Below are 72,089 nucleotides of genomic sequence, written 5' to 3'. Positions count from 1 at the left end.
ATGCTAATTTGTACATTTTAAGCTGTGCGTGTGCTGTGTTTATTCGTTTTGTCTTGTGTGCGCCAATGTCACAGACCAGCGTGCTTTTTTGGGGGGCACATTAAATGAACAAATTATTATTATTATTATTATCATTATTATTAAATATTATTATTATTATAACTACTCCATGGCTGATCGCACCGCTGAAGTATATCGCGTCGAAGGTGCAAAAACGGTCAGCTAAAAATGAGGGATCACGGATCGCAAAGCACGCATGGAAGTCACTACACAGAGTCACAGCTCTATATAATGACTGTACAAGTCACTCGCGTCGCAGACGGAATCTGCGCAAGGAAGACCGATGATTCAGTCCAGCGAGAACGCGCTGGAGAGCAGACGACAAAACACATTACCACCGCAAATAACAAAAAAAAAAAAAAACATAGTGGGTTATTTTTTAGACGATATACTTCGCGCCAAGCAGCACACCATTGTTTGACCAAATAGGCCGGAAACTGGCAAATATTGGCTCCAATGTTGGCCTAATGTTGATTTTCTCGAAACCGTTACCCGATCCAACGTTGGAAAATTAACTAATGCTAATGTAGGACCACGATTCAACCAATATTTAGGCTAATATTGGACCATCATTTATGCCATCGTTGGACCACCTTTTACCCAAAATTTGAGCCCAACGTTGGGCCACAATTCCAGCAGCACCTAAATCATCCATGGACCACTATTCATTGTGGATCCTCCAACCAATATTGGCATGCAAGTTTAATCATTGGCTTATCCAATATTGGCTCCCAGCCTTATGCCCTGGCTATTTAAATTTCGGCATCCAATTTCAAGCGCGGGTTGCACTATTTTCGGCAGCCATTTTAGCGGACATACAGTTTTCTTTTCAGATGTATTTATAGTGGTCAGTTGAACACTATATGCATCTGAAAAGAAAGCTTCGGTAAACAAGCCACATTCACTGTGGAATTTTTTTTATCGCGTCCAGGTAAATATAGAAGCATGCAATTCAAAGTGTACCGTCAATACATTTTATTAAGTATTACGATTAAAGAAAAATTAAAGCAAATGAGTGCCAGGATTCACCCCTGCAAGCTGTGAACCGGGCAAGAACGTGATGGCCGGGATCCCACGCAGAGTTCTGGGCTCACAGTTCTGAAAGAAACATAATCGGGGGCCTCGATTCAGGTGCCAGTTCCCACTAGGCCACCTCATACCACCGTAATTTTAAATATTCATTTACCTTTCATCTTCAGTCACTGTCAGTTCTCTCTTACTTTTGTCAATTATGAATATCCAAATAAAATATGGCTTTATTATTCGTCGCCCTTTAATCAACTGTTCAATTAATCGATTCAGTTGCTCTCTAACATAAAATCTCAGAAAGGCCTACCGACTTTTTTAATGTTTATTTTTCTATAATTAAAACTTTATTTTCCAGCGAATATTTTTCGTTCTTTTGTATACAATAAACTTGAGTATTCTAGGCGATAGCAGTACCGCCTTATATAACAAATAGATGGACAATGGTTGAAAAAAAAGCACTGCAAAAGGTGGGGCGCGCGAGCGTCTTGAGACGAGGTATGAGTCGCGCTCAGCTTCTGCGCTGGCTTTGACAGTGCTTTCCCTAATCTCAGCTGAGACGCTGTTTCCAGCAAGCCGGCATAGGCGGTAACTGTTGTTTTGTTCGCCCGACGTGTCCTAACTCAGAGCTTAACCGATCTATTATTAAATACTGATAGTGATTAAAGAAATTAATAAAATAGTAGAAAGGTTAATCCATAAATTGCTTAGCCCTATTCTTGCAACATCAAGGGGGTTCTTCAACCCTTCATCTAGCCTTAAGACCTGTTAATTACAATCTTACCATTTAAATTAACACCTATATCGCTACGTTGATTTGAAAAAAAAACAAAAAAACTTTACATTTACGGCATTTGCGGCACAGAAATATGTAGTTACAAATGTACTAATATTTCCTCCATAATATTTACCAGTTATAAATCAAATCACTGGCCTTTTTCAGCTCACCAGTGTCAAATGTACTACGAATTTAACAGTTCAATAAATAGCCTGTTATACGAGAGGAACATTACAGTTGAACAGAACATAACGCTTGAATCAATCAAGAATTTCAAATAAATCACGCACGTAAAAAAAGCTTGACGAGTAAATAAAATTACTGGCACTCCACTTCCAGCCAACAAACCGAATTTGGGGAAATAAGGGTTAACCAACGCTTCTGTTGTATTTAGCTATAGATATACTCGGAGGCAAACATCTTGCGACACGGAGACGCCCATATTTTAACAGGAAAAATAAAATATAAATGACTTCGAACATAAAAGAATAACCAATCAGAGCGTCAGTCTATTAGAATAAAAAAAAATACTTCCAATTAGCGCTGTATAAGGCCTGTCGGGCCGATCTCTGTGGGTTACAGGCTGGACTCGTCGAATATTCCTGTCACAGAGTTCGACGCAGTCCAAACTCATCGGATCATGACAAAGCGTATATTGCGTAGCAAGAACACATGTCCCCGATGGTCAAGAGGTCCTTTCTTTGTCACTCACATGGAAGGAAGGGCGGTTCGTTGCGTCTTCGGTCCGTCGAAGCTAGTAGTGACATGTATGCACACAACAAAGGAAGGTCACAGGTGTGTAGGGGCTGCCGAGAATATATTCATGGTTTGGACTAGAGCCACTAAATGAGCTGCGTCTAAAGTATTGGCACTCCGTTCGCTGACAAGGAAGCTCATGTAATACAGCTTTGCTTTGTCGCGAACTGTTTAAATATTTGTGGAGGACGAAAAAGGCGTTTTCTGTGATTTCAGATTAAGCTTCACATAACTGCCAACCATGATTTTAAGCCACAATACGACCAATGGGGTGGTTATCATTTGAGCCCGTTCTCGTTTTAACGTTCTCACTTGGCCCTTCTCAAAACAACCATTCTCAAAAAGATCTTCTCGCTTTGACCCGTCGTATTTGGCCCTTTCCCGTTCTGTCTTTCGCATTCCAACCCTCCTCATTTGGGCCCGTTCTCGTTTCGACCTTCTCACCTAGCCCTTTTCAAAACAGCCATTCTCAAAAATATCTCGCTTTGACCCGTCGCACTTGACTCTTTCTATACCAAAATCGTTTTTTAGGGTAATATTAATACAGTGATATACTTTGTGTGCGTCTGTGTGTGTGTGCCACACTGCAGGCATACTCTCTCTGCTAAGGGTTTTTGCAGTGCGTCGAGGTCGTCGTGAAAAGCTTCTAGTTGAGAATAAAACAGACCAACTATTTATCGCAGCCAGATCATATTCCGAAATGTCACGTTATTCGAGGTCTCTCGACTTGGGACAATGCCACCACTTCTATAATGCAGGGGTTCTCAAAAGGGGGTCTGCGAAGACATCCTAGGGGTCCGCGAAGCCCTGTCTCATCAGTCACGCACGGCAATATTAGTTGTCTTTCTTCACATTGAGAAGAAACGTTCCACATTTCGGGAGAGTACCCTCGTGTGTATGTCAATGAGATGAGTCTACTTTACATTAGCAATTAGTTATATCTATTTATTAAATCATTATCATGATAACTTATACCTTTCTATTCCCCGCTCCCCAAACAGGGTCCTCCATCATCTCCGCCTTTCTAGAAGGCGTCTGCGAAACATCAATGGTTGAGAACCACTGCTATTATGTATGCTATTTCTGTTCAAACAAAGTTTCCAAATTAAATGTTCATCGCTTTTTTGTTTGTTTGCTTAGATGAAGGGAAGCAGGCGTCAATGTACAATTCTCAGTGCGTACCTCTACACATAACATATATCTGATGGTATGTTGGCAGCCCAACTAAGGTAAGGCTCATCAACAAAGCCGCGAAGGCATAACGACATTAGAAGCATGCCGAACTAGTGTCATTCGGTCGTAGCGCGAACGGGCGAAATGAGAATGGGGTCCAGTTGCGAAAAACACGATTCGGATCTTATGAGAAGGTTCAAACGAGAAGGACCAAATGAGAAGGGGTCGAAATGTGCACGGTTCAAATGCGAATGGGACGCTTTAAGATACCGTTACTCTGAAGCGTAGCTTATTTAGTGGCACAAGTTTTGACAATCCGCATGTTCAAGATCGCACTTGGCATTAAGACGGAATGCGCTGCTGGTGATCGGAGCTCTAAAAACACCGTTTTTACCGTTTCCAGTAGAGGTAGCGTGGATGGCGAAGATGCCGAGCCGCTTCGCACGATAAAAACAGTCCGCTAAGCAATAAAATGCGTGAAAACAACTTAAAAACTGGCACCACGATCTCCTGATATGCGCACGTTGATCTTGCAATTATTTTTTTTTCTTTATTTGTTTTGCGGATATTTTCCGCATGGGGGGCAGAGATAAAGGCACAAGTGCCTGACGGAGCCTCTACCCCCCAACAGTTCAGCCGTGGCAAAAAAGATAAGAGTGTAACATATGCTACAACATTGCAACTAAGCAGAAAATACACATGCACTCTGGAAGCCGCAATCACAGGATCGCACAAGCCAGGCAAAGCGCACCGTCAACGACAACTGGACAGAAACAGCTCTTGGAGAAAAGAGCGGTTTCTGCCCGTCTGCAGTTCCCGGTTGCGCAACACTGTTCACGATGGCGAACTTCGTCGATTTTGAAGAAAGTTCCCCGAACCAGTCGAACAGTCCCCATCGTCCTCCAGTCGACCCCTACCTTATCGTCTGGCCTTGGTCAACGTGACATCACTTTCTGTGTGTGTTTCGCGGGCTGGACTCCGTCACCCCTGAGCTGAAAGGGTAGTGGAAGCCAAGGCGTTCGGTGAACCAATCGCACGTCTAACTTTAATCACGTGATCACGCTCCTTCCCGTAACAACGCGCAGAGAGCGGGGCAGGCGATCAGTGATCCGGCGGGCGCGTAGCTCCCCCTGCACTGTCAGCTTAGGAATGAACGGATTCCTTCTCGCTCAAGGACGAGTCCTCTTCGCCCACAAAGGAGATTTGTGTGGGGAAAACGGGAGGGTAACTGTTCTCTCATCACGTCTCTCGCCCTTTGTGAGGGAAAGAGAGGGTGCGCCATGAGTTTAGCCGAGCGACCTTGGTAAGCAATCCGTTCCGAGGCCGTTAGGCTCGCCCCTCCCCTATGCTCTCCCCTTTCTCAAATACTTTCGTCTGTCTCTGCTCAAATTTGCTATCCGGGTGTCCCAAAACGAATGAGGTAAGGTTTGCTTATATATATATAAAAAAGAAAAGAAAATCCTAGAGCAAAAGGACAAAAAGCGACTGAGAGACACGAAGCTCGAAACTCAACTTGAAACCTACTGTCAAAATTAAAAAGAGACAATAAAAATAAAATGGTTACCAACGAAAAAAAAAAAGGTCGATATAAATCTCAAGAAAATTGTCGGCCTTGTTGGCGTTCCTTCAGAGCACCATTGAAGCTAACTAGATTATGCTTCAAAATAAACAAAAAAAAGAGGAGAGCATGCGCAAAAAAAGGAAACAAAAAAAAAACATTCGCACAAACATGTGGGATGCGCTACATCGGTAGTCTAAAATATCAACGACATATGGGCGATCGTACGTATGTAGCATGATAGCCCAACGTGCAGAATCCCTGTGCAAGCTTCAACCAGCATTGTTCCAATGACGGCATGATTACGTTACACACGCTCGCGTGCCCACTTATTGTCGCTTAATTAGAAGCAAAATGCTCCGCCGTCACGGTGAGGACCCGGTCACCTGATCTGGGGATTCGCGTCATTGGCTCCTGATGAAACTGGACATTTTAAGGCGGGGCAAATGGCGGTGTGTCAGTCGTGATAATTTCACACGGAGCTTTTGTCATAGGGTGCTTCCGTGCACCACCCGATTGTACTTAGGTCGTTAACAGTCTGTAAAGCGGTCTCCTTCATGGAACTTCGAAGTCCACTGTAATAAGTGTTCGTGTGATCCTTTGCTGGATGAAACACAAATTCCGGGGAAGTAGGAATCCAAAAAAGCGGAGAAATTTTTGAGGCGTTCAAAATCAGTGTAAATGAGTATGACGGTTGCATGAGTGCGTCGTCACTCGTTTCGTCAAATAAGGAATTCAGGTTCATTTGGGGTGAGGTATAATAAAATGTGTATATGTGTTCGTTTTCTTTTTTTTTAAATAAAATTTAGTTGTTTGTAGCGCTCCGAGTGTGCACGCCTACTTCTTTGTGCTCATTTCTTTTGCGCCTTTAAGTAGAAGATTTTGCACCTAACTCACTTCTGGTTAGACTCGAAATCGAAACCAACATTTCCGTCTGCTATCAGTGCCTTGCCGCCACGTTGGAGGCATTCTGCGTCTTATTGTGGCAGCGTCGTCAGAGAGCCGTCCTTTTATGATCACATTTCAGAATATATTTTTCCCTAGTCAAACGCAAAGAGGTTCCTCATCTGACACGAAATGTTGTCCATAAACCCGTAGTTGGTGTACGAAGCTTGTCTAACATAATAATCTAGAGCGAAAGTCCCATGCATTTGGCCACGACGGAATGGCAAGGCATAGACGCGTGGACATAACGGCAGCCCTAGTTGGCGGTCCCGATGAACCCATTTTGGTTGAGACGCCTTAATATGCACAAAGAAACAGCAAAACATATATAATTTCGGTACCATGCTATTTTCTTTTTTACTTTGCAGAAATGCACCTGAATCGCGCGCTGACAAAATTAAACAAAGTTTACAAGCGCTCGAGCAACTACAACTTCTGGAGGCAAAGCTAACACGCCTAAACCAGCTTATAAGCTAAAGTTATTTCGAGACTAAAGCGTGTTTCACATGCAGCGGTTTTGGCCCTAGAGCGGCGCGACTTCTGCCGTGACGGCGCTCTGGCCAGCACCAGCGGTTGAGCGCCACGAGCAACGCGACGGCACAAATCGCGCCGGTCTAGGGCCAAAATCGCTGCATGTGGAACACGCTTACCACTGACCATTATATGCCACTGCGTTCTTGCAATGTCGATAAGTAGATTCTGCATAACCTTTACGTGCGCGTTTAGCGTGACATAAGAACATTGAAAAAGCGGGTTCAAAACTTCGATCCACGAAGTTCCTTCAGCGTGGCGCAAGGGTGCTCCGGCAAGTTTTATGTTATCAGCTCCACTCAATATCGGTGACCTAAATTTTGGCCCCAAATCGTCGCTTCGCCTGTTATGGCTTATCTGTCGACACCTTTGTATGGTAAGGGGTACCAGTTCTCCTAAAAATGGTGCAATGTCCATTGTGCCCGCACTTTATCCCAGCCTGTCTTTCGCCAAAAAAATTAGGTGAGCTTTTGTCGGTGAGCTTTTGTCCGGCTGCATAGTGAGCTCGTGCACAAATAGAAACTCAGTGCGACGTCAATTGCTTTCTCATAGAAAGGCGGTTAATTAATCTTAATTCTTTTTCTTTACTCGCCTTGCAATTTTTTTACATCTCTTTTAAGCATCTCTGATTGTTCTTCCCCACCACGGCAATCCCGTCCTTTTGCTTTATGACATACCGCCCGCGACTACGTAATCTTTCAGGATTTTCATGATAAAATTGATACCTGAGCGTTAAGCTGAGGTCACACTGCTCATAAATCCTACGAAGGACGGTCTGCAGACAGATTCGAACGCGAGTCACCGCGAGGTCCGTTCTTCGAATGCTGCCGGGCAATGAGTTGAAGAAGAAACATGACACGCGGCATACAAAACAGGGATCTTGCGGTGACTCGATCGTGTCTGTCAGAGTGTCTTTTGTATGAGGTGTAAGCGGTGTGAGCCGGGTTTCAATTTAGAATTCTGTCGGGCCTTTGGATCAAAAAGGAGCAAATCCCATTCCGTAGTTCTCCTCATTTGTATTGTATCCAAACGTTTGCTTAGTAGACTTTTTCTTTGCAAATTATCTAGATCGGTCGCACACATAATTCGGAGTGCACAGAATGTGTAATATGTGCGATAGGCTTAGCTGCCCTCGTAGGAATATTTTTCACTTTTTTTTTGCCACCTCAGACACCACACGTCAAGTGTACTCCGAATTGATCCTTGGGATCTTGGTAAGTTTATTTTCCTTCTGTTGGCAGGGCTGCAGAAAAAAAATGAGGTTCTGCCTCTTGCCTTTCACATTGAGGGCTCATAAAGTCGGAAGTAGTAGTACAGCTGCAACGGAAAAAGAGTAGCACAAGTGACCGACGACCGGAGCGGCAAAATCGCGACACGCGGCGCTATCGTTCCCGAGCGCGCCGATAGCGAGAGTGCCAGTCACGTTCCATGTGTCAACGCGGGGGTGGCCGGCAGAAAGCAGCCCATCCTAAAGCCCGCACTTCGAAAGGTATCTTATACTTTAAATTTCTGCCACCTACCCCACCCACCCACCGGCCCGCCCGCCCGCCCGCCCGCATTGAGAGATGCAACGTGACTGGCACTCTCGCTATCGGCGCGCTCGGGAACGATAGCGCCGCGTGTCGCGACTTTGCCGCTCCGGTCATCGGTGACTTGTGCCACTCGTTTTCCGTTGTAGCTGTACGCGACGGAATGAAGCTCCTGACCTTGCCGCGTGAAGACACTGCGCCAATCAGCCTAGAGGGGAGCCAAGAGGCTTCTATGCAAACAGGGCTTGTGCCCACGCCCTTTTGGGCAAGCACATAGAAGACAAAGATGTTGAGACAATTTAGGAGCCCCGTGTATTGACCATTCCATTTAGCGCTCTCTGGGCGGCACCATTTTGTTCGAGCGCAGCGCCCTCTCCACACATCCGGGAAGTTCAGCGGGTTCGGCGGGGTAAAACGAGAGAGAGGGCACGCCGCCGACTCCGCTAGCAGACGACAAACCGGGAGGTTGCCGTTCTCCATCTTTGGGCTGTATCGGCGGGCTCTACCGAACACCGAGCTCTCGCTCGTGGCTGCCGTTGTGAAGTGGTTCGCGTTCTTAGAATAGTTGTGGCTACTCCAAAATCAGCCTATAACTCTCTGTTGTTCTATTTTGCTAAATGATAAACTAGCATATCTTTTTTCCGTTACTTAAATAGCAGTTGAGTCAGCCGGCAGTACTACCCTCAACTACTGCGTGTATTGCGGCAGCAGAGCACGTTTTTATTTATTATTTCAGACTTCCACTCATGGTCGCTAAAGGCCTACACCAGTACGAAATTTTGTGTAGTAAAAAAGGTACATCAACCGGATTTTCTTTTCGCCAAAGAGACCGGCCATTCTGACACAGTTTTCCATATTTTTGTTTTTTATTTGCACGCAGGTAACAGTGCAATTGGACCCTGTGAGTCTTTTTATCTAGCATAGTATTACACGATAACTGTCATACCAAAATCTGCGCATCTGAGCTTGAAAGTTCCAAAATGACGCGATTTTAAACAGAGTTTGCACGCCAGCCGCACGCTAGCTACAGCCCACTCGGCGGAGCGGACGGCTTGCGGGGGAGACGGGGAGTGCATTTTTTTTTCCCTTTTACCCTCTCTGCTATGACCTTAATGGAACGGTCTATTATAGCGAAAGCTAGAGCACGAGTTCATAGCACTGCAAGAGGATCTGGCTGCACGAGAGCTCATGCAGCGGGATTACGTTGTTTCGCTTTTCCAGACTTCACTCTGCTGTGACAATCGCTCGCTCGCTCGCTCAAAATGTGTGTTAAAAAAAGAAAGGTTTTTAGGCCGCGGTGGAAGAAACACATTTTTCCTCCACCGTGCTCCACGCCAGACTCGTCAAACCAAACAGATCTCCAAACAGAAAGGAGCGAAACCAGGGCGCGCCATCTATCGGTTTTCTTTCCAACGAATTCCCGCGTCGACGAAGGAGCCACGGGTGCACTGATCGCTCTAATCCCCACCCCCGTTATCGGCCCTTACGCTTCCCTAAGCCTTGCCGCCGTGCCCGGCTTTCCCCCCTCTTTCGGCCTCGACACCCCTCCCGGCCCTTTCGCAGTGGTCGGCCTAGCCCCCGCACTCGGCAGTTCCGGCTCGCTCGGCCCTAATCCACGCTCGGCTCTTCCGCGAGACTCGGCCCAGGGGGGATGCTGCCGACCTTCTCGGGGTCACCTCACCGTAGAATCCAGGAAGCAAGGCCAAATCCCGAGCGTCCCTGAGGGAACGGCTGCCACTACAAGCCTTGAGGAATGGCAGCATCCCCCCTGGGCCGACCCTCGCGGAAGGGCCGAGCGTGGATTAGGGCCGAGCGAGCCGGAACTGCCGAGTGCGGGGGCTAGGCCGACCACTGCGAAAGGGCCGGGAGGGGTGTCGAGGCCGAAAGAGGGGGGAAGGCCGGGCACGGAGGCAAGGCTAAAGGAAGCGTAAGGGCCGATAACGGGGGTGGGGATTAGAGCGATCAGTGCACGCGTGGCTCCTTCGTCGACGCGGGAATTTGTTGGAAAGAAAACCGATAGATGGCGCGCCCTGGTTTCGCGCCTTTCTGTTTGGAGATCTGTTTGGTTTGACGAGTCTGGCGTGGAGCACGGTGGAGGAAAAATGTGTTTCTTCCACCGCGGCCTAAAAACCTTTCTTTTTTTAACACACATTTTGAGCGAGCGAGCGAGCGATTGTCACAGCAGAGTGAAGTCTGGAAAAGCGAAACAACGTAATCCCGCTGCATGAGCTCTCGTGCATCCAGATCCTCTTGCAGTGATATGAACCCAGGCAGCACAAAAATATTGGACCAATAACGGACAAATATCGGTCAAAGTTTTAGGAAATAACGGTCCAATAATGATTTGCACCCCGGCTCCAGATCGGTCCAATAACTTGAACCGATCACGGGGAAAGTTTTGAGACCGATATCGCCAACCGTTTTGTGACCGGTGTCGTCAACCGTTTTTCGGCCGTCTTTCGAAACCGTTTTACAGCCGTCTTTCAAAATGTTTTGTGGCCGTTATCGTTAAACCATTTTGGGATTTAAATGTCTTCTTGAAATACGTAAGAATGCGAATGACGTACTACGACATCAAATGTGGAACTCTTTATTTTCAATGAAAACGGATGCTTCATTTTAGTGGGAATCGGAGATGTCTGACCATCTTCGACTTGGACAAGGGGTATGGGAGCACTGCAAAAAAATTTCACTCAATTTTATGGGTAAAAGTTCCGGGTTCCATAATGCCGGCAAGATTTCCCGTAATCTAGAAACTGGAGAGTCTGTAAAAATAAGGCACATAATTTCGTAAAATGACGGAATGTCTGTAGCTCACTACGGAGGGCTATCCGTAGGAATTATGAAAGCTGTCGGCACTAAATAATGAAGCACTATACCTTTCGGCCTTAGATAAGGCCAAAGTTACGAGCCATCCGTACCACCCGCACCTCCGATACATCAGGCGACTCCCCTGGAAGGGCTGTGCCTTTGCCAGGGGTGTCACCTGACGTATCGGAGGTGCAGGATTGGTGCGGATGGCTCGTAGCTATTGGCTTCAAGAAGACAAAAAGGTCTAGTGCTCCGTTATTTAGTGCAAACAGCTTCCATGTTCGAGCAAGCCGAAGTCACATGAAACTTTTGAGGTATGGATTGGTATGGAGAGTTCATAGGCTCTGTCATTCAATATACTAACCTGTATATTTTTTTATCCTTACACAAAACAACAAGAGTTCAACAAGAAAAAGAGCACACAACCTCTACTACTCATTGCCAGGATTTTGTTTGTGTGAGATCAGCTGTTCGTAGAGATGACAGCTGAACAAACGAACCAATTAAGAAGTTTTGCCACAATGCCTTTATTGGAAGAAGGCATGCCTTGCTTTAAGTTGGGAGAAATTTTACATTACAGTTGTCCTTGCGCTTGCCATCTAGATGCCCCTCCATGCTTGTGCTTATAGTTGTCCTTCAATTGGAGACCTCTTCGATATCTTCATGGTGCACATAAGAGCAGCCTGAAATAAAGAGCAGAAGAGGATTCGAAATCAATACACAATCACAACAAACTGTATATGACAGGGGTGGCCAGGCTGACCCGGCTGAAGAGCCGCAAACAAACCCACGAAACTTCTAAGAGCCGCGGGGGGGGGGGGGGGGGGGGGATGGGGTGGGGCAAACTTAAATTTTGTATAGAGCCTGACTGTACGTATGGGGGCACAAGGCTCTCAAACCGCAACTGTGCTTTATTTCGAAATCCTTTCTTTTTTTCCTGGGGCAACGCGGAAAAGAGCGAAAGGGGGGGGGGGGGGGAGGTCCCCTACGAGGAATCCGCGAGCCGCACTTAGACCAGCAAAGAGCCGTATGCGGCTCGCGAGCCGCGGTTTGGCCACCCCTGGTATATGACACACATGGTTAACATCAGCAAGCAACGTGTTTACTACCTAGCCCAGCTCCCCACCTTTCTACTGCACATGATATATAAAACAAAACTCCCATAAATTGAACCAAAGTAAAAATTTGCATTGATTTGAATACCCAACACAACAAGTGCTTGAGAAATAAAACTAGCAAATTAAAATTTGCATAACCATTCAGTGATATTAAGCACAATCAAGTGAGCCATATCTCCTTTAGAGTATACAGTAGGCTCACGATAATTCAAACTCGGAGATTTAATACCTCTGGTTAAGTCAAAAAAATTTCAAAACTTGGGCTGTCCCGCTACGTTTTCAATGTATTCATTAGCCGCTTAATTTGAACGACGTTTTCGTGTAATTCATACTTTTTGTTCTCGCGGCCCCGTTGAGCTCACTTCTTTCCGAGCACCGGTGCACTGCGGAGAAGCAGCACCTGTGAAGCTTGCTTTCACAGGGTTTGTTTTCCTGCGCTGCACTGGTGCTCAGTAAAAAGCACACTCTACAGGGCTAAAGCAGAGCAGAGCCGTACATATAGATCTTGGTATATGAAAGGAGCAAGCAGAGCCAAGGCCTGCATCAGACGCAGATAGAGGGTTCGACAATCTCTCTTGGCCAACCAGAAGCTGAAAATAATCCCCTAGCTATGGTAGCGAGAAACGGTTTTGATAAGTGCATTGGAGTTAAATGTAGTAACTCTCCATGGTTGAACGTATGGTGCATGCACTGTTTCGATTATGGTTATGCAAGTAGATGTAGGAAACTAATGTTCCGCTTGATTTCTGTTTTGCTCAAATGGAGTCTGATCGCTTCGACGCCTGGTGTACGGAATACGTCAGTCGTTCAGCAGGTTGCGCACGTTTTTGATATTTTCTATATCTTCCACCGTGATTTTGCATGGCCACGATCAAAAAATCACTGCACCCCAATCACCGAGAGTTACTCCGACGAGCTCATTAATTTTGTTTCTCACAACCACTGCCAGGATATTATGCGCGGCTGCTGGTTGGCCACATACGAATTTGTGAAAATGCTCTGGAACATGCCCGGCCCACCTTAAGCGAAAGGCGCCTCCTCATTTATACGTCTCTGAAGCAGAGGACACATGAGCGGCAAAAACGGGCGCCGCGCGGCAGTTTCCATATCAATTTGCAAGGATGCTGTGATGTGGCGGCATGGCTTTATATCGCAGTGTTCACGCAAGTTGCTATAGAAACTGCAGCACAATGCCCGTTTCCATTACTCATGGGTCCCTGCTTAACAGTCCCTAATTGACAACTTTTTTCTGGTTGAACAAACTTACTTTTGTTTTAAGGTGTCATGCGCTGTCTAAACAGTCCCTTATAAACAACATTTTTGAGGGTTAAATAAACTTGTGTCATAAATTTTACCAATGTTTCATGAATGGCATACCAGCTTATGATTAATGGGCCTGTGCAGAGGAAATCATGAAATATCTGTTTTGTATATGTAGCCATCCATATAGAAAGTCATAATTTATCTTGCAACATATTTAGATGAACTTCTGATAATTTGAGCTTTTGATAATTCATGCAAAATTCGTGGCTTCCTTGAGTTTGAAATAATGAGAGTCTACTGTATGTCACATTCAAATTGATGGTTTAGCTGCTTGGACTTAATTGTATCTGAACCTTTTCCTTTGGCAGTGCATTAAATGTAAAATAGTACAGCAATGTATAGGCTCTAGTTTGTGCACTGGCACAGGCTTGTGCAAATAAGTCAAACTAGCATTAAAGGGAGCTTGAAGCACTTTGTAAGAAATCTGAGTTAGGAGCAGACTTACATAGCATTTTGGCTCGTTAATTCAGTAATCGCACTAAACTTGCGCAAAAGACATTGTAAACTGCATTTATTTTGAATATGTGCAGCAATTATAGCAGGGCATGCACCGAGCCTTTCTTCCACATGTAACCTGTCCAAAGCTTTGTGACATCATCGTTGGCATCCCCAAGTCAGCCTATTGGCAAGCAAGGGTTGTCGGACCCTGCTAATGACGTCACTTTTGGTAGTCTTTTTCTCCGTTCTTTCGCTCTGCTTTGCTCGGTGTGCCGCAATGAGCGGGGCAACGCCGACATTTTAATTAACGACTACGACGCTGCTACTAGCAAGATTAACAGAAAACTTTGACTTGACTTGGAATCTCTTTGGCTGGGTCTTTGGTGGCTCATGGACTGGGAAGCGCAGTTTGTGGACAAGCGTCCCAGCGTGTCCCTACTTGGCAACATGTGCCGCTTAGCATATCCAGGTCAATTCTAGCAGCCAAACACGGTATCCTGGCAACAGCAGTTAGACCAAGGCGTAATTCAAAGGTAGTCTAGATTGTGTTTACCGTTTATAAATGTCCAAGCATGCCTGTCAATTAGCCCATCCAAAGGCTTTCGGAGATGATCACGAGAGCCAGCAGGTTGTCTTGGGCAGCTCACTGTCAGCCACTCTGTCCCTCTGTGCACAGTGCCACCTTCATGAGCTCCCACTGAAGAAAAGAAACAATCTTAAAATTGTAATGACTGCAATGAGAAACAATCAGAACATCCCAGCAGCAGATGCTACAGCATGGTGTCTGGAATGCACCTCTGCGTTCTAGCATTCTATACCACCCACTCATTAAAGGTGGTGTCTAAGCGACAGCATTAAATTACGCCACAGTAGCCGGCATGTCCTGCTGTCGGATGAGACAACCCTGGCGGTTGGTTGACAGCTTGTGGCAAAAAATATGAGCTAAAGGCAAACGTCATTGCTCTCGCAAAATCCAAAATCCTGGCTGCTAAAGCTTCTGTGGACTGTCAAGCTGAGGGATATTTTCTTCCCCGCAGTAGAAACTACCTCAATAGCCATGATGTTCACAGCCTGTAAAAAAATCCCATGGAAAGTCCATTCAGGAGCAAATGGGTAGTTCTAGAGACAACCTGTCGCACTATGAAACCATTCCACAAATCTGCCATAAGCAGATCTGCCATAAGCAGCACTGCCATAAGCAGCACTGCCATAAGCAGCAGCACTTCATTTAGAGTACAGAAGTTTGTGTTTTTCATACATTTCGAGATTAAATTGTATCTCTGGATTCTCCCAAGACTCTATAGTTTCCAAGCAGAGATTTACATTGGCAAGCTGGCTGAGTTCCTGAGTAGGAAGGTTTATGTGTCACACCACACGTGTCTTTTGCTGACATTCAGACAAAGAAAGGCTGAATATCCCTGATCGATGGTGATTAGGGTGGAAATCTTCAGGCTTTTGCAATTGCCAACTTCCTCAACATTACCCTTTTTTCCAGTTCATAGACACCCTGCACGAGGTTGAGTTGGGTACCAATGGTCATTAACAACTGCATGAGTGACCTGCACACATATCTGGAACTACTGGGTGTATCAAGGAGTGGCCAGGCTCTTTAAATTGACCGGAAAATTCGGTTTCTTAACCTATCGCGCTATGACTTCTGCAGCGCTGCCCACAGATGGTGCACTTTTTTTTAAAATTTGCAAAGAGCAAACTTACCTGAGGAAAAAGTAAAGAAAGAAAAAGGCTTAGCTCCTATGGAAATGCGGAGAAGGCAAAGGTTTTCGAACAATCCGGCACCATTTCGCACCGGAGACAAGAGATGGCGCAAGCGGCCACAATGCCAACTGCGCCAACGTACGAGCATACGGCACCGAAAGCTGGCGTCTTTAGCAGACAATCTTTTCAACTCAAAAGTAGAGTGCATTCCGCAGGCGGCGACAGTCGCAGAAACAAAAACAGGCGCGGTAACAAGGAACTGCAAAGCAGATGACATCGGTACTCCGAAAAAAACAGCCAAAATATCCCAACAAACCACTTTTCTAATCGATTATGTGCCCATTCAATATGTTTTATCAGTAAGGATAATAAAATAATGCATTGGCAACTGATATTAGAAAAGCTTGTGCCACTTTTGAGTCGAAAAGATTGTCTGCTAAAGACACCAGCTTTCGGCGCCGTATGCTCGTACGTTGGCGCAGTTGGCGTCGTGACCCCTTGCGCCATCTTTTGTCTCTCTAGTGAAGTGGCGCCATATTGTTTGAAGATCTTTGGCGTCTTCGCATTTCCATAGGAGATAAGCCTTTTTCTTTCTTTACTTTTTCCTCAGGTAAGTTCGCTCTTTGCAAATTTTACAAAAAAAAATGCACCATCCCTGAGCAACGCTGCACAAAGTCGTAGTGCGATAGGTTAAGAAACCGAATTTTGCAGTCGATTTAAAGAGCCTGGCCCCTCCTTGATACACCCAATATACAACAGCCCAATTCATCCTACTGGTCAAAGTGTTGGCTTACATCCAAAAACATGGAACGTTGGCAGGTACCTATAGTTGGTGACAGGTCAAGAATGAAGTGAAAGCTCCTCCCACCTCTTTCCCCTTTAGCAGAGCAAACGCTGGAAAGGAGGGCGCCTCCTCTCCAGGGTTCAGTCTGCTATAGTGGAAAAAGGTGGGAGCAGCTTCCACTTCCTTATTGACCTGTCACCGACTATAGAATGTGAGCAACCAATGTGGCTTTTAACTTATTCTGGGCTCGCTTTTGTTTTTGAATGTGTTTACCTGTGTGCCCGCATTTCTTTTTTTTTTTTCTACATATGCACGGGCGTATTTCTACCTTCACGACTGACTACATACCTCCCCTCCCGTCACCCCCCCTGCAATAATGCCTTCGGGCAGTGCAGGGTAACCCGAAAGTAGAGATGTGAATGTGCCTGCCATGCTCGGCAATCCCAATTCAACTCCCTCAACTGGAATCCTCGTACAAAAAAGATGCACTCTAGCAAAAACTGCGTGGTTGACATGCCAAAACCCAAACTCAAACCGAGACCAAAAGAAGTTCAGAACTACGTGGTGCGCTAACACAGAGCCATTTGCACCTGCCTGCCTGCCCCCCCCCCCCTCCCCCCGCTTTCCTTTTATTGCCACAGAAAGTGGTGTACAAGAAAAGATGGGTTGCTCTTTTGTTCTAACTCGGAAGAGTAAATTGAAGGCTTTAGTAACAGCCAATGCTAATCGAACACTTTTCAGAATGCTTCTTTGTAAAAAAAGAAAAAAAAAAGGTCACGCTTTGTTTTTTTGTGTTTGCATAATTAACTAACTCCGCAAATGCAGCTATTCGTAATTCCGTGCACAGACCAAGCAAGGGACCATGAACACTTACCAACTATCGTACCTACCAAGTGCTCAACCCCCAGCTCTCTATGATTATCTCCAATTTAGAGTGGGCGTTTGTTCGGTATTTTACAGTTTGTAATGTTGTTTGTTTTGAAAATCAAAATGTGAGATAAATCCAGCAGGGCGCTGTGGAAGCAGTGCAAGGGCCCTGTTTCACCTTTTACAAAGCATCCTGTCTCCAATGGCAGTAGAGGACTGGGGGGAGGGCTGATGCGCCTGCAGGCCCTTGCCGTGTTGATAGCTGCCATCCGGACTGGCAGCTCATCGGCAGCTTTTAGTTATCTGCAGTTTTTTCGTCATCATAGACTTCCTGCAACATCATGAATAAGACTCAGACTGACATTCTGGAACAAAAAAGAAACCAGAACTTGCTTCACGGATCAACAAACGAACAAGTGCAACATGACGCTTCTCTTGTCGCCGACAGTGCAAAGACCATGACGACACCACCATTAAACTCAACCAAATAAGAAAGATTAACTTCTGCATGAAGTAATTGTATTAAGAACAGTGTGCATATGGAGCTTATATACCTACCGGTCCCTTAAAAGATCCAGGGAACTTCAAAACAAATTAAACACCACCTAGAAATAGCACAGCTCGCTTGATAGGCACATGCACAGCAATCAACAAGCCTTTTGACGTGTTCTGTAGTGCTGAGATAGAAATCAAGAATCAACACCGGAGATGTTGTCAAAATACTTTGGGGTAGTACAATGCACGAGTTTATCCTGAAGCTACTGTTGATTACATTAACCTAAGGTGTTAAAGCTGGTTCACACTGTTGCAACCGACTATGACCAAGTTGAACAAAACAGGGTTTTAAGTTGCTTACGAATAACATTGCTGCTGCGCAGCACGATCATAAGCTGTCACAAGAGGCTTGAAGCCTGGTTTTGTCAGACTCAGTCGTAGCGGGTAGCAACAGTGTGGACCAGCCTTTTCGAATAAAATTGTACCCAGCACTGGGTTTTCGACATGGTTCCAAAAATGCTTTAAGAGAATCCCTTCAATTTTAACAGAACCTCAAGTATTCAAAAGTTGAAGTAGGAAGCCTTCACATTCAAAGCTGGATCTCCTTGATTTGAATGTGTCTCCACTGTACAAGCGAGAGCGCCTGGCAGGTGTGTGAGTTGGCTTGTGGCTGTCCCTATTCGCACACCGAGTGTGGATAGTGGTGGATTCTAATCCGCACTCCGAGTGTGAATAATTTTGAATTCTTATCCGCACTCCGAGTGCGGATTGTGTTGGATTCTTATCCGCACTCAACGTGTGTGAGTAGACTCTAGTGGGAGTGCGGATTGCGTGCGGAGGCGCGGACGCTGTACGGGGGTACTAGGAGATTAGGGTACGAAGGCGTTGGCACGAAGCCGTTGAGTGTGTTGGATTTTATTTATCTGCACTTCGCGTGTGGTGCGATTTTGTCGCTCGATCTACCTTCTCGACCGGACAGTTAGATGCCTACCTGAAGCGGAGGTGGACATCGACTCCCCTTATTTCACGGGCACAGTAAGGGCGACCTGCATGGAAAGACCGCTGTATGATGTCGTCTTGGGCAACATCGACGGCGTACGGGATGCTTCTGCTCCTGATGTCAAGTGGAGAGCAGACCAGAAATTTCTTCCCCTGCAAGAAAAGCCCCAAGAAAAAGACGAAACCTTGGGCAACCAACGAATTTGGACAGGGACGACCTCCTCACCGAGCTCCGGAGAGCAGAAAGGCGAGCTTCAGGCTAGTGTCGTAACGATGCGGACCTCGGCGACAACTGCTGAACTACCAGTTGCAGAAATAAATCCACTGGACATCAACCCGGCGGAGCTAAGCGCCAAGCAAAAGCAAGATGCTACACTCAAAAGATGCTTTGAAGCAGTGGGAAGCAAGGTTGCCTCAAGATCAGCCGACATCGACTTCGTGCTGATGAACGGGATTCTTTTTCGACGGTACAGGCTTCCATCGCAAAAGGAAATGGAACAACTCGTTGTCCCAACTGGCCTACGAACATTCGTTCTAAAAATGGCACACGAAGGAATACTATCTGGACATCAAGGAATCAAAAGAACGACAGATCGAGTGCTCGAAGAGTTTTACTGGCCAGGGGTACAAGGGGATGTCACGCGGTTTGTGAAATCATGCGACATCTGCCAAAGAACCGTTCCAAAACACTTGGTAGGCCGCGTGCCTTTGGGAAACATGCCCGTGATCGAGACGCCTTTTCAACGGGTAGCAATTGACATCGTGGGACCACTGTTACCAACCTCAGAGACGGGCAACCGTTACGTACTAACCATGGTGGACTACGCGACCCGCTATCCTGATGCAGTTGCCCTACCAAGCATCGAGACGGAAAGGATTGCGGAAGCTCTCCTCGAGATGTTTTCCCGCGTGGGATTTCCTAGAGAAATCATCAGCGATCGGGGCAAATTATTCACATCCGGACTCATGAAGGAGTTTAGTCGTCTCCTCTCGTTTAAGCAGATGCCAACCACGCCGTATCATCCCATGGCCAACGGCCTCGTGGAACGGTTTAATGGCACACTAAAACAAATGATACGACGAATGTGTCAAGAGAGCCCGAAAAGATGGGACCGATACTTGGCACCACTACTATTCGCGTATCGCGAAGTGCCGCAGGCCAGTGTTGGGTTTGCACCATTTGATCTCCTGTATGGCAGGTACGTCCGAGGACCGATGGCCATATTAAAGGAAATCTGGACAGGAGAGCACCTTGACGAAAACACGAATACCTCGTACGGCTACATGGTCGAGCTCCGCCAGCGCTTAGAAGACACTTGCCGGATAGCACAGGAGCAGCTCAGAAAGGCGAAGATAGTACAGAAGAAGTACTACGACAGGAAGACGAGAGTGCGCCAGCTAGCTGTTGGAGACAAGGTTCTACTTCTTCTCCCCTCCGAGAACAACAAGCTGATCCTGACCTGGAAGGGCCCCTTCAAGGTTTTGGAGAGAAGAAATGACATCGACTACGTCATTGATCTGGGAACAAGACGTAGTCTATTCCATATTAACATGCTGAAAAAGTACGAAGAGAGACCGGTTTCTAACCAACCACCGCAGCATGCCTCAGTCCCGGTCCAGCACGAGGAAGTAGATGAAGAGGACATACCTTCTGTGACACTCCACAAGAAGGAAACTCACCAGGATGTGAAAGTCTCGAACCACCTAACAGCCTCTCAACAAGCGCAGGTGTCTATCCTCTTGGCTGCGCACAAGGAAAGCTTCACAGATGTCCCAGGAAAGACCTGCCTGGTGGAGTGCAAACTGAAGACCACCACCGACATTCCTATTCGAGTACAACGATACCCGATACCGTTCGCTATCCAAGAAGCGGTGCAGGAGGAAGTCCAAGAAATGTTACAGCGGGTCTGTGAAAATGCGGGCGCCGATTATATGAGTCGCATGTCTGTTAAATAAGAATCTCAACTTTATTATTATTCTTTGTAGTGATGCATTGTGTACAATAGTCAAAACAGTTTTTTTTCTTATGAGTGTAACGTGCGTATGACAAGGTTGTTGAATCAATTACTTTACATATGTTTCTGTGTGGGAGAAACCAAAAGTTTGAACGGACCAAGTGTCAAATGTGTAAACTGTAATATAGTTTGCGGACAAGTTTTTTTTTTTTGTCATGTTGTAGACATTGTTTGACCTAAACAATGCTCTTAAGTGAGGGGTAATTGTGGTGATTTCGGATTTCAGTGTAGAAGAAAAAAGAGAACGACGACGAAAAGGAATACTGATGTGGCTGGTTGACTGCGTGTTTGTGTGCACGGAGAAAATGTGGCGCGAGTGGCGGGTGGTGGAAAAAGAAGAAGTTGAAGGAAGCCTGGAAGTGACCGAACAGGACAAGCGAGCAGGATCTGGTGGGCGAAAAAACCGACCCGCAACGATAGGCGTGGTCGGCACGACTTCATTCGTCGTCCACAAACACAGGCCTGGTCAGCGGGCCTCCGAGGCTGCCCTGCCGCTACTTCAGGCCACACTCTTCAGGCCGCCCCGTCGTCCACTACCCAGCCCCAACGCGCCAATCTACCTAGCATCAAGACTTCGGCGTGTCAACCATGATCAGAACTCAGACCCGCTTCACGGACTATGTGAAGTACGCCTCTTTAATTACCCTTTAAGTGTTAGATTTTCCGATAATTAATTTTTTTGAATTTTCTCATTCTCTAGTGCTTAACGCTTTAATATATTTTCGTACTGGCCCAAAGATGTCGTCTCTTTGTCCATGCTCTTCGCGTCGCACACCCACGCAAGCGTGAACGCGGTCCACTACAAGAAACAATTTATATCCGACGCGTTTTATTGTATATTTTCTCTAAATGCTCGAAGTTATATAAAAAACAATGCTCATCATAAATTAAGCCGCACCACTGGATGTACAATAGCTTGTGACTTTTATGTATGTTCCCAGCAAAAGAAAAAGATGCATTATAAAAGGACCAATTATTGCGTTTCCTCTCTATTAGAGCTTTTTTTCAGGTACACGCAAAACGTGGGTGTCTACGTCTAAAAGAGTAAAAATTGGCATTTTCCGCAGGGCTGGCAGTCCTGACTCAGTTTGGCTGGCAGCTTGCAACCTATTGGAACACGGGGAACTGCACCACAAGAGTGAGAATGACGCCCACCCTGCACTTCCTCTACGATGGCATCATAAGGAAGGGGGAGCTGCCTCCAAAGGGAATGCAATGGCAGGTGGGTCGTTACAGTGAACCCCCATACTGATGATACCAAACAGAAAATTCTTAAAAATGAATTATTGTTAAAAACAAAGAATGGGAATCGCACAGACAAGAAGGAGGACATGAACACAGTGCTGTGCCGTGTCCGTACGCGCTGTTCCCATATTCACAATTCCTTTTTTTATAATTGTCTACCAACTGATCCAATCATCAGCACTAGCCAACAAGAGTATGCTGCTATTTTTTACTCTGCATTAACACTGTGCTTACAGTTGAATCCTACAGTAATGAACTAACAAAAAAATGTGTGCAAGCCAAGCACATAGCCAAAATGTTGATTCGGCGGCGCCCATGACAAAATGATATACGAGGGGGAGGGAGGAGAGAAGGCCCCAGCAAAATGGAAGACTTTAGGGGGGGGGGGGGAGCGGCGAGTGGGAGGGACTTTCGTTATCTTTTGAGTAGGACAGGCTCTGGCAATGTCTCTGTGCCACTGGGAAAGCTGAGGTTCATATCCTTCAAATTATTATGATCCATAAAGCTATAATATGTATTAGGGGCCAAGAAACTGTCCTGGACGAATGCAGGCAGAGGATGACGGAATTGAATGCACACACGGCAGAACAATAATACAGAAAAAGAGGACGGACAGAATAATCCACTACCCATGGAGTTGCCATGCATTTGCCTTCATTTTGTGCAGTGTGACGTCGTTGAGCTCACTGAAGCAATTAGCTGGAGATGTCAGTGTGTACTGGGCAAAAGACAATGAAGGAGCATTTTTTTGTTGCATTTTATGACCTTCCATTTCAGCTTCTTCAGATAAAAGGAATCCTTAGAATCCTTGTATTGGTGGTTTGGGCAACCTAGGCAATAACGAGAGAATTATGCTACTAGTGTATTATGTTTTAATTAAACAAGGCAGAAACAGCTTGCACTGCAGTGGCGTCACATGATGCCGAATCCATGTGACTTGCGACGCATTGGCGATGCCTTATGAAGGAACTTCGATGGGTCAGACCCGCTAAGTCTTTTTTAAAGCAAAATGAAATTTCTAATCAGGGAGCTGCAGCAGTTATTTATTAAGGTAGTTTTTATTTAATATCGCAGATAAACAAGGAACATCTGAAGTTATAATTATAAAGTACGGAATCATTAAGCAACGAAAACATCATATCAACACACCCGCCATGAAGCGGTGGAACATGGGGCGCACCAGTGCACGGCTGGTGGCAGTAGCTCTCAGCAGTAAAAGCAATCTTGAGCAGTTGTCACAGCTGTGCAGTGGCTGCGATTACACCTGTGTGATTGCAGGAACCATTGCTTAGAACCAAGCTCCTTAATTTCGTGCAACACGTGGTTATGGGACTAACTGAAACAAATGCTCGCCAGTCTGTGCCTTCAACTCGCCGGGCACTGTAAGTATACGTGCTCGGAACATTAGCGTTATCTTGGTCGTCTTCTGCTGCCCCTGATACCGGCTGGAGCCAAGAGGCCTCGCCAGTGCACTTTAGATGCTTACAAGGAGTATGCTTGTAGAGCACTACATCCAGCTCCACACCCCTTTTAGTACCCGAAGCTCCAACTTCGATGGACCGTGCAAAATCATGTGGGCAAGCGCCGTGGAGGGCGAGCCCTCCACGGCACCAAGGGCATGAAAACTGCAGAGAATTTCTACTAACCTTATACTGGAACGGTGCTACTATTTTTCAGACATCTTGGCAGTAGCGGCTACAATGATCGTGGTTTACAATGTCAAGGAAACCATGGCACTGCCACATCTGTTTGTTGGAGAGGAGGTAAGCTCTCAACTATCTTTCCTAGCATAGGTTGCAGAATGTAACCTAGCACATTTATAAATTCCCTTGCGCACAACATTTCTAACCAAATGTTTAGGCAACATCGGTGCACTTATGCAATAGTGAATGTATCCATCTTATTAAAGTTTTTCATTTTATTTTTTAATGGCAGCCAAGAATGCGGTACATTACAAACTAGCACCTTTCTTGCACGACAGATAGAGCCATGTTCCATGCTTGTACTTAGTTTAGGCTTCATCTAGACCAGAGTTTAGTAAAGTTATGCAGTTGGAGGTGATGTTTAGGAGTCGCATGGTCTCAGGGAGCCAATACGGTGCGGATGGCATTGCTTCACATGTTTCACTACAACTTCGACAAGCAAGCTTTCTATTCACTGCGCGGCACACTTTTCTCGAAAGGTACAAAAGATCCAGTGGCTGTCTTTCCTGACACACTGATGGTTGGGAATATCGTGGCCAGAAGTAGTTTCCACAAGATTTCTAACCATCTAAAGCAAAATATTTTGGCCCAGATGTACATGGGAGGTGAAGTAATTGCACATCAGGAGATCGCACAAAGAGAATGTGGGCTCCTGTTGACTGACTCTGGCTTTTTTGCAATGAGGAACCCAAAGCAACGTTTACGTCTCAATCTATGTGGAACCAGACTTTTGGCTAGCATTGCCGAAATTTTACTAATCGCAGAGATAATGCAGGTGTCCCTGTTGCGCTGATGATCTTGCATATTTTTAGTGCTGGAAACGCATGATTTACTGCCACTTGTCTAAGTTGCATTCTGTACAACTGTAATCAGGCCTGCAGGGGGGGGGGGGTTTACATATTTAACATAGATCAAGTAACTATAGCAAATAACACTGGACCAGCTCGCTGGTAGATAGTGATATGTTAACTGTGATGATTTAGAAAAGACTCACACATGGTTCCTGCATTACATTGCATTGATTTTGTTTGCTAACACAGGAGCAAGACATCCCGGCAATGCCGTGCGTCGTGTACTCTGGCAATGACGCCGAGGGGGCAGACTCTTGTACCTCGCTATCGATAGGCAGCGGTTTTTGTCCGTGAAGAATGCAGAGGATGGCATCGCTGCCATCATGGTGGCTTACTGGCTTTTTAGTATAAAGTACTCGAAGAAGACAGCAAACACAGTTGCTGTACTAGAACGGTTGTTTGCCGGCCTCAGCAGCTCTACTCCGAGGCCAGTCGTGATGGAATTCTTCAACAAGGTCGCAAGAGAGAAATCAATGAGGCCGACAAACAACCGTTCTAGTATCAAAGGGATGCTGAACCGAGATTTGGATGGCACGAAACCAGGCAGGAGCATTAGGTGGGATGCTGCAAACCTTAGAACATAACTCATATGACGGTATCTTGTACGGATGGCAGTACTTTTTGGAAAATATGAGCATGATTGAACAAAGCTTGCGACATCTGTATTCTCCTATTCCCTTCATTTTCGAAAATGTTGCCATCCAGTTGAGATACTGCTCCATGAGTGATGTTTTGGGGTCTGTAGCATCCCACTGTGTGCTTCTGATGCCTTGTTTTGTGAAGTCAAATTTCAGTACAGCACCCATTTAACTTTTAGCTTTCTAACTCTAAACTAAAATAAATGCACCATACTTTGCAGACTAAAGTGCACAAACTATACATGTCTAAAAGTTGAAATTTTACACCGTACAGATGTGGACTCTACAATTTTTGTTTCAAGATTGTTCATTATTACAAAACTGGTTAGGCCAGATTGCCGTGTTTTGGATATTTTATGCTGGGATAAATTCATCAAGACAACCTCTTACCGTCAGTCTGTTTCCCAGGCTTTCGATACCTCGCATCTGACATGTTGTTTGCTTGGGAGCCCGCAAGCAACCAACTTGGGTCAAGCTTAATCTTGAGGAGCTCTGCGATTAGCTGGCGAGTGGATAACAGAAAGCCCCCTGACATTCATCCGCAGATATCCCTTTTGAGGAGTTCTCCAGCCTGAAGTTTTCCCTGAGGACTATGCACCGAGTGCGGACTATCTAAGAAAATACTTTTTCTTTTTAGCCGAAATTTACACTTGCCATACACCGGATTGTGGATTATAGTCTGGAAAATATGGTAGCTTGTTTTAATGTTTTAAGCCCTAAACTAAAAGAAGTGTAGCTTGAATTTTATGCAACTTTAGGGCCCTAAATGAAAGTCGCATGTGCAATGGAACAAAAAGTATACACTCGAAACGGAAGGCATCTAGATTCTTCTTCTGCTCTAGTCATTTTTATCAAGAACCATTGTGATGTACTGAGGTAATCTGCATTGATTTTTGTTTTTTTCTTATTTTTGCTAGCATCTTAAGCCTACGCTGTGATATTTACAGACACATTTGGTTAATTGTAAGGAGGACATAGCTGGTTATTTTGTTGTGCTCACATTATAGTTCAATAAAGGATTATTCATTTAGTTTGGCTTTTATTGACTCAAACCCCCCAATTTTTTCTCGATTTGTACTAGCATCTAGGTCTATATATGCTCTGATATTTGATAGAATGCCTCAAGTATTGTATTGTGATATGTGTGTGGAGGACATACCTCATTATTTTTTTGAGGTCACATAGCTCAAGAAATAGTTATTATTCATTTAGTTTTCCTTTCAGTTTTTTTTTGTCATTTTATAACAACTTTTATTTACTTGCAGCTTAATCACATGCTGTTTGTATGCAGCTGATGCCACTCGCCATGCCTTGGGCGAAAGTGTAAAGGTACTATGGCATACCAAGTATGACAACTCGTAACCACCTCATGTGCAAGGCAAATGACCGACGAGCCAGAGCAGGCTGCAAGGACCAAGTATCGCGATTGAACAAGCTAAGCTCCTTGTTGTTTATGTTTGTACCATACACTTTCTCACATTGCATAGATTGCATGAGCAAGTGCTCATGATGCATGTGATGCATATCACACTTCAGTGTTGGCAGTTTGACAACTGGACACTTTTAATGACACATTGAGATTGGTGGCAGACTCCTTCTTGAAGATGATGTTTGAGAATATCTCCCACTGATCTATTCTCGTATACGAGTATTAAGACCATAGAGCAATTAATAAACTCAGAAGCTTTAGCCATGGAACAAATTCTGTGATATTTTTTTTTATTTTCCTTCCAAATTTTGTGGGAAGTAAAACTTAAATCACGCAAGATTTTTCTGTAACTTCTGTTTGCACATAAGTTAAGCGTCACATTGAAATATTACCTTTTCTGCCATGCACATCTTGCCTTCATTATCGGACAGTGCATCTATGCACAGCTGCTTCAAGTAGCATGTGTGCCGATGCATTGCACACATATCAAATAATAAATCCAGTTTCTGTAACAAGGTCCTGTGCTGGCACTGCACTTTTGCATCTCCTTATTTCTTCACTTATCTGGTCTGCATACTTCGTGGTTTTCTGGTTGCCATACCTGATATGCTGAACCCAGTTCGACAGGTGCAGAGATACAGGGTGGTTCATTCTTATCGGAACAGATATTTGTTAAATAAAACTTCTGTTTTATGCAAATTATCTTTTTACAGTTGAGTTAGTTGTCCTGTCAGACACTATATACACGCAAGATGACAGCTAAAAGTGGATTTATTGCATGAAACCCATGAATTAGCCTTTTAGTTACTGGTTCGATGGCACCAGCACATATTGTGAAAATGGGGGCAGTCACCTTCTTAGACCAGCTTATTTTTTGTGAAATGAGCACTAACCTCAGAAAAACGATTGAGAAAGATTCTTGCTGACAAAACGGGTTATTGGATAATGAACAAAAAGTAAGGGCGCAAACGAGCTGGTGTACCTTGCACATGATTGAAAAAACCCCGAAACTCTAACAAGTCTCTAGAGACTTTTAGTGTTGTGTCGTTTACCCGCAGTCTCGGGGTTTTTTCAACCTTGTGGGATAAATTCATTTCTGGACCGCTACAATACGGCTGCCTTTGGTGAAATGATATTTTCTCGTTTTTTCTTTTTTTCGGGGGGGGGGGGGGGGCTGTGTGCTCATTTCAAGATTTATAAAAAAACTGACTAGTTTAAGGAGGTGATTGTCTTCAATTTCGCAACAGCTGTCGAACCAGTAATTGAAAATGTTAATCAACTAATTTTCCACTTTTAGTGCCAGCCTGCCTGTACAAGGTGACGGCTTGGCTAAGTGCTCATCTGTAACGAGATCATCTGTGTAAATAAGATAAGTTTTGTTTTACAAAAGTCTATTTCGATTAGAATGAACCATCCTCGAGCACCCATTAAAATCAGCATCAGCACCCTTGGATTGGGGTGCATTGCACCGTGCACCCTATACTTCTTCACACCCCTATAGGGTGCTTTGGCACAGGGGTGCTCGTTTGTACCATCAAAGGGTGCTCGTCCTGGGACAAGAGCTTTACACCCCTAAGGGGTGTAAAAAAGTTTAGTGTGTAGGGCCAGGAAAACCACGATTACTTTCTTTGTAGTCAGTAGCACGTAGATTAGCTATTTTAATAGGCTGCACCACAAGGCTATCAAGCCTCTCGTGCAGGGTATTGAACCGAACCCGAACCGTGAACCGAAAACCGGAAAAAACCGTTATTTTCACTCGAACCGGAGTTGAACTGGAACAAAATTAATTTTTTCGCTCCGGAGCGGAACCGACATGTTTTCCATGGGGTTTTCGGTTCATACGCGAAGTCAGGTCGCGTGAAAAGTGCGTGGCGAAAAACACAGCAACCTAAAAAAGAAACCAAAAAGAAAAAAAAAGAAAAAAATAAGCCCTTTTCCGCAAACCGGAGAAGGCCCTCCGCCTGTTAAGTGGCAACTCCAACGCCCTGTAGGTGGCGGGGCGGTATCTCAAAGATGGCGGAAGAGACGGGGATAGAGTTTCCGGGGTTTCCCGTGCGCCTGCTCGCTGACACTGGTCAGTGCGCTACAAATTATTCATTTGTGTGCAAACGCGAAGTAGTTAGGGCAGGGTGATATTAGAGGTGACGGAGATGTTGATGCTCGCTAGCAAAATGAGCATGCTGATATTTAAATGTTACAGAAATTTCGACTGGCGAAGCTTTGTGGTTGGCGAGCGCGTTTTACGGACCGCCCACGTCAGTGTTTGTGGCAAATTTTTTTTGAGGGTGATGAAGATATCGTGTCTGCGCATTGCCTGGCCATCAGTGCTCTAAAAGTGAGCCCGGCACGGTGATCGTAAAGCTTCGGAAGTCCAGTGTTCACAGTAATAATGCCTTCGTGTCACAGGCTCGCAACTCGCTGCGCACTGTCTCGGGGTTAGTGTATTGCAACACGTGATCAAACAGCTCTATGGTGATTGATAGGAAGTTTGTTACTGCAGGCAACCGTGCGGTGTTTCATTACAACCGGAGGCTCGCGCTGCGGCTTTGAAGCACAATTTTCAGCGCGCTCCACGAGCTTTGCCTTGCTCACGGTAGCCAACGGTGGCCTGCGGAAACGCTATGCGAAAACTGCATATTACCATAATCGGAGTGTTTAGGGGTTTTATATATTGCTCTACCAAAGATGCATATCTCAATACACTGTACTTTTTTTGTACCGTGTTATTTGCAACGTTGTGGCCTCTCTCGCCACACCTGCCCGTCCTAACCTCTTGCCACGAACGGCTGGCTAACACAGTCGCGCTTGAAATGCTTCGGGCATTTCTGTATTTATCTTGTAATTAACTGAAAGCAAGTACGCGTATTCTATCTTTTAAAAGTGCTTGGAATAAATGGTCATGTTCCTATGGCCTTAAAACGCAAACCCATTTCGAATGTGTATTACTCGACATATTGTTGCGCGACCAGTTTTCTCCTATTTAAGGCAAAAAATATATTTTTCATAGACCGTACGCTAGACCTCTACATTATTAGCGGGAGCGTTTCCCGTCACGTTTGAGCACAGATCGAGCTGGCGGTCATGCACAAGACCAGCAATCCGCAGCGTATCCGATATACGCAAGGTCCCTAATAAAATTAGATATCCCGGTCTTTCGTTCAACGCTGTTGCGAGGTGGAGCATAAGAATTTCTATTTTAACGCGTTCACTTTTTTTGTTACAACGGCTTCACACATCAAGGCCGACAGCCCTGCCATTTTTTCCGCGCCGCCGCCACCGCGGCCGCCCCCTTTCTTCTAGTTCTCCGATTTCCGCGTGAGTGCGAGCGGCGCGCAGGAGTTGCGATGTGTTATCCTGATCAGGAAGCTAGGATTGAAGAAACCAATGCTTGATTGTCCAACGCGGTGGATGTCCACGCTGCATATGCTCACCAGGTTACTTGAACTAGGGAGTTTCGCTGGAGATTTGCTCTCGAAAGAAAAAAGCTCCCGGTCGACTGAAGACACATGGGCGGAAGTTGAAACGCTAGCAGTATTCACGATAAAAACAAAACAGCGCAAAGACAAGGACAAAGTAGAAGAAACCACAAGACACAGCGCTGTCTCCTACTTCGTCCCTGTCTTTTCGCTGTTCTGTTTTTATCATGTCTACTTACCAACAAGCCCAAACTTCTACGTTAATTAGCAATATTGGTTCGTCCTGCAGACGTTGCGACGAAAACATTGCAGAAGGAACAGATCACTGTAGGAGATTTCTACGGAGCATGGCTGACATATTCCATGGACACTTCCAAGACATCGTCGCCGTTGGCAGAGGCCTTGGTCCAATCGATGAAAAAGCGGGAGCGACAACTTCTTGACACGGATGTCTTCTGTGCAGCAGTGTACATGAATCCCTAGCTACCACCGCCTTCTCACCCCTGCGCAAAAGTACCGGGCCACGATACATTTGACGAAGGCTTGGAGGCGGTTCGCAGCTCTGCAATGCGAACAAGATTCTTCATTGTCTTCTGAAACTGCGGCGGCTCCAGAAGTTTCGGAAGACGCCCTGGAGGCGCTCCTCTGGAAAAAGAGGTTGAGGCTGGCGTGCATGTTCGAGGTACCAGCAGCTCCCTTTGTATAGCATGCCTCCTGGAGATGCTAGACAAGGAGCCGCGGCTTTCAAGGGACGCTAACGTGTTGCAGTTTTGGGAAGAAAGACGGGAGCGCCATCCAGAACTCGGCGCATTGGCGCGAGTAGCCCTGGCGACGGAGTTCCTGCGACTTAGGTCAGTGTGGAGCGAGCCTTTTCTGCACTAAAGTTTATTTTATCGTCTCAGAGGGGCCGTCTTTCCCCGGATATGCTTGACGACGTCCTGCTTCCTCGGTCAGCTGCCTGACATTGAACTGTGCTTTTACCCACGTCCCGAGGTGTCCCAGCACTAGCTCGTTCGTTCCACACAGTAATGTGGCCTTTGCTTTTTATATGTCACAAGTTTAAAAAATGTGCAAAGTTAATTCTTTTGTGGTCTTCAATTGCTTTTGGAGCATGTAAGAACGAACCGGTTCGAACCGGTATGAACCTTTATTTTTTCACTCCGGAGTTCAACCGGAGCTGAACCGTTTTCCCTGAACCGGAACGATAACCAGAGCGAAAAACATTTCGGTTCGACACCCTTGCTCTCGTGGACGTTAGTACCGTCAGATTGAAGTCAGTGCTCTGTATGTCGAACTGGAGTTTCGGGGTGTCTTATATTGGACGACGGGTGTAAGACTACACCTTTTGTTTAGAGTGCGTGTGCCATATGCGGCATCCTGGGGCTTTGGACTGGGCCGCGGCTGCCTATGGTCTTCCCAATAACGCTCGGCTCGTTGCCCGCTTCTATCGCTGCTACCTGCGGAAGAATAAACACTCGTAAAGTCACGGCGCCAAAACATTCAACAAACTCATCAGTGATCACATCCGTTTTGATTTCTGCTTATAGGCATCACTCAGTCAAATAACATAGTACATGTCTTGCACGTTGTCATCACCAGCATCTCGATTTTTTTGTAATTATCAAGTATATATTGAAGCGAAGAAAGACAGCGAGACATGAGAAGTAGCGTGAACTGTACTGGCTTGTCTGTTAGAAAAAGAGAAGTGATTGCCGTCTTTTTTGGAGCTGAAGCCTGTCGTTTTTTTTTTGTTACATTGCCCGTAGTTCAGGAGCTACAGTGCTGACCGCAGTAGTTCTAGACTGGGACGTGAGCTCACGCGACACATGGTTTCATTCGTGACGCATGAACGACCTCTTAATGGTGACGACGTCGATTGGTGGGTAGAGGATCCGGTTTCATGCTGTAGTTTACCGGCGATGTTGCTATCAGCAACTTGCATGGACCATGGTATCTTTGAGGGAGCTTTTAAGATGGTCCAGGCTTCTTAATGGTCATCCCGATCCACAAGATATCGCCGCAGTTTTCGGTGACAAAGCGGTGATGGGCGTCGTAAGAACTACTTTCGTCGTTGTGCTCAGCAGATCTACAAAAACAGGCCAACTGATGGCATATTTCAGCTCATCTGATTGCTTCATTAAAGGTTATGATTCGGCTGATATCTCGCAGATTGTAAGACAGTACGGAGCAGTGCACGATGCTTCGCGGTTACACCCGAGTTTGAAAGGTGAGAAGCCCGTCGGTAGCTTGAGCAGCGGTGTCATAGACAAATGTAATGTCCAAGAAAATTCGATTGCAGTTGTCTTTGTCGTGCGAGATATATATCGAGAGCATGTCAGAATGAATACGATTAAGGCGCTCCGTAAGTCAGTAAGTTTGGGAATGATAGGAAGATGTGCAAGGATGAATTAGATTAAAGTCTTAGGAAGTTTTCAACGACTTGTAGAAAAACTGTTACTTTATCACTCAGTAGCATTGGAGGCGAGCCGTGACGCGATACAATACGGTTTAAGAGGAAACATGCAACTTTCTGAGAATGTGAAGTGTGCAGGGCAGCATTCCCCATGTATCGCTTCAGATAGTCAAAGGCAGTGATCACCCAACCGTCTCAGCCAGCTGAATTTAGTACATGGCCATACATATCAATTTCGCCTCGGTCAAAGCTATTGTCGAAACAAGATATGGCAGGGCTGGGCTGTATTGCGATACAAATGTAACGCGATAGTACCTTAGAGATACTTTCGAGTATCTCTATTTTTGTCTCGAAATGAATTTGAAAAATGCATTTGTATCTCAGTAATGAAAAACATTTAAGATGTTCACTTGTATCGCGATGCTTTGCCAGACTTATGTATCTCGTTACATTTGTTGTACTTTTAAAACAGAACTTTAAAAAATAAAAGCGTCTGTCTGGAGTAACTTATTTTGTGTTTTATAATATGAACCCGCCCTATTACATAATCCATCTCAGTTACTGACATAAAAAACTGTGATTTAAAAAAGGTTACGGGCAAGATTAACAAAAACAGTTCCTCTCACAAAGCCCTTCACTTTTTTGCCAATTTAGTAGAGAACGCAGTAAAGGACTGGAGTGAAGAAAAGGTACGGCCCTGTTTTCCAGTTTCTCCACACTATGGGTGACACAGGATTATATAATACGTCTGTTTCAGTTGCGCCTTCAGAGCAAAACAGCGTTTTGTTCTGGCAGATGCCTTTTGTCTAGCATATGGCACGCAGTCTTTACCGTTCTGTAACAATATGATTCAACGGGGCTGGCACTTTTCTTTAGCGGCATCAATGATAAATAAAAAGTTAGAGACAAGGAGAACAGCATGAAATGACACAAAAAGGAGAACAAGCATAAATTGGCATTCATTTCGCCACGTACCCTCCCCACCTAGCACCGTTCCGGAACAAATGTATATCTATAAGTCACAGGAAATTATAGAAATAGTTTTTCGCCAGTTTTGCAAAACAATCTCAGGGATGCCCTGTTGCATAAAAGGCAAACGTATCTCAGTATTTATATTTTGGGCCTTTAAACCGATGTACCGGAGTATTTTTATTCACGAATACGTTTTTGGCACAGCTTTCGGTATGCGTTGCAGCAAGGCCGGCAGAACCTGGTGTTTTGTTTTTGTTGTTGACAACGTAAGCAGAAGCTGATATCTTTTTGTACGAAGTGACACATGCCGGGCCAGTAATAACGGCCACGTAGACAATTATACATATTTGAGACACCGACATGCCCTGACGCTTGGTCTTCATGCAGGCACCGTAGCTGCTCCGAGCGAAGCTGGCGCGGAGCAACCATAGTTGACCGTCTGCTGAATAGTTATTATGGAGCAAGAGGCCATCTCGAAAAGAAAAAGGTCGTTCTCCTTTGCAGAACTTGCGGTTGTTTGATATAATAATGCCTGTAACATGTTGCAACAGGGCTTGGGTGTAGGAAGCTTGGAGCCGGTTTCGTACCACAGAATCAAGGGAGGAAGCAGCGAGTGTAATTGAATAGTCCTCACCGTCAGGAGGTATGGTTGGCAAGAGGCAACCTGAAAAGCCATCACTATCCTGATGATTTCGTCCGGATAGGCGGCGGAGAAGTTGTACTCTTGGAGACGAAGAGCTGAACGTCCCAAACGCCCCGATAAATCTTTCAGCGACGTCAGCCAACAGAAATCGTGTTGTTCTCCGACGACGCTAAAAAGGCGCTCGAACAGGTAGGGCAGAACATCCTGAATACCTCAGATAACAGCAAGCCTTTTTTTCAGTTGTAAAGTAATTACGTTCACACTTTGACAGGGTGCGACTGGCGCATGCCACAACTGGGATTTGGCTGGGCCCGCAGGCTGGGCCCGCAGGCCTTTTGGTATGGGCACTCTGCCTTCTGCGGCCTTTGCAGGCCTGGATCTCCCCAAATATATCCCAATAAAGTATTATATTACTGACACTTTCGGGTTGGGATTGTTTCCGCTGTTTTCGAACTGCCCCTTGTCCTTACCCTTCGGCTGCTGTATGAATCTCAGTAGAGATTGAAAGGTCAAATGGTCTTCTTTTTTACAATATGCTTATAGTGCCCTGTGTGAGATGTATTGTATTATCTCGTCACAAGTTCTAGCATTCTTATATGACTCCTGCCATGTGTGAAAAAGCTAAACCTGATGTGTTTTTCTTTTTTTTTATGCGCGGTGAGTTTTCTGGTGCACAATTGTTGTATAATGTCAATTATTTAAACAGCGAAATTCAGAACATTATGTATATAATAGACCACTCGAGAATTTTCTTAATATGTATTTTGAATAAGTTTATTTACTTAATATAGTTGTTTTACTTATTTATTTCTCGGCCCTAGAGACAGCTACAAATCAAAAGTGCGGCCCCTGACAAAAAAGATTTGGAGACCCCTGATCCGAAATATATTTGTTACCATTGTAGCGTTCACAGTTGGGTTTATATAACACAAACATTTCGCAGTTCCATATATTCATATATTGTTATAATGGCGATGCAAACAGCCGATTTTCACTACCAAATTTGAAAGGAAAAAGTAAGTTTTCTACATTTTGCGAAGTAAATTGATGCAAAATGATGGTGCTGCTGCTGCTGCTGCCATTTAAGCAATCAAGTGTAAGTCCCAGTTAGAAAGCTGAATATTTATTACCTTATTTCGTCAAGGCTGACTGTTTCCGCCAGTGAAGTGACTATGGTCGGATGGACTAATGAAAACCCTTTTTAGGCATACTAGAACAAAGTGATAGCCCTATATTCCGAGAGGGTTTGTGAGAACGAGTCTGACTTACATGCGAGCATTACAAAAATTAAGCAGCGCAGAAAGCTTGTTTTTTTTCTTCTGAAACGACTAGTTTTTCTACCGAAGCCTGATCTAGTTCTTCACGCTGAATGTATAACTTCGCTGTTATTAAAATTTCAAATGGTTACCTCTCGGAGAAGTGCGGAGTTCGGAAAGTCCATTGTTTATTAGTTTCTTTCGATTTGCTTCCGGAGGTTCCTGGAATAAAAAAATAAAAATAAACAATCAATCTTACTTTTGTCAAATCAGAACACCCATATCTGTAATATTATGCTTAATTCCAGAACCATAGTGGAGTCTCTAGGGTCCAAAGAACGAATGGATATTGCGTCATAGAGCACGAAATTATATTGAAGACGTATATTCAAAATTCTGCGGTGGGAAATGTTTTATGTGCTTCGCTTATAAAAACGGCTACGTTTTCTGATGAGACGACTTCTCTAGAAACGGAAATGTTGAGACCCGTCAATGTATTACAGGTGGGTTTATTTCCTAACGATTTCCAATTTCGTCCCTGTAATAAGACATTGAGGTGACATAAAATGTGACAAAAGATGAACTAAAGAGATGAGAAACTAAAATTCGCCAATGCGTTTTTTCCTCTAAAGAACTTAAGCATACAGAAGGGCAACCGGTTCTTATTTTGAATGTTATTTTGAAGCTTGGTTCTACCATCCATTCTCTATCTAACGAGATTGGCGCTGAACTATGAGACGGGCATGCAAAAGGGTTTAGCTTTACTGCCAGCGTTACTTGAACGAGTAATCTTGCAAGAGAAGAGGTTTCTAAAGCCACCCCCGCTCGCCCGTGCTTCTCGCGACGCTTCACAGAACACTTGTGATGGGGTATTAGAAGTTGAGATGTGCGCGTCGACGAAGGGAAGGCGGAATTTAGATGCGGAGTCAAAGCAGTTTGCTCGAAGCTGCGTCATTTTTTTTTAAAGTAATCTGAATAAGCTTGGGCGAGTACACTCCTGCGTACATCTATTTATTAGCAGCGCTCATGTAGCCTAGCGGCCCGGGATAAGGTTTTCAGGCGTGAAATAAGATTCTACTCACGTGAGCTGGAGCCCGGCGCAAAGGTGAGACGTTTGCACTCCACTAGAATATTTGAAGCCGGAACCTAAGACGTCATTTTAAAAGATGCCTGCTAGCTTGCTTCAAAAATACCATAATAGTTTTTTTTAGAAAGTGTTAACAGGGCAATATAATATCACCAGATGATCACAAGCGTCAAAGGTTTGTTGTTAAGTTGACGATTTTTGCTTGTGTATCCCAAATCTGCTGAACGTGATATTGTTGATAAGGTTATGAACGTATATTTCATGTGTGGCTTTGGTCTTCTTTTCACAGTTGAAAAACCTTTAGACGGGCGGTTATAATTCCAAGACCTTTTGTTATCTATGCACGAGAAACGATATCGGCTGGAGTTTTCACTAAGGTCAAAAAGGGCATCCTTCAGTATACGTTAGCGCATACGAGAGTTATTAAATGCGAGATTGTTTTTACCATAGTTCGGTCTGCGCGTACGATGTCCTGCTATCACACTGTCCGGTTTCGATTTACCACCCAAGTTGAGAGACTTCACTTGTCTGGATTCCCATCACAGGTTTTACACCAGGTGGTGAGGGCCATGCTGCGCAATAACAAAGGGATTCAGCGAAGGATATATACGGATCACCAGAAACGAATCGTGGTTGTTCCATATATGTGCAAAACATTGCATAATCTAAAAATGGCGTCCAAGAGGTTCGATGCTCCTGTGGTGTTTTCACCTCCAAAACAAATTGCGCAAAGCCGTTTCGAGGTTCGCTCAGTAGCGGAAAGCCATGAGAAATCCAAGTGCAGAAACGCCAGATTCACCCCTATATGTCGCGTTCAACTAGCGTTGCCTAAAAAATCCGACTAACGTGTGAAACAAGCTATCTCAGCCAAAGCGGACAGAACCTGAAAGACCGCCTTCTCGACCATCATCGTTTTTTTTTTGTTTTTTTTTTTTTTAATTTTGGAAACGCATTGCATTAATGACTTGAAGAACCGTTACTTTAGTCACCGAGCAGTGACAGTGCTTCAAAAATTGAAAGCCGTCTACAGCTCCCTGTATTACCGAATTTGAGCGCAGCTTTTGAGGAGAAGGAGGGAAGGGAACTGAGAGGAGGGTATACCCCTCCTCTCTCCTCTTCACCTCGTGATCCTGGCTGCTACTCCTCCTCCCCCTCCTTCTCCTTCACCTCCTCCTCCTCCTCTCCTCATCCTTCAACCTCCCCTCGTCTCCTCGTCCCCCTCCTCCTGAAGGGGGAGGTCACGTGACCTAGAATGGTCACGTTACCTAGGTGGGTCACGTGACCGCGGGGATCACGTGCATTCGGGAGTTGGGATCACGTGACCTCGGGGGGATTACGTGACCTCGGGGGGGAGGGGGGGGTCACGTGACCTCACGGTTACGCCGACGGCGACGCCGACGCCTTTCAAGCCGGAAACGGGCGGCTAAGAGCTGCGCTCTAAAAGAAACCGCGTTTTCAGATTGGACTGTGTCACAGAGAACTTAATTAGATGGTGTTTTTTTTGTATGGCACGCTCCAGCACTGCGTGACTTTCAGCACGATCTCTTCTTCCTTTTCTGTGTAAATTCAGTTGCGTGTCAGTGCTTGTGTTTTGTGCATAATCCTTTTCTCAGTCCATGTCTCTTTCTGCGCTGTGCTATGTACTTCGTTTTAGTACCAACTCGCCCAGGCTACCACACTTTCGCAGTTTACTCTGTTGTGTCTATACTGTTCGATGCATTTTTAAAAATATCGTAATTGCGAAAGGTTTTGATATTTTTATTACAGCGAGCAGAGTGCATTTCTTAGGTCACACTGCGTTCCATGTTGTTTTCCTTCTGTAAGTGAAAATTTTGCTATATTTTCTCTGTTTATTACTGAGTAAAGGTGTGGTTTGCATTGTTTTGAGTGTAAATAAGAAAACAATCGGATGGTAAATAAATTCCTAATAAAATATAGTGTATAACGGCAATTTTATTTCACAGTTTTTGTCGGATGTGCCCGTTTGAATGGTAAAAAAGCACCGAACGAGACAATAACATAACAAGTAGAACAAAAGTCACAAAACAAAATGCTCTCGAAACAAGATTATTTTTTCTTAAAGATCACACATAAATAAAAGCTACCTAAAATACCCTAGTGATATTTGCATCAGTGAGTTCGCCGTGTCAGCTGCTTTTTCAGCAGTCAATGTTATCAGGTTGTAGCATGCATATTTGTATATGGGTTTTTTGTACTCCAAGATGACATAAGAGTGTTACCTCTATGGAGAAGTATATTAGAGTATTCTGATGCCTCACTAGCAAGTTAGGCAGTCAATCAGTTTTAGATAGCTGGGCAGAGTGCTGACCTGGTGGTCCAAGCAGTTGAAGTGTTGAAGAGAACTGATCATTGAGAAGAATATGTTTATTTTGTATGTTGCAAAAAGCAAACAATAATGCGGACAGGCAATATTATTTGAATATAAAACGTTATTTGGTTAGTTGCTCCAGTTCTCGCGAAGGCGCATTTCGTGAAGCAGCATTTCGTAAAGCGTGGTCTGCGATGTCCCATAGTGCAAGGCGCAGAGTGCAGCATTTTGGGACATCAGACACCTACACACCAATTAAGTTTATCTGCTAAATTTAGCGGGGAAGTTGAATAGGAGCATAGGTATGTGATGTTTCATAACGCAACTAGCGCAGTGTAGAACTATGGGATCTCACGAACCTACACACAAATTCAGTTTCTCCGCTAAATTTGGGGTGGAAGTTGAATCAGTGTATAGGACACGTGACGCCAACTTCCCGCTAAATTTAGCAGAACTAACGTCCCATGAACTACACCCGAATTTAATTTTCCCGCAAAATTTAGCGGGGGAATTTGACGTCACGTAACCTGATTTCACCTGACCTATATGGGGATTTAATTATATTCTACATATTTCTGGAAAGTTAACGTCACTTGACCTAACACTAATAGTTTCATCGCTAAATTTAGCGGAAAAATTGACGTCACGTGACGCCTTGTCACGTGATGCTAGAACGTTTTATGTATGTAACACATACGTAAAACGTATGTGTTACAATTGGCAATTGGCAAGGCAAATTGGATACCCTAAAATTAAGGTAATTTCTTGGCGGATCTTGACTATTTTGAAACGCTCGTTTAAATCCTCGGTGTTGTAACGAATTATATATTCACATATATCTATTAACCGTTCCTAAAAATGCAAACATATTTTTATACTGTATTTGGGGCTGTCAAGACAGCATGTCCTATGTAGATACGAATAGAACATAAAAGATTTTTACGCATTTACCATTTTTTTATATTTGTTACAAAGCTCAAGTTACCCTGGAGTGATAATCAACCCAGCAGGTCTTTATACAGCCCCAGGGTAAAGTTTGATAGCTTTTTGTAGAACCTAAAGATTACAGTTAAATTCTAACCCAAAATAAAGATAACAGTGCTACAAGCAAAACGTTGCCTGGGATAGGCTACAAAATTATGCATTGTGCCTACATCTCGTTCATCACATGTGCAATCATGTTCCTAAGAGGAAATGGTAATGTCGTCCCTACCCCTTTTCTTCCCGTTACTTGGCTAGCTCGTTCATATTTAAGACGATTTCGGTCGGCTTTCCTCAATTGCCCCCTTAGACCCCGCTATATCGCCGCTTTACGAATACGACCGCCGGTCGGCCATTTCACCAATACACACTGTTTTTTTTCCGGAGCGTTTTTGAAGCTGGCTGGCTACGTGATGTGTTGCACGTTTGTTCGTAGATAGCTTGAAGTTGTTGAGGGGGTTCCGGAGTTGGTGTGCGCACAATAGCCGCCGGCTTCGAGGATTTTAAGACTATTTTAGAATTCTTTGGCATCGCAGATAGCAATCACATCTTGCTTTGTATCCAAACATTGTGAAATCAAGAATCCTTTCAGATCCTTTGTTAAGTTTTTTTTTCCTCTTTTAGTATCACCTTAAACTGCTCATAGTGATAAGAAAGCGAAGTGTTTTTTTGCTATTGCAATAGGAGAAGGTTCGAGATTGAAGGTCTCCTTTACGGCTTGCAAGTTCGTCTCTTTCTTGTGAAACTTGGTCGTCTGTTTACCCGCGAAATCCGCCCCCGTGCTTTTGATTCTTTTCCCCGACAGCAACCAATAACTGCACGTTTGACTGATTTGGCGTCGCCTGTTTCCTGCGAGCTTTATACGTGGCCCATTGATTGATGTACTCTTCCGGCCGTTTCGAAGTGCCTAAGAGTCACCTTGGAATGCTTCATCGTTTAGGTTGATAACAGGGCGAGCAACGTCTTTTTGTACTCTAGTAATATTCGTAACATGTAGGCGCGGAGGCCTGTTTTAATGTGATTGCATATCTGAGCGGCACGCCTAACTTCATTCAATTAAGTAATGTAGGAGGGGGCGTTTATTATATAGATTTAGTCTATAGATATGCGAAGTTGTACATCTGGCTGTTTCTCCCGCGTACGGAGGACATTGCTCTTACGCGCAGCTTTTCAATAATCTTTTAAAATAAAGATGCTCGTGGCTCAATGTTGCACTCATTTAATTAATTATTTCACGAAAAAATAGTGCAGACCCGAAATCGGAAATACTTTTTTCTCCTTAAGTAATATTTTTCCCTGCTGTAACCATAATTTCAGCATTACGAAAAAAAAAAAAAGAAGAAAGAGAGATTGCTAAATATTTCAGATTTCATTAACTCCGTAAAATTTAGAACGTCATTTCAGAAATCAAAGGCTTAGATGTCTTCACTATTACTTAATCACACGTCAAGCAGACTCAATGACTAAGAGAGTCTTCTTTTAAGGCGAGATCTATATTCAAATTTCAGCGGAGCCGCCCTAATTTTTGTGAAGGTTTTTGCATATCTTCCAAGTAAGATACTAGAATTTACGCAAGGCTTATGAAAAAAAAAAAGATACTCAAAGAACGAAGGTGGCCTAACACAAAAAGGGGCTTGCTGTATGCAGGAAGCTCGCAGGTACAATGTTTCATACAGCCGTATTTATTAAATGGTAAGAATGTGCCCTCTGTAATAATTTGGGAAGCCTGGTAGTGAGATCTTGATAATCGTCATAGATATTTCTGGTATGAAAAAAATCGCTGAGACCACCAAATCTAGTAGCTCTTTCAGCATGAAATATTTTTGAAATAAACAAATAAAGCAATAAATAATACCATCACAAAACAGTAGATTAGTGAAAGCGGCTAAGATATGTAGAAAACATATACATTATTTTTTCTACATATCTTCAATAATTTTAGAGTTCCGCGGAAAGCTAAATTTCACAGAGAGCGCGAACCGGCGGGAAATTATTAGGCACGTTGGCGCGAAATGTTAATCCATCCAAAGAACATATTGAATATAGTTCATCAGTCCATCCCATCTCTTCTCGGTTACTAACACTATCATTGGGAAGACGTTCCGAAATATTTATCTCTGGGTAGCATGATCTAAAATAAGTCATATTATGCGTGTAGCGACCATCCCGATGAACAACAGATTGGAAGTTGCATAAGTGATCGTCTACAGCAGGAGTCTCCAAAGCACTGCCCGTGGCCCAGGTCCGGCCCCCGGGGACCATTGGACCGGACCGCGGCTGCCTACCGTCATCACAATGAGGCTAGGCTCGTTGCCCACATCCACCGTTGCTACTTGCGCAAAAGTAGGCGCGCGTACAGTGACGCCGCCTAGACACTCAGCAACCTCATCACATCCGTTCTGATTTCTAGCTGTGGGCAGCACTCTATCAGAAAACAGTGCATGCATTGCACGTTTTCATCGCCAGCAGCACCATTCTTAGCCATCTTAATAATGACTGCGTAATTATGTTATAATTTAAATGAGTTATTATGTACATAAAGCAGCAAAAAAAAAAAATCTACCGAGGCAAGATAAGTAGCATGAACTGAAATGGCTTGTCTGCCACGAAAAGACGAGCGATTGTCTTTTTGTTTGGTACCCAGACTTGTCGTCTTCTTCGCTATATTCCCTGTGGTTCAAGAGCTGCAGTCTTAGCAGCAGTAGTTATAGATGGGAACGCGAGGTCAGGTGACACGTGGTTTCATTCCTGACGCATGAACGATCTGTTAATGGCGACGGCGGCGATCGGTGGGACGAGAATCCGGTTCCACGCTGTAGTTTAACGGCGATGTTGCTGTGAGTAATTTGTATGGACCATGGTTTCTCCAAGCGAATCTTTTTAGATAGTCCAGGTGACTTAATGTGCATTCAAATCCACACTAAATCAACATTCTTTTAGGTGCCAGTGCGGTGACCGGTGTCGTAACGACTTCTTTTGTCGTTGTAGTATGCAGATGTACGACAACAGGCTAACTGATGCATATCTCGGCTCAGCGGATTGCTTCATCAAAGTTTATGAGCTCGCTGATATCTCGTGAATTGAAAGTAAGAAAGTATGGAGCAGTGCACAGCGCTTCGCGGTTTTACACGAGTTTGAAAGGTGAGAAGCCCTTCGTAGCTTGAGCAGATGTGTTATAGGCGAAAGTAATGTACAAAAGAATTCGATAGCAGTTATCTTGGTAATGGGAGACATACATCGAGTGCATGTCGGAATGGGTATGATTAAGGAGCTTCGTAAGTCAGTAAGATTGGGAATAATAGAAAAACGTGGAAGGATGAATTACATTTTAGTATCATAAAGCTCTTGACGACTTTCCAATATCCTTTAGCACCGGGTAGTTTCGGAGGCGAGCCTTGACACGGTACAAAACCGTTTAAAAGAAAGCCTGCAAATTAATGAGAATCTGAGGTGTGCAGGGCAGCAGTCTCCATGTATTGCTTCTGATAGTCAAAGGCAGTGATCACCCAACCGTTTTTGTCAGATAATTTTGGTACAGGGCGAAACAGATCAATTCCGCCTCGGTCAAATCTATTGTCGGGACAAGGTTTGACAGGGCTGGGCTGTATGGCGATACAAATGTAACTCGATAGTACCTTAGATATACTTTCGAGTATCTCTATATGTGTACCGAGATACACTTGAAAAATGTATTTGTATCTCAGTTGTGAAATACATTTAAGATGGATCGCTTGTATCGCAATACTTTGCCAGACTTACGTGTCCGGTTAAATTTGTTGTCCTTTGTAAGACAAATTTAACAGATAAAACATATTTTTGGTGCAAGATGCTTCGTACTTTATACTATGAACCCGCCTTATTACATGATCCATCTCAGTTACCGACATTAAAAAAAAAAACTTCTGCTGTGAAAAAGTTTACGGGCAAGAATAACACAATCAGCTCCTCTCTCAAAAACCTTAACTCGTTCCAATTTAGAAGATAACGCTGTAAACGAGTTGAGTGAAGAAAAAGTACGGCCCTGTTGTCCAATTTCCCCTCATTATGGGCGACACAGAAGTATATAATAGGACTGTTTAAGATGCACCCTCACGGCGAAACATGGTTCATTTCGGGCAGACGCCTTTTGTGAAGCATGGCACGCTGTTTTTACCGTTGGGTAACGATGTGGTTTAACGGGGTTGACATGTTTTCTTTAGCGGCATTCATAATAAATAGAGGGTTTGAGGCAAGGGGAAAGATATCAAATGGCAGAAAAATGAAGGACAAGCATAAATTACGATTTATATTTGCCACACACCCTCCCCACCTAGCACTGTTTCGGAACAAATGTATTGGCATAATTATCTGTAGATGTCGTTCGGAATATTTTCTCGCCGGATTTGCAGAAGTATCTCAGGAATGTTCCGTTTTATAACCGACAATTGTATCTCAGTGTCGGTATTTGGGGCCTTAACACACATGTATCACGGTATTTGTATTCCCGAATAAATTTTGGAGCATCCCTGCCCAGCCCTGGGTATCGGTCGGAACAAGGCCGCCAGAAACTGTGTGTTTTTTTTTTTATTGTTGTTGTTGGTGACGTCAGCAGAAGGTGATATATTTTTGTAGAATGAGACACATGCGGGGCAAGTAATATCGTCCACGTAGACAATTATAAGTCTTTGAGACACCCAGATGTCCCGACGCTGGGTCGTCATGCAAGCACCATAGCAGCTCCGAGCGAAGGCGTCGTGAAACAACCATCATTGACCGTCTGCTGAATAGTTAGGTTAGAACAAGAGGGCATCTCGGACAGAAAAATACCGTTCTCGTTTGCAGACCTTGCGTTTTTTTTATATAACATGTCTTTTAATATGTTGCACAAGGTCTTGGGTATAGGAAATTTGGAGCTGGTTTCGAGCCACACAATCCAGGGAGAGAGAAGCGAGTGTAATGGTATAGTGTTCAACTTGAGGAGGAATGGTTGGTATGCGCCAACGTCAAAGGCCATCAACATGCTGATTCTTGCGTCCAGATCTATAATCGACGGAGGAGTTGTACTCTTGGAGAAGAGTCCAGGATCCCAAACGCCCAGAGAAATCTTTCTCTGATGTAAGCCGACTGAGACAGTGGTGGCCTTTGACGACGCTAAAAAGGTGTCCGAACAGGTGGGGTAGAAGCTTTTAAATATACCACTGATTATACCCAAGCATTTTGTTTTTCAGTTGTAAAGTAATTATGTTCACATTTTGACAGAGTGCGACTGCCGAATGCCACAACTCTCTCGTGCTGGGATTGTTTTCGTTATTTTCGAACTACCCCTTGTCCGTTCCGACTGGCTTCTGAGTGGATCTCAGTAGGAATTGAAGGGTCAAAGTGTCTTCTTCGTTTCAATAAGCTTATAGTGTCCTGTTTCAGGTATATTGTATTATCTGGTCACCAGCTTTACCTTTTAGAGCGCAGCTCTTAGGGGCCCGTTCCCGGCTTGAGCGGCGTCGGCGTAACCAAGGTCATCCCAAGGTCACGTGGCCCCCAAGGCCATCCCAAGGTCACCCCAAGGTCGCGTGACACCCAAATTCACGTGACCCCCCTGAAGTCACGTGACCCCCCGAGGTCACGTGACCCCCCCCCCCGAGGTCACGTGACCCCCCCCGAAGTCACGTGACACCCCCAGGTCACGTGACCACCCCCAGGGTCACGTGACCCCCGCTGAGGTCACGTGACCTCCCCGATGACGTCACCGGCATCCGCATCGTCATCGTCATCATCACTGATGACGTCATCAGTGACGTCACTGATCACATCTTCAGTGATGATGACGATGACGATGCGGATGCAGGTGACGTCACTGATGATGTCATCAGTGATGATGACGATGACGATGCGGATGCCGGTGACGTCATCAGTGACGTCACTGATGACGTCATCAGTGATGATGACGATGACGATGCGGATGCCGGTGAGGTCATCAGTGACGTCACTGATGACGTCATCAGTGATGATGACGATGACGATGCGGATGCCGGTGACGTCATCAGTGATGATGACGTCATCGGTGACGATGACGTCATCGGGGAGGTCACGTGACCTCGGCGGGGGTCACGTGACCTGGTGTGTCACGTGACTTCGGGGGGGCATCCGCATCGTCATCATCACAGATGACGTCATCAGTGACGTCACTGATGACGTCACCGACATCCGCATCGTCATCGTCATCATCGCTGATGACGTCATCGGAGTCCGCATCGTCATCGTCACTGATGACGTCATCAGTGACGTCACTGATGACGTCATCGGCATGGTCACGTGACTCCCCAAGGTCACGTGACCCCCCCCCAGGTCACTTCACCCCCCAGTACCCTTCCCTCCTCCTCCTCAAGAGCTGCGCTCTAATTCGGTGTTACAGGGAGTTGTAAACGGCTTTCACTTTTTCATACAACTTTTGCCCTGTGTGAAGAAGCTAAACTTGATCTCCACTTTTATTTATGCCCGGTGAGGTTCCTGGCGAGCAATTCTTGTGTTATGTCAAAATTAACTAAATCAACCAAATTGTAAATTTTGGAACAAAAATGTATTTATTACGGGGCATATTTTTTATATGTAACTTGAATAGGTTTTATTATTCAGTTATTTGTTTCACTCATTTGTTTGTCGGCTCTCGAAAAGGCTACAAATCCCCTCCGACCACTGACACAAAATATTTGGAGACCCTTGATTTCAAATATCTTATACGTTAAAATTGCAGCGTTCGAAGTTGGGAGTGCAATAAAATAAACATTCCGCAGTTTCGCATATTCATCAATTTGTTATAAATGTGCTGGAACCAATCAATTTCCCCGCAGGGGGCTCCTGTGAAAGCAGGTGTTTCGAGAGTGGCGCCTCCAAGGGCCCCGAGGCCCGCAGGGGGCACCTGCACCTTAGGTGCTAGGTGCTTGGTGATTAGCCTCACCACGGACCCCAGCCGCTTGGGCCACCATACCCGCACTTAGGGGGCACGTACTTCATAGTATGTGCTTGGTGAGTGGCGTCACTACGTACCCCGAGTCATGTGGGCGCGCCCGCCCATGTCTGTCTGTGCGTGGCGTACCCGTGTCCGGGGAGAAGGGTATCCTTGCGGTTAAGCTGAGCCCGGGGTACGTTTGGACGCTTCGGGGCCTCCTGGACGAGGCAATATACCACTTCTGCCCCTGCTTCTCGTAGCCGCGTGTCCCGGCTTGGCCCGACCAGGATGATTCAGTCAGTCGCCTCTTCTTCCCTCTTTTTCATTCTTTCGCTTTTCCTTCCACCTCTTTCTCTTTCGTCCTACACTCTCTTCCTTCTTTTTTCATCTTCTTAGGCGGCAAGGGCCACCCTTGAGCGAAAAGAGGACCTGTCCCTGCAACCACACTAGGGTATAATGCCCGGGCAGAACTGGTAGAGTAATTGTGTCAGCCAAGCCCATCTTGCTACGGCACATTACCTACGACTTTGTTAGGCTCCGTGGTGGGCGGTGCAACCGGGCACTTAATTTCCTTCCCATCTTTACGAGTCCCAAACTAAACAAAAACTCTGATCGGGCTTTGAAAAGGGCCCGCACCAAGGACAAACTGCTAAAGAACCATACCACGCCGCCGGAAACTTTTCGAAAAGTTTTAGTCATGCACTCGAACAACGAGGGCAAACCGCTCGCAACACTTTCCCCTTTCCTAGTCTCGAAGACGTTGGAGATAGTAGTTGGAAAAAATTTCAAAGCAAAGAAGCTTTTTTCTTGTGACCTCCTTGTTGAAGTTCATACCGCAGAGCGGAGTACTGCACTACTTGCCGTCCACGGAATCCAAGACTATGCCGTTTTTGTGACCATTCACCGCTCTTTCAACAGCACGCGGGGCGTCATCTCTGAGAACGATCTACTTGGACGCCCGAACGAAGACATCCTTGAAGGTATTAAAGATCACGGTGTCATTGCTGTGCGACGCGTCACTTATCAAAGTGATGGCCAGGAAAGGGACACTAAACATATAGTTTTGACGTTCAACTCAACAAGTCTCCCCTCCGCAGTCAAGGCCGGCTACCTTCACTTCAAAGTCAGGCCCTACATTCCTAATCAAAGACGTTGTTTCCGCTGCCAACGTTTTGGCAATGGGTCAACCACGTGCAGAGAAAAAAACGACGTGTCCCAATTGTGCAAGCAACGATCACCCCACAGACAACTGTTCTAGTGACTCACACACCTGTGTGAATCACCGAGGAGCTCACCCGGAAACTCTCGTTGGCACCCTAACTTTGAATAGGAAAAGGAAATAATAACTCTAAAGACAAAGGAAAACTTGACTTACCAGGAACACGTAAGCGTCTCTCCTTCCTGCAAGGAGTAACGCATGCTGGGGCGGCAGCCAGGAGGGCTGCTCCGCCAAAGACCTGTGTGGGTACACATACTTCGCTCAAGATATTGATGCCCCATTTAGTCCCCCTTTCCTTACAAAACCAATGGGTGGATAACACACCCTTACAGACTCCCATGACGCAAACAACCGACACGTCGGTGCGCCTCGGTGGTCTCTCGCAACCCCGACAACGTGCAGATGATGCACCTCGGGGCTCTCCATCCTCCTCTTCTCATCACTCTGGAAGCGCTGCCAGAATATCGGCCACTCCCTACGCCAAGGTGCAGGAAAATGTGAAATCAAAGAAGTCACCTTCATTTGGACGCTCCCAAAAGGTTGTGTTCAAACTTCCCGTACTACATGAAAAACTACCTGGTACACGTCAATAAATTGCGTTCTTTCTGCGCTCACCCGTCACAGCGCAACAACTTCTCCTCCACGGAAGAACACGGGGGGAGGGGTGCGAGTCTTTGGGCCGTATCACCGGTAGAGTGCGTGGATAATGTTTGCGGCCGGCGCACGATGCCGGTAAAGGTGTGTAGTGACACTGAGGCAGTGTCCAGGGGTCGACGATGACACCCCGCTGGGGAGGCGTCTTGTTAATGCAGAGTCGGTCCGTGCTTTTGAAGGCGCTGCATTTTTCCGGCCGGCACACGATGGCGGTGCAGGTATGTCGGGACGCTGAGGAGGTCTCGAGGAGTCAACGATGGCACCGCACTGGAGAGGCATCTGGTCCCTCTGGGAGCTGCTCCGTGCTTTTGAAGGTGTGGAGCCTGACGTCAAGATGCCTGGGCAACGGAAGGGAAGGTGAACCCAGAAATTCCACAAACAGCGGCCAAGCGAAGGCAGGCTTGCCCTCTAGCACGAAGAGTGCTTCACATCGAGCAATGCTACAAGAACCCATGGCGACCCAAAAGAGAACCTCCATCGGCACTGGCAGAAACGTATTATTAAAAAAAAAAAACGAGTTGCCCTCTTCCCCAAGCCATTCCTCGCTTAGACAGAGAAAGCCCGGCTTAAGCTGTCTGCATTAGTGTGCAGGGATCCTTTTTTGTGCTTAACAGTAAACGCGTACGGTTACAGACTTAGACTCCAAAGAAGCAATCAACCATTTTTGTTCGACATCTGTTGGAGCCACGTTAGCGGTCGGTGGTCTGTGATGAAAACAAATGGCGGCCCTGACAAGCAACATGAAAGTTTTCGACCACCACACTAGGCAAGCGCACTCTTTTTCAATTTTGATGTACGCTTGCTCTCGAGCGCTTAATCTCCTGCTCACGTAGAGTATCGGGTGCTCTCCCCCGTCTGCGCTTTGTTGGCTCAAGACTACCCCCAGCCCCTTTTCACAGGCGTCACACTGCACGAGGAAAGATTTCGAGTGGTCCGGGCTTGCCAAAACGGGTTTACTCATCAAGGTGCTTTTAAGGGCGTCAAAATTTGCCTGTTTCTTTTCATTCCACTTTACGCGATTAGGCATTCGTTTTCAACGCGTCGGTAAGTGGACTAGTCAGCTCGGAGAATGCCTCGATGTAGTGTTGATAATAACCAATTAAGCCCCAAACCGCACGAATCTGCGTTCTTGTTCCTGGACGTGGAAACTCCTTGATTGCCAGTGCCTCTTCTTCCAACGGGTTTCGGTGGCCTTGGCTTTCTGTGTGTCCGAGGTAATATACCTCTGAGCGACCAAACTTGCACTTTCGTGCTTTCACAGTTAGTCCCGCGTGGTGAAGTGTCGAAAAGACTTCTCTTAGATGGTCCAAGTGTTCGGACCAGGTGTCAGAAAAAATTGCAATGTTATCTAAATAGGGTAGAGCAAAACTTTCTAACCCTGCAAGGACTTCGTTCATCAACCTAGAGAAGGCGAAAGGAGCATTTTTAAGGCCGAAGCTAAGGACGAAAGGTGGAAAAGTGCGAAAAGGGCTCACGAAAGCGGCAAGACTACTTGCACGCTCGGTAAGCGGTACTTGCCAATATCCGCGAACAGGATCTAGAGTGAATATGACCTTTGCCTGGCAAACTTTTTCAAGGCAGTCTTCAACGTGCGGAACGATAAAAAATGAAAGCCGTTTACAACTCCCTGTAACACCGAATTGGAGCGCAGCTCTTGAGGAGGAGAAGGGAAGGGTACTGAGGGTCACGTGTTCTTGGGGCGGGGGGAGGGTGTCGCATGACCTCGGGGGGGGGGGGGGGGTCACGTGAACCCCCAGAAAAATTTTTCCGCTGTTTAGCGGGGAATTTTTTCCGCCATATCTAGCGGGGAAATTCTTCCGCTAGATTTAGCGCGGAATTTGTTCCGCTAGATTTAGCGGGGAATTTTTTCCGCTAGATTTAGGGGGAAATTTTTCCTCTAGATTTAGCGGGGAAATTTTTCTGCTAGATTTAGCGGGGAAATTTTACCGCTAGATTTAGCGGGGAATTTTTCCCGCTAGATTTAGCGGGAAAATGTTTCCGCTACATTTAGCGGGAAATGTTTTCCGCTAGATTTAGCGGGGAAAATTTTCCGCTAGCTTTAGCGAAGAATTTTTCCCGCTAGATTTAGCGGGGAAATTTTTCCGCTAGATTTAGCTGGGAATTTTTTCCGCTAAATCTAAGGGGAAATGTTTCCACGATTTAGCGAGGAAATTTTTCCGCTAGATTTAGCGGAACATTTTTCAGCTAGATTAGCGGGAAACATTTTCCGCTAGAATTAGCGGGGAATTTTTCCGTTAAATCTAGCGGGGACAATTTTCCGCTAGAATTAGCGGGGAAATTTTTCCGCTAGATTTAGCGGGGAATTTTTTTCCGCTAAATCTAGCGGGGAAATTTTACCGCTAGATTTAGCGGGGAAATTTTTCCGCTAGATTTAGCGGGGAAATTTTTCCGCTAGATTTAGCGGGAAAATTTTTGCGCTAGATTTAGCGGAAAAAATTCTCCGCTAAAAAAAATTTAGCGGAGAATTTAGCGGAAATTCTCCGCTAAAAAAATTTAGCGGAGAATTTTTTCCGCTAAATCTAGCGGGGAAAAGTTCACGCTAGATTTAGCGGGGAAATTATTCCGCTAGATTTAGCGGGGAATATATTTCGCTATAATTAGTGGGGAAGTTTTTCCGCTAGATTTAGCCGAGAAATTTTTCCGCTAGATTTAGCAGAGAAATTTTTCCGCTAGATTTAGCGGGGAAATTTACCCACAATGCACCGCGCGGTTACGCCGACGCCGACGGCGACGGCGACGCCGACGCTGACGCCGACGCCGCTCAAGCCGGAAACGGGCCCCTAAGAGCTGCGCTCTAAAACCCTCGTGGCGGTCACTCCGTTTAACCTACGGTAGTCAACGCAACGCCGTGGTTTCTTGCCGTTAGCTTCCACGATTATCATCGGACATAGAAAGTCACCCTCGCCTGGCTAAATTAACTTCAGATCGAGCATCTGTTCAACAGCTTCCTTCATCGGTTTTTCCTGTCAAGGCGAGTACCGGTAAGCTTTGCACCTCTTGGTGTCACTCGAAGTCAACTCTATGTCATGAGTCATTAAACTAGTTCGACCTGAGACTTTCGAAAACAATTACTGATACTCGGTTATTAAGTTTAGCAAGTCTGACTTTCGCTTAAGGTGGCCGGCTGAACCGTGGTTGCCAGGATCTCCTCTGGAGTGAAGGAGGTTAAATCTCGTGGGATCTCTGGAAGGCTAACTGCTACTCCCTCAGGTTTGTTTAGCAAGACGCCCACAATATGAATTCGTTCTACGTACAGTTTCATTAAATTACAGTGGTAGATCCTCACTTCCTTCCTACGACCAGGCAACTTAACGAAATAGTTGGTGTCCGACTATTTTTGCACTACCTTCCCAGAACCTTCCCATTGAACTTCTAGATTGTTTGCCGTTGCAGTTCGCAATAGCAACACTTTCTGTCCCTCACGGAAGCTACGAAAACTGCTGTTTTTTCATAGCGTTGTTTTGCCTTCGTCTGTGCTTCGAGCATGTTGGCTTCCACGAGAAGCTGCGTGTCAAGCTGCGTTGAAGCAAGTTACATACGTACTCAACTACTGCCGGGTCGTCTTCCTGTCCTTCCCAGTTTTCTCGGAGGAGTCTAAGCTGTGACCGTACTGCTCGCCCGTAGACAAGCTCAGCTGGGCTGAAGCCAGTTGACTCGCGTGCTACTGAACGAAGAGCAAACAGCATGGCAGGCAACGCTGCGTGCCACTCCCTTTCGTTTTCATAACACAAAGCCCGCAGAATGCGCTTCATCACAGGGTGTAGCTTCTCTACGCTGTTGCTCTGTGGGTGGTTGACCGAGCTGTGGTAGATCTTAATGCCGCACTTTTGCAGGAAAGCTGTGGTCAACGCGCTTGTAAACACGCTGTGAAGATATGACCGGATTTCGCTCGGAAATCCTGCGCGCGCAAAAAACGACAAAAGTGCATCCACGACTTCCACGGCCGTTGCGTCGCGCAAGGGCACTGCTTCGGGGAATTTAGTGGCAGGGCATACCATTGTCAACTGATACTTATGGCCTTTTGTTCTGTGTAGCGTACCTACAATGTCCACGACGACTCTGCGGAAAGGTTTGGTAATAAATGGGACCACTGTAAAGGATGCCTTGCGTTTTTCATTAGGTCGACCCGTCCGCTGACAGACGTCACAGCACCGAACGAAATGTTCGACATCTTTAAAACAACCTGGCCAGTAGTACTCGCTGAGGAGACTTGCCTTGGTCTTGTTGATACCGAGGTGGCACGACCAGCCCGCCCGGTGAGACAACTCCAAAAGGTTTTCTCGGTACTTCAGAGGAACGACGATCTGGTGGACGTTCATCCCTTTCTTTCCACAAAACTCGCGGTACAGTATTCCGTTCTTTTCAAAGAACGCTGAGCTGCTCGAATTAGGGTTTTGAATGCTCTCCCAACATTTAATCGATGTGGATTCACTCTTCTGCTATACAATCAAGGTTGCCCTATCTATTGCAGTGAGCGTGTTAAAATCACTGCTCGTCGGAGGGAGGAACGTAAATTCATCGTCTACTTTTTCCTGGTCACGGTCTGGCTGATTTAAAGCGCGACGCTCGTCATTTTTGACGGGATCGTGCGAGTTATCTGCTGCACTGACTTGTGAAGCTACAGCCTGCTTTACACTTTTTTCACAGCTCTTCTTTGTCACCGATCTCGTGACAACCATGACTGGGTTCATGTCAAGCGTTACCCCTGACTTAAGCAGTTCCTTTGCGGTTCTGTTGGACAAAGGGTACACGCATCTCGGCAAGACGTCCGAGATTGTTGCCTTGGTTTCCACCTCTCCAAAGATGCCTTTCAGGGTTACTTTCGCAACAGGTAGACTGACAGTACCTCCTTGCAGGGCCTGCCTCAGGCACACGTCGTCGCCTGCGAAATCGTTCTCGTTCACGAAGGAAGAGTGCACGACGTCGTACGTCACGCCGTCGTACGTCGCGGTAAGATCTTGGAAGTCTTACCGTTTACGACCATGTCGTGAAGGTATGGACCTAAGAAGTCTTCGTCCTTTCCGAAAATGAGCTGGACTGAAGAAACCTTTGGGACACGACATCCAGCAGCCACGTGCCATGGTGTTTGGCACCGGAAGCATACTATTGGTTTCCGTGCTTCGAACGACTCCTTCAGACGTGTTTCAGGGGACTCGACTTTAGGAACTTGCTTGTTCGCGTTCTTTTCCGACGTGCGGAATCCTTTATTTCCCCCAGACGAAGCTCCCGGAGGCCGGGCATTCTTCCCTAGGTCGCAACACTATCCCCTCTTTGCTCAGTACTGATCTCCATATGCTGCTGCCTTGCGTATTGTTGCTACGTCCGGTCGATCCTGAACCCATTCTCTGAGCTTTTTAGGCACGTAACATAGAACTGCCCTAAGCAAAATTGCTCAAGCTTCTTCACTTTGTCCTCATACGCCTGAGCTCTTTTGAGCCAGTTTTCCAGAAAACTTCCGAGCTTATATGCGAACTCACAGTAGCTCTGTTGTGGGCCTTTCGTGGCTTCTCGAAATTTCAAACGGAAAGCTTCGGGTGACAACCTATATTTTCTCAACAAAGCACCCTTCACTACCGTGTAATTTCCGGCCTCTTCTGGCGGTAACTTTGCGAGTACATCAGCTGCTTCGGTCGGCAAAAGGCCGAGATGACTCTTCGAAACCCATCCTGACACATGCGCGTTCGAAGTTGGTTAAGAAGAATCCCAATTTGCTTGCAAAAGAAAAGGGCTGAAGAAAACTTCTCATGTCATAGTTAACTGCTTTCGCGACTCCAACAGCGCTCATTTCAGAAGTCAGTTTTAGCTGCTCGAGTTGCAGTTGTTTCAGTTGTTCGTCTCTTTTTTTCTCTAAGCGTCGTTTCTTTGCCTCATCGACAGTTTCGACAATTTAGTCATGCCCGGCTCCGCTGCGCGAAATGTTTTTTGACTATGTCTGGCTTTCGCATTGCTTGCTTACATCCAAACCGAGCAATTCAGCTACGGCTAACAACTCTACTTTAAGCAGGCTATCCAAACCCATTTCTGCGAGGTACAATGACAAAGTCCCGTTTCTGTCGCCTTTCCTATTTTCGCTTAAACACGAAAATTGCAACACTCGGCGTACCAGAAAACGCAACAGACAAAGCCGCACCAACCGCTGCCGTAGCGCTCCCGTAGATCCGCCATTCCACCGCTGCCACCAGCTGTTGCGTTCGGGCGAGCAAGACCCCAGGCGGCGGCGAGAAGAGGACACTGAAAGCAGGGCAGACGGACTTTTTAATCCAGGCAAGCTCGCCGACAGACGAAACCCGAAGAACAATACCGGCGGCGGCGCGACCGACTTTTTGAGCTGCTGCCAAGAACAAATAAAAGTGCGATGCCGAAGATATCGCCTTTGGCGCGGCGGCTATCAAATTGCACGTTCTCGCTGCGCTCACGCATGACAGCGCAACAACGCTTAAACATTGATGATTTAAAGGATCTGGCGCAGGCCCTAGACGAGAGAGGACCTGTCTTCAGGAAACCTTCCTTTCTGGGTCGGGCTCGTTCAGATTTGGCAGATGCGCACTATATCACAACGACCGTCCTCGTGATGTGAGAGGTGGTGGAGTGGCTCTCATTATGCAGCCAACGTGCCCTTCAGAGCAGATTCCTTTAACCTCAAACTTGAAAGCAGTTCCTGCACGTATTTACATCGGTATCACGGTAACTGTGTGCTCTCTTTATCTTCCACCTAACGAACAGATCACCTTGACGGATCTAGAACAGCTTGTAAGTGAACTCCCAAGCCCTTACCTGCTTCTAGGAGACTTCAGTGCGCACAAAAGAGTACGGGGAAGTCAATTGGATGAATCTAGAGGCAAAGTGATGGAAAATATTTTGCTAAAAAAATCAGTGGACCTTTTAAATGATAAGTCTCCTACGCATATTACCCTAAGCTTGCCTGTGGAATACTTTGCCATAGACTTATCATTTTGTTCAACTTCTTTTTTAACGAAATTGTCCTGGCGAGTTAACCAAAACCCATACAACAGTGATTACTTTCCCATTGCCATCCAACACTCGCGCGCTAACCTTTGTGTTCCGAAACGAGTGCCCGGTGGGTCATTCAGAAGGCACACTGGACGAAATTCAATGAAAAGGCTTATATTCCTGAGGATGGCTTCACCGCACTTAATATCGATGGAACCACGTCTGCTTTGAAAACTGTCATAATTGGCGCAGCAATTGTTTCAATTCCAAAAACATCATCACGGTTTCCAAAATACCCAAAACCCTGGTGGTCTCCAGAATGTACACAAGCCAAGAAAAATAAAAATAAGTGTTGGGAAAAGTGCAAGATTTATGCAACTTCTGAATGACTGATCGCCTTTAAAAGAAGCAAAGCTTAGCTCCACCGCATAATCAGAAGCCAGAAGAAAAACTCCTGGTGCAAGTGCACCTTGAACGTTACCCAGGACACATGAATAAAAGAAATCAGGAACACGGTCCGGAAGATAGAGGGCCTATTTAATGATACCCGACTGTCTAGTCTCAAAGATGGAACCATTCAAGTGTACTCTCCCATAGACCAGGCAAATCTGTTAGGACATATTTTCTCAGTAGTATCCAGCAAGTCTTCATATCAAAAACTTTTCTAGCTTACCGCACGCGAGTAGAAAGAAAATCACTGCCAATAAAACTCAGTAGCGAGGAACCTTACAAAAAACCTTTATGTATTCGAGAGCTAGAGTTATCGACCCTGCATGGCCGGAATTCTGCAGTTGGTTTAGACAACATACACCATAAAATGATTGCTAACTTATTACATGATTCCAAACTTTCTCTTCTGAAGTCCTAAAACAAAATATGGGAAAGGGGTGTTCCCAATATCGTGGAGGAAAGCAATCGTTACAGCCATTTCAAAGCCAGGCAAAGATCACACAAATCATGGACAAATCATGGAATCATCGTGATGTCACCAAGTCCACTGACTTGGTGAGATCGTGATTATACGCCTGTCTTCTTCACTGTCCAGGTGTTGCTGTGTCAGATAGCAAGCGGCGGCGCCAACAGCTTCGGCTTTGACAGCTTCAACAAGGTTTCGTATCAATAAGGCATCAATGATGACTCCACGGAACCTGCTCGCTTCCCCCTGGTGTACGGCTTTCCGGAACCTACGTTATACCCTGGCGTCACATCCTTAACTTTACCTATAAACGCCCACAACGATCTCGTCGGCTTCAGTGGACCTGGTGACATCGTGATGGCAAGGACGCTAAACACGCCTGTCTTCTTCACTGTCCAGGTCAGTTACACATATCCTGTACACTGCTATCGTAGTGATGATCAGTGCTTGTTTCTGTCACCAAGTCCAGAAACCATAGTTAGAAGCGTTGCGTCAGTGTGTCGTGACGTGATATCAGCATTATTCTTACAATCAAGAGATAGAGAAGCCAATCCTGGACCTAGTATCGAGGAATCACTCCACCAGCTTCTTGCTGGCCAATCTGAAATGCGGAAAGAAATAAGAAAGATGAAGGAAAAATAATTTAGATTAATTTTTCAGAGATGTACTAACACGGCTGGATAAAGCAGAAAAGGACAAATATGCTCTGCAAAAAAAATGAACGGGACTCTCCTTTGTTACAAGTTATTGCACACATTCAGAGAGCGAACAAACTACAAGAGGGGAGGCTTGTTGAACTCGAAAACCGGTCCAGAAAAGACAACCTTGTTATATTTGGTATTGAAGGGCAACCCGGCGAAACTGGAGACTCGCCTAAAGATAAAGTCATAAATAATCTTTTTAAAACCACTCTGAAGGTCACTGTAAACAGTGTTGATCGTCTGCATCGTCCTGATAGACATGTTTCCGAAGAACCAAGGCCAGTCATACTGAACTTCCAAGACCACAGTGAAAAAAATGTCTGTTCTTAAGAATTGTCATTTACTAAAGGGGAGTAAGGTTTCTGTCCGGCATGATTTGTCGCAGGAAACAATTCGAACGCGAAAGTTGCTCTGGACATCTGCGCAGCCAGATAAACCAAACAAGGCTAAAGTGTTTCTGGTTCATGATAAGCTTCATGTATACGGTGACATTTATCCGCGGGATGACAGCACACCAACACGCGTGAAACTGCCCAGCAGCAGCAAGAAACGTGTTCCACCACTCAGTGACGTCAAAAGCAAATAACCTTCCGACTTGTGTCGTTTAATGCGCAAAGTGTTCGGAATAAACTTACAAATTTCGAGGCAATGCTCCTTGATTTTGACCTCCACGCCACTTTGATAATTTAGGCATGTCTGCACTCAGAAATACAGGACAGCGAAGTTATTCCTCTGACACACTAAATATACCGAAACCATAAACTGTCACGTGGCGGTGGCGTGGCGATTGTCCTGAAGTCCGAGTTAGGCGCGTGCCTACTACCAGGCATTCCTAACCACGAACGTTTGTGGTGTCGGGTTGACGTTTACGGCTATAGCCTTGTTCTAGGAGTAGTGTACAGACCACCTAATGCCTCACCAGTCTTCCTTGAGCAATTATACGACTTTCTTGGGTCGTTTCGTAATGATCGCGTACGACTAATCATGGCCGGTGATTTTAATTTACCCCATATTTACTGGTTAAAAATGAGATCGGCGGGAGCACACGCACGTGCTTCAGAGATGTTACTTGACTGTGCGTTCTCGAACGACCTGACTCAGATAGTCACATCACCGACAAGGATCGGCAACACGGCGCAATCTATTTTGGACCTGGTCTTTGTTAGTCCACTAATATCGTGGTACACTATTGACATTTTAGCAGGGTTGTCTGATCATAAATTGCTGTATTTTACTTCCAACTTTTTCAAAAACGCGGAACTTGGTGGTGTAAAACAATCGATTGTTAAAAATTACAACAATGCGAGTGATGTAGATGTGCTTGACTACTTGGAGTCACACTTTGATGATTTCTTTGAGGAACGTGACTTTGAAATCCAGTGGACTTTGTTTAAAAACATTTGCGATTATTGCATTGCCCAGTATGTACCCAGCAAGGTAAAACGCACAAGAAGAAACAATCCTTGGATAACAAGAGAAATTATTCAACTAAAACGTAAATTGCAACGTAAAAAGCGAACTCACAAGTATCAGATATCTGAACTTTCTCAAATAAAAGAGGAATTGAAAGAAAAAAATTTCACCTTCCAAGGAGTTTTTCTTCTCGCAATCTCTTATCAGTGTTCTAAAGGAAGCGCCCGCTAAATTTTGGAACTTCCTATCAGGAAGAAAAAAGTCTGTTGAGTGTTTAAATGTTAGTGGGATTCTTGACATTGATAAAACAGACATGGCAAACGAACTCAATAGGTACTTTCAGTTCGTATTCAGCCCCCGTTCGGCAGCACAACCAGATGGCCTCTGTGATATGTCGTCGGCAATGTGGGGCCTTGTCGTAAGCCGGGAAGGAATCTTTGTTCTTTTGCTTCGGCTAAATGTTAAAAAAGCTTGTGGGCCGGACAATGTGCCTAACGAATTCCTTCGACGCTATGCTAAATGGCTATCACAATATTTGTTCGTCATTTGTAATAACACACTAACACAAAAAGAGATTCCTTTTGACTGGCGTCGCGCTCGTGTTGTGCCGATTGTAAAAAGTGGCGATCCTCGGTGCGTTTTTAATTGTCGCCCTATATCCCTTACTTCTGTTTGTTGTAAAACGCTGGAGCACATAGTGTGCAGGCACATTACTGATTATCTGGAAGAAAACAACCTCCGTACCAGTGCTCAGGACGGCTTTCGTCGAGGGCTATCAACAGTGACACGTTAGTAACAACTTTACATGATTTTGCCCTCGACCTAAATAAAAGAAAGCAAGTCGATACCATCTTTTAGTCTTCGTGAAGGCTTTCGATAAAGTACCATATCGTAAACTAGTGCAGAATCTATACACAATCGGAATAAAAAACGACCTAGTACAATTCGTTCAGTCGTACCTTTCAAACCGCTCCCAGTTTATCGAATTAGACAAGCAATCTTCAAGTCAGTTATCTGTTTCATCAGTTGTTCCACAAGTAACGGTTCTGGGACCGTTATTGTTTCTTATTCAGAGATATTCAGAGAGCGAACAAACTAGAAGAGAGGAGGCTTGTTGAACTCGAAAACCGGTCCAGAAAAGACAACCTTGTTATATTTGGTATTGAAGGGCAACCCGGCGAAACTGGAGACTCGCCTAAAGATAATGTCATAAATAATCTTTTCAAAACCACTCTGAAGGTGAAGGTAAACAGTGTTGATTTACTAACCTTCGTTTTTTTTGTGTTTTTATTTTCGTTTTGTTTACAAAGTGATGCATATCTTTTGTGACCTGCCGCTGTTGCCAATTGTGGAGGGGGCTCAGGACTCGTCAAGCTGCACAAATGCAGCTTTTTTCCTCCGTCCCCTTCCATCATGTACTTGTGCTTGATGGAAAAATAAACATTATTATTATTATCTACATAAACGGCATAGTTGACAGCGTAGATGACAGAGTTCGGGTTCGGTTGTTTGCAGACGACTGCATATTGTACGAAGAAGTAGAAACCCGTAATGATCAGCTAGCTCTCGAAAACAAACTTCAGAATGTCTATGCATGGTGTGAACAGTGGCAAAGGCCATTGACTTGGATAAATGTACATTACAAAGGGTTACAAATAAAAAAAACTGTACTGAACTTTCCCTATACAATGAATGGCACTCAAGTTAAAGAAGCCCCTGAAGTTAAGTACCTTAAGGGTAACAATTACGAGCAGTTTGAAATGGAATGTACATGTTGCCAATGTTTGTGCTACTGCGAGACGAGTGTTGTGGTCCCTAAGGCGCAAACCTCCACTGGCATCCTCCAGTGTCAAGCTCTGTGCCTATAAGACTTTAGTTAGGCCAGTTTTAGAATACGCGTGCGTAGTCTAGGACCCGTGTACACAAAAAGCCATAGACGAATTAGAGAAAGTTCAAAGGCAAGCTGCGCGATTCATATGCAATAGGTACCGCCCCTTAGACAGAACATCAGAAATGTTATAATCACTTGGAGTCTTTGAGATCGTGCCGGGAAAATTTCAGATTGAAGTTTTTGTACCTAATCAAGAATAATTACTTTAATCTAGATTCATCACCTTACATAAAGCACATCACACGCCGAAATATACGCTTTAATCATGGAAGTCTTTTAGAGCCATACCAAAGCGCAAATAATATTTTTAAAAATTCGTTTTTCCCAAGGACCATAATTGAATGGAACTGCTATGAAAAAGACACTGTTGATAGTCCTACCCCTGATGTATTTTTTCGAGATTGCGCTGATATATCCTATTTAGTATCAGTGTTGTGTTGAAGAACGTGTGTGTTTGCGTCTCTGCCATCCCTTCCCCTTTCTCCCCCCCCCCCCCCCCCACACACACACTCCTGCCTGGGCCCCAACGGGGCCTGCAGTATTGTAAAATAAATAATAAAAAACTACAAACCAAAAGCTCTTACGAGCTGTATCTGCAAGGTGCTAGAGCGCATGATAAATTCAAGGCTTGTTTTTTGCCGAGAGGTAAAAATCTTACTATCACAAGCTCAGCGTGGTTTCCGCAAAAACCGCTCCACTCTTGATCATCTTGTGTCTCTGGAGATGGAGGTTCGCTCGGCCTTTGTGAGGCGTGAACATCTGGTGGCAGTTTTCTTTGATCTTGTGAAGGCATATGATACAACATGGAGGCATAGCATTCTTAGCAACTTGGTGTCAATAGTTTTTAATGGTAATATGATGGTGTTCATAAAGAACTTCTTAACAGATCGCCCTTTTCGGGTTCGCAGGGGAGCTGTTCTTTCTGACGAGTTTATGCAGGAAACGTGCTTTCCCCTGGGGTGCATTCTAAGTGTTACATTATTTTTGGATCAAATAAATTCACTCTCCCGTAAAATTTCCCGCCCCATCGAGCACTCTTTATGTACCGATGACCTAAAACTTTCTATCGGGACTTTATCTATGCGAGTTGCCGAGCGACAACTCCAGATCTGCATAAAAAAACTGGGCAAGGGGTGTTCTCGAAACGGATTTCAGTTCTCGGCAGAAAAAAAAGTGCCATTACACATTTTACGCGGAAACGTGCACTGTACCCCAATCCTGAACTGTCACTAAATGGTACGCAACTCATTCGTAAAGCTATGTTTATTTTATGCAGGTAGAATTTCAATGTACAAGAACAATCCAGCCTACACTAATGTCCTAGACCAATCTTTCACTGAGCTGTTTTCTTGACGCCCATCAGTCACCCAACCATTTAAAATTCGTGTGCAGCAAGTTTTGTCACACACTAGGGTTTCTATAAGCGAGGTTGCATCTTTCCGTCCACCACTTTCCCCTTGGTATGGCCCTAGCATTTCTTGTGACCTGCGATTAACTAAATTACAAAAGCCATATACTGCTCGTCTAGTGAACCAACAGGGTTTTTTAGAAATCCATAAAAAGTTCAAGGACTACCGGGCATATTCACTGATGGTTCCAAAAGGAGCAATGCTGTAGGAGCAGCCTTTGTTTCTGGGACATCCAGAAATGCTTTGCAGCCGTCTCCTATACAATCTGTCTTCACATCTGAATTGTATGCAATTGACTCCGTAAGTGTGACGTCATGGGTCCAAACAAACCGTTGCTAGGGTCGTTGCTATGGACAAATACATGTAGCTAGGTTTTGCTACGAAAACCCGACAGTTCAAAAATCGGGAGTAGGATTTAAACTTCTAAAAATCACAGATATAGAAAGCTTGAATGTCATATATGTTTCGACATAAGTGCGCCGGTAATCGCTTGTTTCTGAAATATTTACGACTGCAACTTCCGGTGCTCAAGATGCCTAGAGCAGACGACGAATGCAAGAAGTATGCCGTCTGCCACACGCCCGCCGGCCAAGCCGGCGCCGGCGTCTGAATCGTGTGAATAAAGACGATATCCTGATATTGCATCTGTTTTAAATATAATGAGTTTCAGACGCTTATAAGAATTCATAGAGGGATGCGATGCAAAGTGTGGTTTATCGAAAGTCCTGGAGTCGATCGGTTTGATCGGCTGCTAAAAGATCGCATTGCACCCGTGAGAAAAGCACTTCAGGCGTTCGGTCGAGATCCCAAATTTTGTTTGCGGACTCGACTGTGGGAGGGTGCTTCGTACCTAGTTGTAACCATTGCGTGGAGAAAGATTCTTGCTGTTTCTTCAGAGTCCCGCAAGACCCCAAAGTACAGAAAAACTGAATAAAAAAAACAAAAACATAAGGTGGCTTTATTACAGATTGTACTCTCATCGCGGGTTTGATAGAGATCTTCACCAAAAGGGCACATCCACAAAATTTGATGTACACCAAGGAAAAAAATATACTGCGAAATGGCGATAGACATACAATTCTTTAATAACCTGACAACCTTAATTGTATTTATAACAAACGACTTACCTCGACGGCGTACGATTTTTTTCTCAAGCCAGCCTGCACTACGCCGGTAATGCACTTGAGCTCGTCTTCGTAACTGATATGCATGGCCTGGTTTGATTTTACGGCATTTTCATCCCTCTGAACTCAGCTGGGTTCTTCACAGAAAAAAAAAAAACGTTCATTGCGGAGGCCTCTACGGCCATGGCGATGCACTTGTTTTTGTCGCTCGTTTACCGACGCAATTCAATGAAGACACCCGCTGCAACAGAGGCCAGCGAACCTATCGTGTCGTCTGCTACCAAAGCAAAACTGAGTGTAATACTTCTGGAATGGCTTTCATCGTTGCAATACGACACTGAGACGACAAGAACATCTTCGTAATAAGATATCAAGAAGTTTGGTTGCTTACAAAAAATTATTTACTTACTTGTCTGCAAAAGTCTAGCCTCAGGTGGAGTCTCCATGCATAAGTCCGTAGCAACGTCCCTAGCAACGATTTGTTTGGACCCAGACGCCATGTCGTGACGTCATCACTTACGGGGTCAATTATTGCCTCGCTTAAGCACATCAGAACGTTCCGGATCAAGAAATATGTCATATGCTCTGACTCTTTAAGTGCACTAACGTTTGTCTGTGCTATAGGGCCTAAAAAACACCCGTTTATTGCAGATATTCATGCGGTGTTATGAGAAATCCAGGCAGTTGGTGGACATGTTCAGTTCCTCTGGGTTCCAGGGCATAGTGGCATCGCTGGAAATGAGCTTCTCGACAAAACTGCCCGACAGGGTCCGTTCGAAGACAGCACACAGATGCCTTTGCCCTTAATTGACATTCGCTGTGAGATGTCCAAGAGTGTCGCGACAAAATGATTGAGGCAATGGAAGAAATCCGAAGGTAACAAGCTTCATACTCTTCACCCTACTACAGATAAATTTCAGGACCATTGTCATTTCTCGCGTCATGACAGTGTATTGTTAATACGACTGCGCATTGGACATACACCCTTAACAAACTCACATCTTTTAATGGGCAATGAATCTCCTACCTGCGAAACATGTGATTCAGACCTTACAGTAATGCATCTCTTTGTTTGCAGGAACCTCGAACATTTCCTTAAACCACTTTTACAGCGGAATTCATAAACGGGCCTTGACTCAAACTCGACTCGAAACTCCACTCGAGGCCGGTTTTGCGCTTCATAAACTGACCTCCAGTCCAAACGCTCCTCGACTCTTTCCTCGAGAATCTCAAGGTAGGTCCGGCGCTTCCTCGAGTCGCTCCTCGACTTGAGTTGGGGTGTCATGGCGGCCGGCGAGTCGTTCGCGGAGTTCGTGCACTTCATTTTAAGCGCAGAAGAGATCCTCTACGACAACGCAGTCAACAGCGAATCGATACGTGAGACGAGACGATGTTTCAGAGAACGCATGAATCCGCTGGGACACTTCAGTGACAGCGGATTTCCTGTGCGGTGCCGCTTCACGAAGGCGACCGGCGAGCACTCTGCTGTCTCTGCCAGGAGCACTAGTACTCAGTTCCTGCCGCCCTCAACGATGCTGCAGCTCCTCGTTGTTTTGAGCTTTTATGGTGCCAGGACGTTCCAAGTTGTTACAAGAACCATGTGAACATGCCGCAGCCGACTGTGTGCCGGATTGCGGAGCAAGTTTCGCGGCTCCTTGCACGGACCATTTTCACCCGCTCGGTGAAGCTCCCGCAGGGCGCAGCGAACGTTTTTTGCGTTCGTGCGGGGTTGCTGCGAAATTAAGTTTCCAGGGGCGACTGGGTGCATTGATAAGAGGACCCGGCGGTCCAGATGTGGAAGTGTTCTCGAAACAGAAATGAATACTTCTCTATTAACGTGCAGGTAAGTTCACCCGTTCTTTGGGTAGGAGTGCCAAACTTAATTAATCAAACTGTACGCTGAGATGCGATATCGTAGGTCTAAACTCTGACGTAACGATATCAGTCAAAACTTTAAAACAAATCTGTATCCGGCGACAGTTTGCACGACCGAGCGTGAACGTACTCCCGTTCTTATGAAGAAAAAAAAATGTCATTAAATGGTTGCCGACTCTTGTGAGAGCACAGAAATACGTTAAAATAAAATGAACTCGAGATCAGGTTACCGAGCACAATGATAGTAGCGGCCCCAGCGCACCCTCCTTGCAAGAATGATCATGACCAAAGCAGATTTCCAGTGAATGTGGGATGAGACGATGTGTGTTGCAACACAGTCTCATCCCAGATGAACCTTTTTGATCATCAGATTCTCAGACATGAAAACTTAAAATAAAATTAAATTAAAATTGAAAATGATGAGCGAATGTTTACTTCCTACATACGCATGAAAGCATTCATTTGGTGGCATTCACTAAGTTGTCTGTGCAATCGTCAACTACAACAGTCCCATATGTAAACAGTTTTTGTGTCTGCATGTGCTTGTGTCGTGTAAACCAAACTGCACGGCGAACACCCACTGGTCAATAACATTTGTTGTTCATTGCGGTTGGTTGTTTGTTGGTTCTTGGCATTTGTTGCTTAAATAAGACCGCGGCTTACGAGTCCACAGAAATATACAATAATGTAGGAAACATACGCCGATACCACACCATTCGCAGGTTGATATCCTTCGGCAAGCAGCAGAGTGTACTGAAAATACAACTAGTACCAAAGTTCATATCGTACAGCATACCACCCGATCCGGACTGATGCCTGCAGCCATCTAAAAGAGACTTTCTGAAGCTTAAGATGTGCACGAAGGGACATTATCCACTCACGACAAAAAAGCTGTGTGTGTACATCTGAAGAAGGGTGTTATCATCCACAGCACTTTCTATCGGAAACAGTAGTCTGAGCATTTATCGGACATACACTACTCCACAAAGTAGTCCCACATTGTTTATTCAAACAATAATGTTGCTGTATTGTTCTTCTTTTTTGTCTTATGTATGTACCAAAAGGCCCACTTCTGGACTAGGAACTCAGTGCAGCGGGCCTAGGCACTTTCCGTGCCTCGACATGTCCTAGCAGCACAAGCCTGAATGGTCAGCTGTGATGATCACTGGTGGACATACACTGAAAAACTTGGCCCACCTGCAGAACGAGCCCCTTCCCGCTCTACCAGTCCCACCCCCCACTGACGATGCTGAAGGCAGTCTCATCTCCCATCGACTCCAGACCCCGTGTACACATTCAACGGTGCATGGGTGCGGGCTCAACTCGTTCTGTGGTGTTTCCAGTAGGAACTGAATGCAGTGTATGTCCTTTTTAGCTTAGGTCACCGGAGAATCAAGTCACTGGCCATGTTAAAGCTCAAAATGCAATCGGGCCAGAAACAAATAAACCTTATGCTATGGCCACACACTTTCTAACTTGAACCGAAACAAGTCTGCCGGTTTCTTAGCTAGTTGGTCACCACAGATTGTTGCAATGTCTTTGTTCTACTCAGGTTCCCGCTGGACGACAGTGTTTGAAACTATGCTGGTGGTTGCTGTTTTATCAATCTTCCAAAAGAAGCAAGAACAACTTACCCTCTTTGTTGTGGAAACATTTTGCTCGAGAACAATTCAATATTTGTCATCACACAAAGCAGGGGGGTAGCAGGATACAAAGAAAGTGAGAAGCTTCAGGTAATTACATTAAAATAACTCAAAATTTTGCCATGTTCAGACTCGAGATTTTTCAGCGAGTTGTTCAGTGCACATTTGTTCGAAATAAACTTATACATGAGAATGTCTGAAATGATGTCTTGAGCTGTGACCCCACATGAAGAGTTTTCGGTTAGAATAAATATTACAATAGCGCAGCAATTCCTTGTGAGGACACCTTCGGATGTTAGGCAGTCAAAGGTGTCCTACCTAACAGTTACTTACTCAAGCATGAAGGGCCCATGCACTCCAAATGATGGCATCACACTACGTATTACTGAATGCGAGCATGAATGAGGTGAGCACCGTACCAGGGTTTAGCTGGAACCGCTCCTGAATTACTGTATCACTGTGTGGTCAGCTGCAAACTTGGGCCCAATTGCTACGTCGGCACTGTAGTAGTGTGCAGTGAAAAGGCAGTGAAGTCAAATTTCGGGGTTTTACGTGCCAAACCAACGACACGCATCTGGCACGCCCCAGCAGAGAACTGAGGATTAATTTTGACCACCTGGGTATCTTTGGATAAGCAACCAAAAGCTCTGTGACACGGCGCCACCTCCACAATGAAAAGGCAGTGGGCAAGCCTCGTCAATGTGGTGTCGACTTTACTCTGGTAGGCGGTGCAAGTTCATAGAGGATTGCGAGGCACAAACACCTGGACAGGAAATGAGACATCTTAACTCAACGAAAGCTATGGCAAAACTCAGTGACAACAGCATTTAATGAGCGAGGCTGCACATGGACTACACAATAATAAAATAGGCATTACAAAAATAACAGTGGCAATGTTTAGAAAACACCTGGCTGTACATTCAAACAGATTCCTAATTTCCATCAAGGGGATCGGTGGTCGACTGCATTAACGGATCACAGCTTGGAGCACGTGGAGTGAAAGCTAGCAGAGCTGAACATAGGAATCTTGAGTTCAATCTCTGCCTCTGCCTGTATCGATGTGGATGAACATTGTAACAGCATGCGGTTATGTATCACTACAGTGATTTAAGTTAAAGACCACAGGATAGCTGTGGTACGACATTGGCTGAATATCTCGTCTACAGTGGAGATAAGTTGCTCACTGGGACTGACTAATTCCCCTTGTTTAAACATACAATGTAATTAGTAAGAAAAAATACTCGGTTACTTTTTAAGCTTGAAAAGAATAGATTTAAAGCTGACGTAACTGCCCTTTTGCATAAAATGTTCTCTACAAATAGCAAATCGAGAAACAAGTTAAAAAAATGCTAGGCTTTAACGAACGAGATACGGTCAATACTTGTAACAACTTCAGGTCAGGGATAAAATGAAGCAAGTTACAGACTTTAATAAAACATTCTTAAACACAAAAGAGAATGTAAAAGATTGTAATTACTAAACAGGAAGATGAAACAAATCGAATCAATCAGCCTACTGTTGTGGCTGGGCCCCGAGAACAAGCACTTGTTACAGCGTGATTAGTTTGTTGAGCTGGAGCACCTCAAGCTCGAACCAGCTTGTTACGCTGCTGCTGATGGAAAACCTGGGCCTGCGACTGTTAATAGGCAACCTGACACTGACGTAGCTCCACCTGCAGCAGGTGCAGCGCCTCCAGTTGGTGCGGTCTTTAGTTGTCTTCACTCGGACAACCACACGTGGCGGCTGAGGAGGTAGAGGAGGTGGGGGCTTGGTTGGTGACGCAGCAACCGGAACCTCCATAATGCCACCCCAGTCCAGCAGCGGTGAGGCAGATGAATCTAACCAAGCACAACACATTGACGCCGAGTGTTACAGGCACGGTGAAGACACCGGAGAACTGGTAGAAACTGTCACAACGACCTCATTACAGAAATGTTAAATGCCAATTGTTGGTAAACATGAAAGTTTTCCTTCCTTGTTCTGACCCTTTCCTTTCCGTGATACTGTCAGTAGCGGCAGGGCAGACTCCAAATAATGATACCGTCAAAAGGAACAGCGCTGTTATCTCGGACCTTGTTGGCCCTCGGGCACACGTGTGGTGTATTCGTCAATAAACATGTCATTATCCAGACCCAAGGAATTTACTGTGTTCCTAGGTGGCACCCCTAACAAGTCGGATTCATGAAAATGTGGGTCATTGTCACAGTTTTTAGCGTTCCTACGAGACAGTATGACATAATCGAAAGAATAAACGGAAGAGCATAGACATATTTTTTTTTTTATTTTTTTATCAATAAACATTGGAAGCTGTGCGATCAAGTAGCAACTAACCATCATGGGTACAAAGCAAATGCAATCGAAAACTTTTACCAGTCATCATGCCAGTCGTCATGCTCGTTCACTGTGGCTTCCGGAATGGCGGCTGGCAGCATTGAGAGCACCGGCCAACCAGCGCGGGCGCTGCCCATGTTGTACGGGCTTGGCAGCCGCATTGCCATGTGGGACACCAGTGCCCCCACAAGATGGAGAGACAGGCTCATTGTTCAGCGGGTGCGACACCAGTGCCCCCTCCTGCAATGAAAGGCCGAAGAAAATCCTGTGACAGCATCCATGAGTTGAGATGTACAGATCACAACGCAGAAAGAAAAACAAATCACTACAACTTATGCGGTAAATTTGTTGTTCGACACTTAACTGCAAGAAATTAATGCGAAACAAGTGATGTCATACCTGTACTGTTTCTTGATATGCATGGAAAATACTGGAGTAGCTTAATGTGATCATCGACAACAGTCATATTCTAGACACACAACTTTTCAAATCAATAATGTATACTTCTACCCATATTAAAGTTGTGCCAGCTTAACCATGCCAGTACAATGCGCTGGTTAACCTCGCAAATAAATGACAATGGTTGCACACTAACATGGACACCTGAAAAAAGGCATCTGCCAACAACTGGACTCCAGCACGTCTCATGTTCACATAATGGCATTTCTTAGGAGGTTACAATTAAGAAATGAGAGCTGGTAGTCAATTAAACCTGCACAAGATTTTTTTTTCTTCAAAAGATTAGCACACAAAGAAATGAGGTGCTGGGCCTAATTGACATAGTCGAAACTCCTACTTAGCGTAACTTCTACGTGCACTAGTGTCAGTTTCGTGCGTCGCGTTTTTCTTTATACGTCGAGGTTTCCTCTCTAATCTCAAGAAAGGGGACGGAGGCTAAGGTAGTGTGGCGCAACCAGAATGTTCGCAGCGTAATTTTCGCTTGGATATAGCACAACACGCAAAGTAAGTTGTCGATTTCTGCACAAAAATCACCGAAGATAGCGACAATTTACCGTCAATGCCTACCTACGGCCTCGACAGTAACTTGCTTGACTAGCCGCAGGTGGCCACAGCAAAGCCCCTTGCAGAGTTATTTAGTACACACATCCTGTCATGTGATTTTGCGAACCCGTTGCGTTATTCTGCCCGAATATAGAAATTCCTTACACACCTGCTGCGTGGATACCCTGATTCTTCTCGGAGTCTGTTTCTTCCAATCGGGTTTACCGTTGTCCCAACACTCGTGGGCGGACATGCGGCTGGCGCTTATACTTGGTGCAGACTCTTCTACGCGTCAATTTTAGCTTCTTTCGGGGAGTTGCTAGTAGAACGACGAAGAAGCTCCCCTCCTTCGTGGAACCACTCGCCCCTTCTAGTCACCTTCGAGGAACGACATCGTTGTAGGGCAAGGCACTCTAGTAGGACTCTGAAGAAAGAGGAGGGGTGAAAATGCTCGTTCTAGGCGGTGACAGCGAAGCAGATAAGCGGTGAAACGAGGTAAGATGGCGAAGAACTGGCGAGACGCAGAGACGAACGACGGTTGCGAGCTACAGCTATGGTGCCTGGAACGCGTCTCCGACTGGTGTGTTTACCGCGGCCAAAAAAGTGGTCCCTCGATTTCCGCTTGATGACGTCATAAAAGTGTCATGCTGTCGCCGGTTGCGACCCTGGCGGCGTCCCAACAGCTGTGGTGTATGTAGCAGATGCCTGTTTTGCTGCAGGTCGCTTTCCACTGCGACAGTTCACGGAAGCTCTAGCAGCCGGAGTTGGGACGTCTAAAGGGACGCCGTGACGACAGCGACACTCGCGTTCGCTCGTGCTTTTCGCCAGCATATCTACGGCCAACCGCCAGGATCGCGACAGGCAACAGCATGACACTCGCGTCATTTGTTGCCACATCGGGACCACTTTTGATGTATGGGCGGGATAGGACGCTAAACACACCAGTCAAAGACGCGATCCAGGCACCATACTACAGCTGCCTCTACGACGCAAAAGCCGGAGAGCGGCCGCCACCGTTGCCAGACTGGAGAACGCTTGTGGCTGTTTGTCCGAAAACCGGCCGCAACGCATAAAACATGCGCGCTGCGAAGCAGAAATCTTGCAGACTCCCAATTCAATGTTAGTAAAATGTGTCCCTTCACATAAAATGAACTGATATGTCCATGATTCACACCACAATATTGTTTTCAACTTCGTTTTTTACTACAACCTCGTAACCAGACGCCTTTCACGTCTCCTCGAGTTTCCTCGAGTGGAGGAAGTGTTCTCGAGGTGCTCTTCAGCCGAGGAAACGCCGAGGCGCGTCTGTGAATCCCGATGGCTCCTCGAGTGGAGGCGAGCTGCTTCCCTCCACTCCAGTGAGTCGAGGTGGAGTGTCGAGTCGAGGCCCGTTTAAGAATACGGCCGTTAGCACCACTAAGAAGATTTAACATTCCATTTCATCCGTGTTTGGTGCTAAGTCCTGAACCTCAGATTCCGCTTGAAGACTTATTCACGTTTCTTAAAAAAAGTGGCCTCAAGTCACTTCACCAATATTCATAAATGTTTGCAGCCCTTTACACTCTATAAGCCTCATTACCCATTTATGTATAAGCTAAACACAGCACATTAGTTTTACGCATATGCACTAACATACTACATATTAATTCGCTAAACAGGATCTTGGCGCCATTTCTCACTCGTGTTACCCTTGCGCCATAAAACATCAAAACATAATAATCACCAGTCGATTTCCACTAGCCAATCTGAAAGAAGAAAACAGCGTTTAGAGTTATTAAGGACAAAATTAGTCCAAATTGATAGTGATGCTGCTGCTGCTGTTGCGATTTAAGCAATCAAGTGCATATCAACGTTCAGGTCACTGAATATCACCTAATTTCTACTTGGCTAAATGTTTTCGTGAGTTAAGTGACCATGGTCACATGGACTAAGAAACAATTCTAGGCAAACTAGCGAAATTTGATAGGTCGTATTCTTTGGAAAGGGTTTGTAAGATCAAGCCTGAGTTGCATACGAGCATAAAAAAATAGGCAGCATAAAAAACATGCTTTTTTTTTTCTTCTCGCACTCGCAGTTTTTCTACCGAAGCCTGATTCTGTTCCTCACGCGAATGTATTTATTATTATTCGAAT

General features: G+C 45.3%; 1 pseudogene; it reads left to right on the top strand.

Annotated features, from left to right (window-relative positions):
• Positions 1-21,188: 21,188 nt before the first annotated feature.
• LOC120848614 lies at positions 21,189-57,855 on the top strand (annotated as a pseudogene).
• The last annotated feature ends 14,234 nt before the right edge of the window (positions 57,856-72,089 follow it).

This window comes from Ixodes scapularis, unplaced genomic scaffold, assembly GCF_016920785.2.
Source record: "Ixodes scapularis isolate PalLabHiFi unplaced genomic scaffold, ASM1692078v2 PGA_scaffold0__279_contigs__length_252992795, whole genome shotgun sequence".
In the NCBI taxonomy this organism is placed as follows: domain Eukaryota; kingdom Metazoa; phylum Arthropoda; class Arachnida; order Ixodida; family Ixodidae; genus Ixodes; species Ixodes scapularis.
This window is presented reverse-complemented; position numbering and strand designations above follow the sequence as displayed.